The 60,948-nt window shown below is 60.0% G+C and overlaps 4 protein-coding genes across 7 annotated transcripts in view; 1 reads left to right on the top strand and 3 right to left on the bottom strand.

The window, feature by feature from the left end:
* The first annotated feature begins 7,628 nt into the window (after positions 1-7,628).
* AIP (AHR interacting HSP90 co-chaperone) lies at positions 7,629-13,748 on the top strand. Of its 2 annotated transcripts, none has more exons than XM_073346671.1 (6): positions 7,629-8,004; positions 9,317-9,496; positions 10,390-10,578; positions 12,036-12,212; positions 12,999-13,132; positions 13,338-13,748. In XM_073346671.1, exons 1-6 carry the CDS (start codon positions 7,906-7,908, stop codon positions 13,504-13,506), a joined length of 948 nt encoding a protein of 315 aa, XP_073202772.1. In that variant the 5' UTR covers positions 7,629-7,905; the 3' UTR covers positions 13,507-13,748. The 2 variants fall into 2 exon arrangements, with proteins under 2 accessions (XP_073202772.1, XP_073202771.1); XM_073346670.1 differs by having other exon boundaries at positions 7,641-8,004; positions 12,999-13,140.
* A 4,031-nt stretch (positions 13,749-17,779) lies between these two features.
* PITPNM1 (phosphatidylinositol transfer protein membrane associated 1) lies at positions 17,780-45,931 on the bottom strand. Of its 3 annotated transcripts, XM_073346667.1 has the most exons (24): positions 45,345-45,717; positions 43,162-43,254; positions 42,760-42,974; positions 42,147-42,268; positions 41,355-41,579; positions 40,428-40,739; positions 39,450-39,545; positions 39,019-39,126; positions 38,163-38,224; positions 37,450-37,694; positions 35,280-35,469; positions 34,850-34,957; positions 33,835-33,995; positions 33,238-33,425; positions 26,012-26,182; positions 25,400-25,549; positions 24,240-24,388; positions 23,954-24,064; positions 23,380-23,496; positions 20,597-20,745; positions 20,149-20,298; positions 19,792-19,975; positions 19,324-19,452; positions 17,780-19,022 (listed from the first exon to the last, which is right to left on the bottom strand). In XM_073346667.1, exons 2-24 carry the CDS (start codon positions 43,237-43,239, stop codon positions 18,768-18,770), a joined length of 3,675 nt encoding a protein of 1,224 aa, XP_073202768.1. In that variant the 5' UTR covers positions 43,240-43,254; positions 45,345-45,717; the 3' UTR covers positions 17,780-18,767. The 3 variants fall into 3 exon arrangements, with proteins under 3 accessions (XP_073202768.1, XP_073202770.1, XP_073202769.1); XM_073346669.1 differs by lacking the exon at positions 45,345-45,717 and having other exon boundaries at positions 42,760-42,988; positions 43,162-43,243; XM_073346668.1 differs by lacking the exons at positions 17,780-19,022; positions 19,324-19,452 and having other exon boundaries at positions 19,841-20,033; positions 45,345-45,931.
* Positions 45,932-48,805: 2,874 nt separating this feature from the next.
* On the bottom strand, positions 48,806-55,546 carry CDK2AP2 (cyclin dependent kinase 2 associated protein 2). Its single transcript, XM_073346666.1, is given in 5 exon segments — positions 48,806-49,187; positions 50,162-50,294; positions 50,380-50,433; positions 50,435-50,481; positions 55,365-55,546. Coding segments are annotated over 5 exon segments (396 nt in total). The 5' UTR covers positions 55,459-55,546; the 3' UTR covers positions 48,806-49,119.
* A 3,770-nt stretch (positions 55,547-59,316) lies between these two features.
* Positions 59,317-60,948, bottom strand: part of CABP2 (calcium binding protein 2) — a 5,491-nt gene continuing 3,859 nt past the window's right edge. The window contains 4 exon segments of the mRNA XM_073350578.1: positions 59,317-59,342; positions 59,526-59,651; positions 59,654-59,672; positions 60,289-60,398. Coding sequence (XP_073206679.1) covers positions 59,317-59,342; positions 59,526-59,651; positions 59,654-59,672; positions 60,289-60,398 — 281 coding nt within the window.

Raw genomic sequence — 60,948 nt, 5'->3', positions numbered from 1 at the left:
TTTGCGCTCCCAATCTCCATTTTGAACTCCGGTTCGTGCCAGCAATTTGCCATTACTGGCTACACGCGGCTGCCTGCGGCTTACAATACATTCTGCTTTGGGTAATAAATTGGAAATCCCTCTCATTCCTAGATTAATAACAGACATGCAGCCAGAAACTGACTAGGCTCAGGGGCTACCTCTGCCTCTTGTGTTTCTGATGCTGGTTCCGTGGCGGGCAGCCCCTCTCGGGGGGCATCAGAAAGCCCCTCCAAGTAGGGACCCAGGATGTATTGCAGCTGCTCTGGCAGCAAAGCTGCCTTGGAGACCACAGTGAGCCCGAGAATCCCTTTGGCCACCTCATCCAGTGCTTGCTGGCTCCCCGCTGGCCCCGTGCTGGGTTCAGGGGTGAGAAGGTCGCTATCCAGGCTGGTGTGGCTGTTGTGAAGCGCTGGGGGTGCAGTGTAGCACCCAGCACCTGGTCAAACTCCTCGTAAAAAGGGGCAAGTTCCCAGAGGGGCAGTTCCGATCCCTGGCTTTCTGGTATCTGCTCTCTGCGCTGATCACCGGTCCAGTGAATCCCCAGCACTGCCAGCTGCTTTGCTATCAGCGGGTATGTGTGAGCATTCCTGGAACTCTGGCTGACCTCGAAGTGTTTGCTCACCTGGCCCTGGAGATTAACCAGACTCTGTGTGTGCTCTCGTGACCAGCTCACGGCATGCTTGGCAAAGAACGCCTCCATCTCAATTAATTTGATTAAAATACGATCATTGTTGCAACCACTGTTATATATTTGCAACAAAACTTGTACAAAATGTGTCATGTAAGATGTCTATGAAAAGGTTATGATTTGCTGAATTGAATTATGCTATCTGTATGCACGTATCATTTTTGTATTTGAAGTTATGAATATTGGCTCTATACCTGGATTTCAACTGTTTGCTCCTGGGGTAACGCCCACAAGGTATTTAGCCTGCACATCTTGGAGGGACTATTCAAATTAAGTCGTTCATCAAAAAACACTTAACTGACAATGGACCATGGGAGACCATCTACACTGAATGGACTGTCCTGCAAACACATTGTCTGGGATAAGTAATGATTTCCTGCTGTGACTAAGCACAATTATGCACGGACATGTGACTTTCCCATGTGATTCCAAACCCCATCTTTTACCTGTAATTTTCTACTAGCTGTGCTGGGGGCTTTGTTTGAAACAATGGGTTTCCCTCCACATGGCAGAAGCTAGAAAAGGCCCCGGAAACACCTCCATTTTGCCTCTTTCCAGCTCAGACCTCTGGATTATGGATTTATACTAATGGGAGCATTCTAACTGAGGGCCTTCCAATGATTTGGAAGCAACCAGAGATGTATCAAGCCAGCAGTTTATTCCATCACTGCTACAAGCCTGAAACAAGAACTTTGCAGTTATTGTATGTATTTGATTCCTTTAACCAATTTTAACTTCTTTCTTTCTATGAATAAACATTTAGCTTTTTAGATACTAAAGGATTGGCAACAGCGTGATTATTTGGGTAAGATCTGAGTTATATATTGACCTGGGCATGTGGCTGGTCCTTTGGATCAGAAGAACCTGTTATTTGATTAAATTGGTTTTAAAGAACCACTCATCTATAAGTCTCTAGTGTTTTTGGTGACGATACAAGGACTGGAATGCTTAAGGAAAATGCTGTTCTGACTTCTTGTCAGTCAGTGTGGTGAAACAGAAATTTACTTTTGTCGCTGGTTTGCTATATCTCATGAGAGAATAGCCACCAGCTTTGGGGCGTATCTGCCCTATTTCTCAGCAGTTAGTCCAGAGTTTGGTATTCTCAGTTGTGTGCCATGAAGGCAGGGTTACAATGTTCTTAAGGCATATTTCAAATCTGGGGAAGCAGCTCAAACCAGTTCCTCAGAGAAAACAGGTAAACTGACATGTCAGTCAGGTGTCAACAAAATCAGCTGGACTATCACTTAGTTAAGTGGCCATTCTTTGACCGGAAGAAGGATGTGAGCAAGAAATTTACATCTTGGCAAACAGACTCATTGTTGCGTGAACCCCAGCTGGAGGTGGTTCTCAAAGAGGAGCTAAAGGTATAAAAATGAGGAACAGAGGCCCCAAATCACCTCTCTCTCTCCTCATCTCTACTCACGGCATCAACAACATTCAAAAGACAAAGGAAGCATCACTGAACTGGGGGAATGGTCCTGGCTGAAAGAATCCAGCTAGACAGTTGTGAATACACGGTGAGAGAAATCCATTTGCTTTAAGTTCACTTAGCTTGTAAAGTTAAGTATTAGTTTGCATTTTACCTTTTATTTCTTTGTAACCGATTCTGACTTTTATGCCTCATTACTTGTAATCACTTAAAATCTCTCTCTCTCTCTCTCTCTCTCTCTGTATTTAATAAACTTGTTTTGTTGTTTTATCTAAGCCAGTGTGTTTGGATTGAAGTATTTGGGACCCTCCACTTGAGATAACAAGATTTGTGCATATCATTTTCTATTAATGAAATGATGGATTTCTATGAGCTTGTATTATCCAGAAGGAGAGAGCTGGGCAGTACAAGATGCATATTTCTGGAGACAAGTCTAGACTGGGAGTTTGCTAGTGTCACTCTGCAACATAATTCAGGAGTGGCTGGTTCGAAGCCCTCATGTATCAGCTGGGAGTGATTTTGCATGCTAGAGGTCACATGTGAACAGACCAGGAGTGGTTGTTCTCAGAGTAAAGTAGTGTAAAAGGCTCTCTAGATTGGAGAGCTGAGGAGACACAGCTGTCCATCGGTCCAGATTGTACCCTGAGGAATGTCACGATCACTCACGACTCCATCAGTGTAATAGTGAGAAAATGGTTGTTGGACATGTAACATACCTGTCTGGGTGTGTTTGGGCACATCTGTGTCTCGTTGCCCCCTGACATTGATGCCCTAGGCCTAGCCACTGGCTATGCCGAACGCATCTGCTCTGGGCCCTCTTGTCTGGATAGCGTGTCTGCCCCCATGACATGCTGAGTCTCCATCTCATGCCCTTGGAGGGCAATACTCCAGTGTACCAACCAAGAGTTGGTGCCTTTGGTTCTGTGTAGCCATGCTAAAGGGGGGCAGGCAGTCAGTACCCAGCACCTCCGGTTGAACAGGTACATCCTACAGTTGCTGAGTATTCATGTTCTATAACGGCATCATGGAGTCCGTTTTCTGCTCAGAAAGGCAATGGGATGCTGCTCGGTACCCTCCCCTGCTTGCATCAGCAGTGCTCCCAAGCCTGTGTTGGATGCGTCAGTGCACAATTCAAACATCTGGCCAGAGTCCGCCTTCACCTTTCCTGACAAAATTTGTTTTACATCTTCAATGCCCCATCTTGCACTTTGACACCTTTACACTTAGACCTGCACCTTTGAGTCTCTTCAGCACCATTCCCATGCGATCCTTATGCTCTGGCAAGGAATTGCTGAAGATTGCAATATCCTCGATGTAGGCATGAGCAAAGTCCTGTCACCCAGCCACTTGATTCGCAAGCCTTTGAAAGGTGGCTCCTGCATTCATTAACCCAAATGGTAACAATTTAAGCTCAGAAAGTCCCAAATTGGTTAGGTAGATACTTTTTTTTTTCTGCGTATCACTGTTCTAAGGCAATGTGCCAGTATCTCTTTGCTAAATCCAGGATGCTCGGGTCTCTGTCAGAACCCACCTCCTCCTGCACTATGATTCAGGGTCTCTGGCAAGGGTACTCCTTGTCACGGACCTACAGGGTCTGGTCTATGCTCCAGCCTGTAACCAGTCATAGAATATCAGGGTTGGAAGGGACCCCAGAAGGTCATCTAGTCCAACCCCCATCTAGTCCAGTCTTCTGGGAGCAACCCCTTTAGTGTGTGTGCTGAGCCTCAGGGACACACACAGTTCCACAGGGGCAGGTCTGTGGCCTCCACAACTCTGAAAGTGGGCCTTCGGCACTAGCGATCCCTGTCTCCCTGCAGCAAATTCAGCCACAGCCAGACTCCTGCAGGAGACTTGTACTGGGCACCTTCAGGACGTGATGCTCCCAGTGAGGATTTGCGGGGACAGCAGGCAGCCTGTGCAAAACGAGAATGAGTCACCTGATGGCAGGAAGTGAGCGTCCTTAGGTCAGTGCAGAGATACAGGAGCTCAGCCAGCATTCAGTCCACTCAGTGTGAGGGGTCTACCCAGCCAAGCTGTTGTCTCCGTCTGTCAGTCCCAGGGCAGAGCTTCTGCGTCTCTGTGAGCCAAGGTTTTATCACCCCTCCTGTCTCCTCTCGGTCCGTTGTCCTCCCCAAGCAAAGCACGCTGGGTTCACACGGTCAGCCAGCTGGTGCTTCCACTATGCCTTAATTGGTCAGTCCTGGGGCTTCCCATTGTCCTCTCGGCTCCTCCATTGACGTGGGTTGGTTTCTGCCAGTCCAGTAACGCCCACGCACACTACTGGAGACAGGTCCGTGACACACACAGCTCATGTCTCCTGCTCTGCCCCAGGAGCAGCATTTGAACCCTTCTGCACCCACTGGGGAGGGATACCAAACTGGTACGTACTGAGTCATACTGAGTTCATTACACTATTTATTACAGTTTCCACTTGTCAGCCCCTCGATACATGACCATGGAGTGGGGGACCCGGGTCCATGGGTTCTGCAGCATTTGGCTGCTCAGGGAACTGGGATGTGGGTTTGCTTAGTAGGGGCTGGGCTTGTACCACCCCTCCCAACCTTGGGCCATAGAGGAGCTGTCACCAGGCAGGGATGGGCATCATGCAGGAGATGTCACCAGGCAGGAGGCAAGATTCTGCTGCCTCTCTGAATTGTACAAACAAGGTCAGATCTGCTTGGAGGGCACGTCAGAGTAGAGGGGGTGGGTTTGACTCATGGGACCCCTGGGTGGTTCATGAGTGTCAGCAGCTCTTGTCAGACCTGACATACTGACTGCACCTAAAAGGTGTCACATGAGAGACTGTTGGAAAGCAAATACCGCACTGACCATTAGCATCCTTGTGTGAGGTATGTACAAGGAGTGTACCAAGTTATGTGCTAGAATTATGTTCTTCAAATGTGTTTGGTAAGCAATGATTAAGCCCGCTATACCCTAGACAAAGGAGCGTATTTGTTTGTCTCACCAGCCTGCTCGTCATGCAGAGACAATGAAGGTACAGTTCCACAAAAGTGAAACAAACCCATCAAACTGCAGGCGGGGGAGAGGGGGGAGATGGCCTTTCGCAGGGGGCTGAGCTTCAAGAGATAGGCAATTTACTCAAGGGCTTGTCTACAATATTAGTGTATTAGAAAAGCAGAAAGAGTGAGGCCTTTCATGAAAGCCTGGGACACACTGGTGATGAGTGTCATTGTGAAATGTCTGTAGTCACATGACTCGGAGTGGTCACCCCACTAGAACAGACTAAGGCTGGCTGAGATGGGGCCGGGGGCTGCTGTGTGGTAGGCAGGCTGCTGGGGTCAGAGAGCTGACCTAGGGCTGCACAGCAGACAGACAGACATTCAGGGGACTGTGTGATTGTCTGCTGGCCGTTGGTGTCCAGGCCCGGAGGCACAGCAGCAGAGCATCCAAGGCACCCCGGTCTGGATTGCACCCTAAATTGTGACAATGGTCTGAGGGGCAAACTGGAGCATATTTGAGCAGGGCGTGTCAGAGCCTGGGATGTGGGCAGTTAGTTGTGCCAGGTGGTCAGAGCAGGAGTTGGTTGCCAGGAATTGATGCTCAGGGGCAGAGCCAGAGTCAGGGCTGGGTTACCTGGAGTGGGGGGGGGGGGGACGACAAGGAGGGGGGCAGTGCACTGCTGGGAACAAGCAGGTGCAGGAGTTACCACAGCCAGACTGCAGGGGCTGCTGGGGTTAAGGGACGGTCAGCTGACTCTTCCCACCAACGAGGCGTGGAGCCACTCGGGCAGCCTGCTCCCGGCCAGCTGTGCTTGTTGGGGTGCCCAGAACCCGGCTCTGCTCCTGAGATGCAGCCCCTGCCCCTCACACAACTGCTTATTAAGATTTCAAAAGCCCTCTGACACAGGGCCATAGCAGGCTCAATGACCCAGATTCAACCTTTAGAGACATATTAGTAGATAACGATTTGTGGTTTTTGTGTGTTTACATATATATTGTTAGAGGTTGACAATGTAACCAAATGGTTCCTATCACTGTATTCTTTAATTCAGAGATCAAAAGGAGATGTTAACATTTAGATCACTGCCTTCATTTCTCTTTGAAGTATGTAGTAAGCTACCTGTAAATAGTGGGAGAGGGACAGTTGCATCCTATGAAGTGAGCTCACAAAAGCTTATGCTCAAATAAGTTTGTTAGTCTCTAAGGTGCCACAAGTCCTCCTTTTCTTTTTGCGAATACAGACTAACACGGCTGCTACTCTGAAAGTTGCCTTATACTAATCCATGTAGCTAATTATTGGCGGTACTAGGAAATAGGTTAGTTCAAAGACACTATTCTTCACCCAAGGACTGCACGCTGTCAGGAGGCTGCCAGGCAACTATAAAAAGAACACCTAGGGCCCTGATCCTGTTATCTCAGATCTGCTTAAGTTTCATCAGTGGAATTTGGAGTCACAAGACTGAGGTCTCCAGTCCTACCTGGTATTAGGATATAGATATTCAGGCCTGTCTGCAAAGGCCTGTACTTTAAGAATTTAGGTGTATTCTTATCACTTGGCTAGTTAGAGGTATAAAAGAAAGAATCAAAATCACTGTCTGCCAGTGTAAGGGCCTTCTCTTACTGTGACAGTCTGAGGCCCTGTTCTTAGGCTAAGGCCTTTGGCTAAGCAACAGAGGCAGCCATAAGCTGGGAAGCAACCGGTCATATCCTCCCATTCCAAACTAGTCACATTGAAAGAAGGTGCTATTGGGCTGTTAGGAATACAATCCTGTCCTGATAATGCCTATCACCTCCAGAGAAAGGGAAGTGCCTAGAAGACGTAAAAGGAAACTTAGTTTGGTAGCATCCTGTCTGGCAAGAACTCACTTATCGATAGCTGGGATGTGAAATCCTCATTTCTGTGTTTGTTCTATCACTGTAGTCCCCATTTTCCTATTGTTTGTCTGTATAATCTCTGTCTGGTTCTGTGATTGTTTCTGTCTGCTGTATAATTAATTTTGCTGGGTGTAAACTAATTAAGGTGGTGGGATATAATTCGTTACATAATCATGTTACAATATGTTAGGATTGGTTAGTTAAATTTCAGGAAAATGATTGGTTAAGGTATAGCTAAGCAGAACTCAAGTTTGACTGCAGACTATATAGTAAATCAGGAACTGGGTGAGTGGGTGTGGGGGAAATGGGAACAGGGAATGGGGGTGGGGAAATTGGAATCATGTTTGGCTAAGGGCAGGAATGGGAACAGGGACACAGGTGTAAGGCTCTGTGGTGTCAGAGCTGGGAAAGGGGACACTAAGGAAGGAAACTGGAATCATGCTTGCTGGAAGTTCACCCCAATAAACATCGAATTGTTTGCTCCCTGTGCAGGGCTCTATCCCATGGCCTCGCTCCCAAACTACCAGCTCCTCTAGCTGGGAGCACGAGGAGCAAGCTCCTATCTTGCAGAATGCCCCAGGTGGGACTCCTAACCCCACAGACCCAGGGTGGGGTGGAGGCAAGACTCAGTAGGGTGAGCTGGGTGGGGAGGGCTGGCAGAGATCGGGGGCACTAGACAGAGTCCCCCCGTCAGTAGGATTCAGAGTGAACAACGCTAAGCGCTTCCAGCCCGTTCTTCCATACGCTGTAGCGCGGACCTCCCACTGCCACGCGCCCGGAGAGCCATTCCGGAAATAGCCGAGCGCCCGCCGGCTGTAGCCGAGCGGGTCCGGAAACGGCCGATCAGTTCCGGAAGTACCCGAGCCCTTCCGGAAAGCCCCGGAGCGGTCCGAGTCGGCGGCGTAGGCAGAAGCCGCTGTGCAGGAGCCATCATGGCGGACCAGGTCGCGCAGCTGCGGGCCGACGGGATCGCGAAGCGGCTGGTGCAGGAGGGCCGGGGCCCGATGCCCGACTACCGCGACGGCACCAAGGTAACCAGCCGCCCCACCCCTCGGGACAGAGCGGGGCCGGGTTCTGGCGCGCATGCGCGGCAGGGACGGACCGTTAGAAGGGGCCTAGCGGCGCCTGCCTGCCGGAGTCCGTCGGCGCTGACAGGGGCGGGGGTGATGACTGCGCCTGCGGCAGCGAGCCGGTACTATGGTGACTTGCCCCGCTTTCCAGCGCCGTGTTTCTATTGGCGCTGTGTTCAGCGACGTACAACCGCTCCTGCTTGCTGATTGGCCAGCCACGCTAATGGAGGCGGGGCACGCAGAACGTGTTGGGGCTGGGACGCTCTGTCCCAGGGAGGGGGCGTGGCCCGAGCTGCCCGCAGTGACAGGCCCCGCCTTCTGTGGTTGGGGGTGGGGCAGGGACGCGAGGGGCCCGGGAGGGGGCTGGGATATTTTGGTAGGGTCGCTCCGTCTTGGCAGTCTCCCGAGCCTGGCAGTGGGAGGGTGGAGGGTAGCTGGAGCCCTGGGGGCAGCATGGGCCTGGCTGGGCTGGCACGGTGCCCAGGGCCCCTGGAGACACAGTAGCCCAGGGAAGGGGAGCCCCTTAGGGCTGGCAGAGCTCAGGCCGACGCCCCCGTGTCCTGCCCGACGCCCCCGTGTCCTGCTAGTCCAGGAGGCCAGGGCTGCGCAGTGCGCCCCAGTCCAGTGGGTGGGCTGGGCATAGGCGCCGACTTCCCCTCTTTCCCCTGGGTGCTCAAGCCCCCCTCTGCCCCACCCCCACTCCACCCCTTCCATGAGGCCCTGCCCCTATTCCAACCCCTTCCCCAAAGGCCCCGCCCCGGCCCCGCCTCCTCCCCTGAGCACACCAGGTTCCCGCCTGGCCGCCCCTGGTGCACTGGGAGGTAGGTGGAGGAGCAGGGATGTGGCGCACTCAGGAGAGGAGGAGGTGGGGCCGGGGCTGGGGGGGGTGGAGCACCCACTAATTTTTCCCCATGGGTGTTCCAGCCCCGGAGTACCCACAGAGTCAGCGCTTATGAGGGTGGGCATGGTATGTAGCAGGGGCCTGCCAGGAGCACACATCCCCAAGCTGGGCACGCAGGGGTGCTCTGGGTGACCCTGTCCCTGCTAGGGCCCATTTCCTATCTAATGGGCTAGTAGGGGCATGGCTCTGTCACTGGGGCTTGTCAGCAAGAGCTGAGAATCCCAGTACTAGTGCCCACACCTTCCAATGCAAGCCTCCCTGCCCTGTCACGGCCACTGGGTCCTGGCGAGCAGTCACTGGCCCGTGGAGCCCCGTTGTGCTGGGTGGGGTGGGGTGTGGAACAGCCTCAGCCGTGTTTGATCTCCTACCCAGGCCACTTTCCACTACCGCACCATGCTGTCCGACGGGGAGCACCATGTGCTGGATGACAGCCGTGCCCGCGGGAAGCCCATGGAGCTCATTATTGGCAAGAAATTCAAGCTGCCGGTGTGGGAGACCATCCTGAGCACCATGCGGGACGGGGAGCAGGCTGAGTTCCTGTGTGACACCAAGGTATCCTCCCACCCCTGCCGGCCCCACAGCTCCCTGCATCCCCCCTCCAAGCCCTGTCCCTGGGGGGTGGGATGCAGGCAAAGTTCCTGTGTGACACCAGGACCCCAACATCAGGTATTTCTGTGCTGTAACCTGAGCCTTGAGACAGTCTCTCTGGGGAGCAGGCTTTGGTTTCACCAGGCTCTGGGCAGAGCCATCCACAAGGGCAGGCCATACGGCCACAATGGTTCTGAGCCTTCAGACTCACCAGGAGCTAGTCCAGCTGAGATCTGCTGGAGGCTTTGAGCCCTGTGGGGAGCCAAGCACGCAGCGATTCTAGCTGGACCGGCCAGGGCTCTGTACTGTACTGTGTAGAGCACAGGTCTAGCAGTGTCGGCAGAGTCGCTGCTCCAGATGAAAGGCAGCAGGAGAAGATCTGCCACCACAGTGACCTTCCCAGACACCACATGCTCTGCTGACAGCGGCCGCGTCGGCGCCGGGGGTTCTGCCAGCGCAGCTCTGCTGGTTGGGGGGCTGATGTTCTCGCTCTCAGAGTGGGCAGAGCCTTGCAACGCAGACTAGGCCTGCCTCCCCGCAGCCCCCACTCCTCCCGTCTGTGCCCAGCCCTAGCCAGACGCCTTCCTGGGCTGGCGGTTAGGAGTTACAGCGCTCCCAGGTCTCTGCCGGGTCTTCTCCATTTGTGGGTGTTGATTCCAGCCCATCCTTACGAAGGGGTCTGGTTCCAACCCAGCTGGCGCAGTGATCCCTCCCTCCCCCCCACGCCCCAGGAGGCCAGGCAGAGTGGGCAGGTGCCCAGGGTCAGTACCACCAATTCCTGCATTCAGCCTGCGCCCCGGGATCCTGCGTGACACCCCTTTCCCCCGCTGCCCGGTGCTGACACCCTGTCCCCCCAGCACGTGGTGCTGTACCCGCTGGTGGCGAAGAGCCTGCGGAACATTGCCGCGGGGAAGGACCCCCTGGAGGGCCAGAGGCACTGCTGCGGCATCGCCCAGATGCATGAGCACCACTCTCTCGGCTACCCTGACCTGGATGACCTGCAGCAGAACCCCCAGCCCCTGATCTTCGCCATCGACATGCTGAAGGTGACGAGGACCTGGGGATGGGGGGGCTCTGAGGGGTGGGGGACCCCGGCTGGAAAGGGGGTCCCCGAGGGGTGGGGAAGCTGTGGAGACGGGGTAGTGGGACTGGGGAGTGGTGCCAGGGGCTGGACTGGGCTGGGGCTCTCCCCTTGCCAGCTGTGGTGCCTGGGGATGGGTCCACGGGATGGAGGGGGGGTGATGGATAAGGTGCCCGGGCCCTCTCAGGATGGGCGTGGTACCCCAGGGCTGGGGCGGGGTTGGGTTCTCTCTGGATGGGCGTGGTACCCTGTGTCTGGGGCGGGGCGGGGCTCTCTCTGGTTGGGCGTGGTACCCCGTGGCTGGGGCGGGGCTGGGCTCTCTCTGGATGGGCGTGGTACCCCGTGGCTGGGGCGAGGCTGGGCTCTCTCTGGATGGGCGTGGTACCCCGTGGCTGGGGCGAGGCTGGGCTCTCTCTGGATGGGTGTGGTACCCCGTGGCTGGGGCGGGGCGGGGCTCTCTCCGGATGGGCGTGGTACCCCGTGGCTGAGGCGGGGCGGGGCTCTCTCCGGATGGGCGTGGTACCCCGTGGCTGGGGCAGGGCGGGGCTCTCTCGGGATGGGCGTGGTACCCCATGGCTGGGGCGGGGCTGGGCTCTCTCCGGATGGGCGTGGTACCCCGTGGCTGGGGCGGGGCGGGGCTCCCTCCGGATGGGCGTGGTACCCCGTGGCTGGGGCGGGGCTCCCTCCGGATGGGCGTGGTACCCCGTGGCTGGGGCGGGGCGGGGCTCTCTCTGGATGGGTGTGGTACCCCGTGGCTGGGGCGGGGCTCTCTCCGGATGGGCGTGGTACCCCGTGGCTGGGGCGGGGCGGGGCTCTCTCGGGATGGCCGTGGTACCCCGTGGCTGGGGCGGGGCGGGGCTCTCTCGGGTTGGGCGTGGTACCCCGTGGCTGGGACGGGGCTCTCTCTGGATGGGCGTGGTACCCCGTGGCTGGGGCGGGGCGGGGCGGGCTCTCTCCGGATGGGCGTGGTACCCCGTGGCTGGGGCGGGGCTCTCTCGGGATGGGCGTGGTACCCCGTGGCGTGGGCGGGGCGGGGCTCTCTCGGGATGGGCGTGGTACCCCGTGGCGTGGGCGGGGCGGGGCTCTCTCGGGATGGGCGTGGTACCCCGTGGCTGGGGCGGGGCGGGGCTCTCTCCGGATGGGCGTGGTACCCCGTGGCTGGGGCGGGGCGGGGCTCTCTCCGGATGGGCGTGGTACCCCGTGGCTGGGGCGGGGCGGGGCTCTCTCCGGATGGGCGTGGTACCCCGTGGCTGGGGTGGGGCGGGGCTCTCTTGGGATGGGCGCGGTACCCCGTGGGTGGGGCGGGGCGGGGCTCTCTCTGGATGGGCGTGGTACCCCGTGGCTGGGGCGGGGCGGGGCTCTCTTGGGATGGACGGGGGTGGGGTGCGGTCCGGGCTCTCCCGCACTGACACAGTATTGCAGGTGGAGGCGCCCGGCTCGTATCGGCAGGACCCGTGGGCCATGACGGACGAGGAGAAGATGCAGGCTGTTCCGCTGATCCATGAGGAGGGCAACGAGCTCTATCACCAGGGCAAGGTGACTGAGGCGGCCGCCAAGTACTACGATGCCATCGCCTGCCTGAAGAACCTGCAGATGAAGGTGAGCGGTGCCCCACCTGGGCACTACGTCCCTAGACACTGACCCTGACCACAGGGTGGGGCAGGGAGCTGGCTCGGTGGCTGTTCCAGGCCACTCCCACCCACCTGCTGTCCCCGAGGGGCCTGGCGTGCCTCCGTCCACACATTCTCCTGGGAGAGCCCCCATTAGCCCTGAACCCTCCGCAGCTCAGGGATGGGGCTTTCGGCTCCAGCTTCCCATTTCCCCGTGAGCTCCGACAGCGAGTCCTGCTGAAATCAGCCTGCTCTGCCTCCAGGGAGCGACGCCCCAGGGCGCACCTGCAGCCAGGGCCCCCCGGTCAGAACACGGCAGCATCCACGTGGGGACGGCTCGGGGCAGCCAGGCCTATGTCACATCCAGATGGGCAGAAACTGCTGCCCCTCTGTCAAGGGCCTGCCTGGTGTCCATCGGGTGCTCTCTGCCCTGGTTCCTAGCCCAGCCTCCTGCTGGGTCTGTCCCCTCTGAGCTGGCCCTCGGCTCTGCAGTTGGTAACGCAGGGGCTCTGGCTGAGGCCTGCCGCTGGCCACGTGACTCCCAGCCATCCTTGTCCCAATGGAGGAATTAACCCCTTCACCCCCATTGCGGAGTGGGTGGGGAAACTGAGTCATGCACATGGTTCATGACAATATTTCCACAATCCCCAACCGCGGGCGCCTCTGCCTCAGTGCCAGCACCAAGCCCACTGTCTTGCCAGGATCCAGCCCCAGGTTTCCCCTTCCTTCCCCCCTCCCCCCAGTGCCTACGCCTCATTCCCCTCCCCCCTCGCAGGAGCAGCCGGGCTCCCCAGACTGGATGCAGCTGGACCTGAAGATCACCCCCTTGCTGCTGAACTACTGCCAGTGCAAGCTGCTGTGCCATGAGTACTACGAGGTGCTGGACCACTGCTCCTCCATCCTCAATAAGTATGAAGGTGAGGAGCTGTGTGGGGGACAGCAGGGACTGAGGGGCACTGGCAGAGCTGTGGGGGAGCCCAGGGGCGGGCTACAGGGGGTTGTGAGTCGGGTCTGAGGGCACTGGCAGGACTGTGGGGCGGGGGAGCCCAGGGCTGGGCTAGCAGGGGTTGTGAGTCAGATCTGAGGGGCACTGCCCCGTGCTCTCTCCCCGCAGACAACATCAAGGCCTATTTCAAGCGGGGGAAGGCGCATGCCGCCGTCTGGAATACGGCCGAGGCCCAGGCCGACTTCGCCAAGGTTCTGGCGCTGGACCCGTCGCTGGCCCCCGTGGTGGCCAAGGAGCTGCGCAGCATGGAGACACGCCTGCGCCAGAAGGACAATGAGGACAAGATCCGCTTCAAGGGCATCTTCTCCCAGTAGCGGCTGTGCCAGCCCTTCGTCCCGGGGAGCAGCAGGGCGCTGCCAGAGGGGGCTGTGCAGGGTGAGGGGCTGTGCCGGCCCCACAAGGCCCCGGCTGGCGTGAGCTGGCAGCTCCCGTCTGTCTATCTGTCTGTGCTTGGCCCCCCTGTGCTCCTAGTCCTCGCTCCCCATGCTCTGAAGCCAATAAACTGATATTTATCCATGGGCTCTGCCCTCCCCGCCTGAGCCAGGCCAAGGAGCCCAGAACCACTGCCATGGCCCCCTCCACCGCTTCCACCTCTGCCCCAGGCACCCTACAGCCCCTGTTACATGGGTTTGTGAGCTGGGTTTGGTGCCTTGTAGGTGGTTTATCCGCAACTCACTGCTGATCTACCCCAGGGTTACCCCCACTCTCCTAATGCCCAGCAAGCAGTTCTCAGCCTGGCACTGCCCCCGGACCATGGCTGCCCGGGGGGGCAAGGGGCGAGATTGGTGCCTGGGCTCAGGGCCCATGGTGGCTGCAGCGTTGTCACCTGCCTGGGCACTTGGTGCCGAGTTGAGCCCTTCACAGCACAAGAAAGGGGCCCTGGGCCCCACACCCTCTAATTGTGCTGACTTAAGGGGAAGGGGCTGGCCCTAAGCTCTGGCCCCAGGCTGCCCTGGCTGGGGGCAAGTGACCAATGAAGTCTCCTGCTACCTGTGTGAGGTGGGGGAAGCTCCCAAGGCAGGGCCTGGGGGTGGGGGCAGCTCCCCCCGGGTGGGCTGCAGAGAGGGTGGGGGGAGCAGGGCTGCCTTTTACCAGCCGATGTGTCCCAAGTCTCTAAAGTCCCCTGCAACCTGTGAGCGTCTGGAATTGCTGTGTCGGCGGGGGTGGTGGGGACCGATGGGTGCTGCAGGCTCACGCCCTGGCACTGTTCCACCAGGCTGACCTCCCCCAAGGTGCCAGCCTGAGCTGGTGGCTGGCGTCTGCTGCCCTGGGGGGGAGTCGTGCCCTCACTCTCAGCAGGGCTGCTTCACTCTGCTTGGGAGCGCTGGTGCTGGGGGGGGCCCAGTCTGGCCACGAGGGGGCTGGGGGAGCAGGCAAGAGGCCCTGAAGTTGACTGCCAAGGGCTGTGCATTCAAGGCCTGAGCGGGGTTAGTCAGGCCCGGTGTGCCCAGGGCCAGGGAGCTCAGCAAGAGCCGTGGCTCCCCCAGTGACGGCTCAGTGGGCCTTTCTGCTTAAGGGCTGATTCTCCAAGTGCCATCAAACCCCTGTGTGCAGTGAGCTGGGCTGTCAAAGTGCTGCCCCCCAGCAGGGACCAGGCAGGTGCAGGGGTGTGAATCCAGCCCTCCCCACTGAGCGGCTTGTATCCTGGCCAGATGCCTCCTAGACTTTAAGGCCAGAAGGGACCACTGAGACGATCTAGTCTGACCTGCACATTGCAGGCCACAGAACCTCCCCCACCTGCTCCTGCAATAGACCCAGGGCCTCTGGCTGAGTTACCAAAGTACTCCAGTCAAGAGAATCCACCACTGACTCTGTCTGGTTCAAACCAGCAAATGCCCCATGCCCTGATGTGGCAGAGAAAGACAAAAAACCCCAGGGCCTCTGCCAATCTGACCAGGGGGAGAATTCCTTCCTGACCCCAAACATGCCCTACCAGCCAGGCACTTAGTTCTGGCCCCACCCTGGAGCCTGCACCCCCAGCCGGAGCCTTCTCCCACTCCTGCACCCCAGCCCCCTGGGTCAGCCTGGTGAAAATGAGCAAGTGAGTGAGGTTGGGGAGAGCAAGCGGAGGGGGGGGGTGAAGTGAGCAGGGGATGGGGCTTTGGAGAAGAGGTGGGGCATCAGAGGAGGGGAGGGGCAAGGGTGTTTGATTTTGTGCGCATAGAAAGTTGGCAACCGTAGCAGTGGAGCGGGGCAGGCTCGGAGCAGGGCGCAGGTGCACAGCGGTGGGATGGCAGGGGCAGGCAGGCAGGTTCAGTGCATTGCCAACTTCCTAATCGTACAAAACCGAACCCCCCAGCCCTGCCCCTGCCACACCCTTTCTCTGAGGCCACTCACTCCATCCCCCCTCCCTCTCGCTTGCTCTCTCCCACCCTCACTCTGGGCTCACTGGGATGGGGCCAGAAATGAGGGGTTCAGGGTGTGGAAGCGGTGTCCGAGCTGGGGCAGGGTGTGTGTGTGTGTGAGGGTGCTGGGGTGGGGCTCGGGATGAGGGGTTTGGGATGTAGGAAGGGTCTTTGGGCTGGGGCCAAGGGGTTTGGAGTGCAGGAATAGGCTCAGGACTGGGAAGTGGAAGGGGTGCAGGCTCCTGGAGGGGAGCAGGGCTGGGGCAGGGGTGCAGGATGCAGGCTCTAGGAGGGTGTTTGGGTGCGGGAGGGGGTTCGGGAGTGTGGGCTCCAGCCAGGCAGCACTTACCTCGGGCGGCTCCTGGTCGGCGATGCAGGGGGGCTGAGGCAGGTTCCCTGTCTGCCCTGGGTCTGTGTGGCTCCCTGAAGTGGCCAGCGTGTCCCGGCAGCCCCGGGGTGCAGGTACGATCAGGGAGGCTCTGCGTGCTGCCCCCACCCTGAGTGCCAGATCCACAGCTCCCATTCCCAGGAACAGCTGGGATGGGCGGGCGTGGGGGAGGCTCAGGGCAGGGCCCAGGCACACAGCGCTGGGATTGGGGTGTGGGGCTCAGTGCATGGCCCAATGGAGGGACAGGCATGGTTGAATGGTGACCCCCCCCATCCCGTCTGGGGCATCCTGAGCCGCTGTGGGTCTGAGTTTCAGAGTAACAGCCGTGTTAGTCTGTATTCGCAAAAAGAAACTTCTGCAGTTTCCACGGTATGCATCCAATGAAGTGAGCTGTAGCTCACGAAAGCTCGTGCTCAAATAAATTGGTTAGTCTCTAAGGTGCCACAAGGACTCCTTTTCTTTTTGTGGGTCTGAGGTGTCCCGAAGGGTACAGCCTGGCTGGAGTTGTGCTGTACTCACGCCTGAACTGCAGCCCACCCTGGGAGCAGCCCAACAGCCTTGCACAGCATGAGCCAGGACCCGGCGCAGCCCCTGGGGCTGGCTGCAAGGCGGGTTCAGTTCCCGCCTCGCGCCCTGCAGATGCGTCAGCGGGGCTGACCAGAACAGGGCAGTTATCAAGCGAGCCAGCCCATGTCAGCCAGTCCCAACTTCCGCAGCCAGAGGCTTAGGGACACCCAGAGCGCAGGGCTGGGTCCCTGACAAGTAGCTTCAGTGGCCCTAGCCTCAAGGTTAGGTGGTGACTTGATTACATTCTCTGCATGGGACCAGAGCTGTACCAATGGGCTTGTCAGTCTAGTGGAGAAAGAGCTAATACGAGCCCATGGGTGGAAGTTGCAGACAGCTAAAGGCCAACAGGAAATAAGATGTACATTTTAAAAGTGAGAGTAATTAACCATTGGACCAATTTACTGAGAACCATGGCCAACGGGAGCTGCGGGGGTGGAGCCTGTGGGCACGGGCAGGACGCAGAGCCCTCTGCCTGTGCCTCCACCTAGGGGCTGCAGGGACATGCTGCTGCTTCTGGGAGCCGCCGGAGGGAAGCACTGCCCGGAGCCTGCACCCCGCATCCCCTCCTGCACCCCAACCTCTGGCCCTGAGCCCCCTCCCACACCCTAACTCCCTCTCAGAGCTTGCACCTCAACCCCCTGCCTCAACCCTGAGCCCCATCCCACCTCCAAAGCCCTCGGCCCCAAGCCCTAGCCCTCCCACACTCCAAACCCCTCATTCTCAGTGCTACCCCAGAGCCCGGACCCCCCAGCTGGAGTCCTCACCCCCTACCCCTGCCCGGTAAAAATGAACAAGTGAGCGGCGGTGGGGGGAGAGTGAGTGACAGAGGGACTGGGGCTGGAGTGAGCAGGGGCAGGGCCTCAGAGAAGGGGGGGGCCTAGGGGGCAGGGCCGGGATGTTCAGTTTTCTGCAATCAGAAAGTTGGCAACCCTACCCCCAGCACATGGCATTCAAACTGAAGTCCCCCCCCCCCCCCCCGATCACAGCTCCCCGCCCCCCCACGCACACAGTAGACAAGTGCGTAAGGAGCAGCCATCCCATTCGCTAGTGTGGTTTGGTGGCTGCAGCAGACACCCGCCAATACCCCTCTTTGCTCCACCGGGTAGGGCACTGGGCCATGAGCAGTTGAGATCATTTTCTTCCAAGTGATAATCCCGTCTTGGACAAGGCCTCGCTCCCTGCTGAATAGGTTATAACTCATGATTTTAATACTCCAGTCACATAAAGCTCCCCCCTGCTGCCCTGTATTCCTCTTCCTCGCCCCCAGGAACCAGCCCTTCTTCTTTGTACCATTCTCTGTTTATTTATTTTTACATTTTTATTCCACATTTACACATTTTTTTAAAAAAAACAAAGAACCATGAATCCTTCTGCCCCTCCCCCCCCAGGCCCCGCCTCCTCTGGGCCTGGCCTCTCCCTCGCTAACTCCGACACCAACAAAAATAAATAATGAACCCCCCTGTCCCTGGGTGGGGGTGTACCGTGCCCAGCTGGGGCGCATGGCCTAAACTCACGCCCAGGCCGTCTGGCCCTGCTTCTGGGATCCAGCATCACACAGGACACAGCCGGGGCTGGGTGTATGGGTGGGGTCTCTGTGCAGGGAGGCTGGGTCATGCAGGCTGTGGGGTACAGGAGCTGCCCAGAGACAGGGGCAGCTGCCCCTCCTCCCAGTCGCTGTGATGGGGACACCAGGGGCAAATGTGCCAGATCTAGGCCTTGCATGGGGGGCAGGGTGGAGAGGCCCAACCCCCTAATTCCCAGCAGCGACTCACCCTTCCCCTGGGAAACCCCGCCACACGGCAGCCACTTGCTCCCAGAGAGCAGCATGGGCAAAAAGGGGGTCTCAGGGATGGGCTGGCAGAGGTCTGTGGGTCAGGATTGAGGGGCACCAACAGAGCTGCGGTGGAGGAGGGGGGGTTGGGCCCAGGGCTGGGGGAGCAGGGGAGGCTGTGGGTGGGGGAGGGGACCCCAGGGCTGGGAGAGCAGGGGGTTGTGGGTGGCAGGCAGGCCATGCCCAAGAGAGCAGTGGGCTGTGGGTGGGGGAGGGGAGCCCAGGGAGATGTGGGGCAGGCCATGCCCAGTGCTGGGGGGCTCCTCTGGCCCCCACGCACAGTTCTTGCCCCGCACCGGCGCTGCGGTGCGGCACGTGGTCCCGTGGGAACGCCCGCTCTGTGCCGGACGCCCTCGTCGCCTCCTGCGGGCGCGGCACTTGCTCCAGGCTGGGAAGCCGCGGGGGGCTCACTCCTCGCTCTCCAGCTTGAGGCTGATGCTGCGGGCCTTGGCGCGGGGCGGAGCCGGGGCGCCCCCCTCGCGCTCCGCCTGGCTCTGCCCCCGCGAGCGCAGCAGCTGGCTCTGCTTCCGCAGGAAGTCGACAGGGGCGGGGCAGCCGTAGGTGCCTTTGCCCAGCGTGGGCCGCGGTGCCCCCTTGGGCGAATGTGCCACCGACGCAGTCTCCAGCTGGGCCAGGTGCGCCACGTAGCCCTCGGACAGGAACTGCGGACAGACACAACAGACCGAGCATGGGGGCAGCTGGACGGGAGAGCACTGGGGCCCAGCCCCCACTGTCTCCATGCCATGGGCACCACTGCCTCCCACCCTTCAGCCCAGGCGCTCTGTGCCCTCTGGAAGGGACTCCCATGTCCCATTCCCCAGCCCCCTGAGCCAGCCAGTCTCCTGCCCTGGGGCCAGACCAGAGCCAGCGCCCCCTAGAAGGGAAAGGCCCCATGTCCCAGTCCCTGAGCCAGCTAGTCCGCTGCCCGGAGACTGCGACTTGTACCCCCTGGTGTCCGCGTACCTGGCACTGGTTCTGGAACTTCTTGACGGTGCGCCCGACGATGTAGATCTGGGTGGGCGAGAGCCCCAGGGAGCTGTAGACCGAGATGTCCTTCGTGGAGCCATAGCCAGCCACAATGGTGACCTCTGCCTGCAACACATGGGTACTCAGCCTGGCACCCCGCCTCCTCGTGCCACCTGACCCATGCCCCCTTGTGCCACTAGAGCCCCACCCCCCTAGCACCACCTGAGTCCCACCCCCATACCCCAAGCTCCACCTCTTCATGCTGTCCCAAGTCCCACCTCCTCACACCACCTAAGCCCCACCCCTCATGCTGCACGAGCCCCGCCCCCTCGTGATCCCCAAGCCCCACCCAAACCCTGCCCTCTTGTGCCACCCCCTGGCACTGACTGAGCCCCGGCCTGGCCTGCCCCCCACCACTCCCAAGCCCTGTCTCCTGTCCCCCGCAGCGCTGGGCGCAGGCCCCACCTCGGTGCGCAGGCTCTGCAGGAAGGCAGCTTTCTGGCGCAGGGGGTCGTGGGTGAGGCCATCGCAGAAGGAGACGACACCGTGCGGGAAGTTGTGTTGTGACAGCCAGGCCACCACGCGGTGCTTCTGCATGTCAGGCCGCCCTGTCACGTAGATGATCATGTACCCCGAGTCCTGCCAATGCCTGGGGCAACACAACATGAGCATCACGGGGGGCCGTGGGGAGCTGGGGGGGGCAGGAGCTGAGAGGAAAGCAGCGGGAAGGTGGTTAGCAGGTGGTAGGGGGTTGCTGGGCGTAGGGACAGGAGTGGAAGGGTTACCCGGGGGGAGGGGGCGGGTGTCACTGGGGGCACCTACCGCACAACGTCGACGGCGCCTGCCCGCACCTTGGGGTCGCTGCCCATGATGGAGACACTGGCTGTGAAGGAGCCGTCGATGCTGAACACAACCGCCTCAGTGCTGCGTGCCACCACCGTCAGGAAGGCCTCGGCGTAGCTGTGATCCCCTCTGCACAGGAGCGGGGGCACGTCAGGGACCAAGCGGGACATGGGAGCCCACAGGACCCCCCCCCGCCCCTGCACATAGATCTCCCCCTCCTCCGCACACACACTGCCGGGGGCGGGGGCTCCCACAAGCCTTACGCAGAGGTGTCCCTGGGCTCCAACAGCTTCCCCTCACCCCTTCCCAACACTGCTTTCCCCGGCCCTTCCCCTGAGGGCTCTCCCTGCCAGGCTGCTGGTACAGCCCCACTCCCAGTGCGTGCCTCCCCAGGATCACATGCACACAGAGAGGGCGGGGGTCTCACCTCACCACCATGCGCACAGGGTACATGCCAATGCCCAGTGCCTTCTCGGGCGGGATGAGGAAGGCCAGGCGCCCACTGCTGCTTGTCACCTCGGTGCCATAGTGCAGCCACTTCCCCGACAGCGGCTGCGTCATGATGTAGATGTCCACCTGCCAGAAGCCGCGCAGGCGTTAACGTTGGCTCTTAACAGCCACTGCTTTCACGGCTCCTCGGCCTGCCCGGGATCCGAGATCACCCTGTGCAGCACCCAAAAGTCCAGCTTCCCCTTGGAGCGGCTGAGACCTCTTGTCTGGAGACCCCGGCTACCTCTCTTGAGTCTAGAATTAGGCTAAAGCTAAATGACACCGTTCTCAGGAACGTCGAGTGATACCTGCGAGGGATCTCCCAGCTGCTGTCAGACACTCTCCCCAAAGACTGCCCTAGTTCACTCACGGATGAGACGTCCAATTCGCTTAGTCTAGCTAAGAGCCCCTGCCAGGTGACAGAGAGGAGCAGTTGCTCCCAGACATGAGCCAAGGGAGAATAGATAAGTTTAAGGAGCTGGGAACAGCTTGCAGGGTGACCCAAAAATGTTCCTGAGAGTCCAAGAAGTCTCAACCAGCTAGCCCTCGCTGACGCCAGTGTGCAGCGGCCTGCCTTGGGAGACAAAGCCACTCCTCTCCTCGCCAACCCTCCGGCTTGTTCCTCCCTGGGATGTCTGAGACCCTGGGACAAGCCTGAAGGGTGTGGCAGCAAAGGTCTCAGAGATCATCCGGGGCTGGGGCATTGGGCCCACCAGACTGCAGGGATCTGTCAGGGGGTGGTGTGCGTGCTTTGGAGGTGACCGGGGCTCTCTAGGAGTGACAGGAATTGCACAGCTCCTCACCAGAACCAGACTCTGGAACACTAAGAGAAATTGCTTGCGAGGGGGCACTGGGCTCATTATGAATCAGGCCTGGCCATGAACCAAAGCAACACCCCTCGCTCTCTGCAATGTGTCACACACCAGCGCCATCTCCTGGACAGCAGAGGAACTCAGAGCTGGAAAGCGGCATATAAAACTGAAAAGGAGTACTTGTGGCACCTTAGAGACTAACCAATTTATTTGAGCATTGGTTAGTCTCTAAGGTGCCACAAGTACTCCTTTTCTTTTTGCGAATACAGACTAACACGGCTGTTCCTCTGAAACATATAAAACTGAGGTCACCCTGGGGGACCCCAGAGCTAGCTGCACCCTCTGCAGGCAGCCTCTTCTCTTGGCCACGGTCACAGCACCAAGAGATGAACGACTCGCCCCCAGCCCAGGGTTCGCAGGAGAAGAAGAAGGGATGAGATTTCATTTCCCCCCTGTTCTTTAACAGAAATATCTGCAGGTTGGCTTGTTGAGTGTACATGCCCTAGCAACACCTCGGGCAGCCACGTGTTGGATTTAACCACCGCGCTTTGCGCGCTCTTCTTTGTAGGCCTGAGCATTGAACCAACAAAAATGATTAGGGGTCTGGAACACATGAGTTATGAGGAGAGGCTGAGGGAACTGGGATTGTTTAGTCTGCAGAAGAGAAGAATGAGGGGGGATTTGATAGCTGCTTTCAACTACCTGAGAGGTGGTTCCAGAGAGGATGGTTCTAGACTATTCTCAGTGGTGGAAGAGGACAGGACAAGGAGTAATGGTCTCAAGTTACAGTGGGGGAGGTTTAGGTTGGATATTAGGAAAAACTTTTTCACTAGGAGGGTGGTGAAACACTGGAATGCATTGCCTAGGGAGGTGGTGGAATCTCCTTCCTTAGAAGTTTTTAAGGTCAGGCTTGACAAAGCCCTGGCTGGGATGATTTAATTGGGGATGGGTCCTGCTTTTGAGCAGGGGGTTGGACTAGATGACCTCCTGAGGTCCCTTCCAACCCTGATATTCTATGATTCAATCCACTCTGGAACCAATCCACACCCATAGCAGTGTGAGGGGCTCGAAAGACAAGCGGTTCCTTTCTCCCCGGTGAAATACTGGGCAGGAGTGTCTGTATGTTCGGGGCGGAAGAATTGCTGAGTGATGATTATAAAGAAACCCGGCTGCTCTGCATTGCTCCTTGATCTAACCGCTCGTCCTCAAACCCACGGTACCACTTGCAAGGCTGTGCAGGACAGAGCTGAAACGGTGGTTGTATCTACGCTCGAGTGGTGCACTGCTGCTGGTATGCTAAGGTGGCTCTGGCCAATTAATAAACAGGTTGGTTGGGAATAACCGAGTGTCCAGTTATGAGAAATGCCCTCCAAGGTGAGCGCTGACCTGAGAACAGCCCAGTGTTAATTAGTAGCTAAGGCTCCTTGGGCTCAGTAAAAGGGTTCTCTTCTTAGCTTCCACTGGAATATTGGCTACGAAGTGAGAGTTTTCTAAGATTTTTATGAGGCCGATGTGTGCCTCAGTTTCCCCCTGTACTTTGCATTGCTGGCCAGTGGGTGCAGAAGGGTGAAATCTGCTCTTGAGGCGAGCAGGAGGCTTGAGGTGTTTGTGTCACATGACTGCCAGTGTGGTGGGGAGGAATGGGTCATTGGAGGCCTGGGCGAAACCGACCCAGACCAACGGAGGGTGCAAATAGAGAACCCCAATCGGCACCGAGCAGCCGGGAAGGCCAGCAGCAGGACACCCATGCGGACTCAGCTGGAGAGACCCAGGGCTCTGGCCTTGGACTGACAGAGGGAAGGAGCCAGGAACGGAGTCCACAGCTGCATGGCACCCCAGGGCACTAGTGCCAGGGTTCACGCTCCCAGCCCCCACGTGGGACCCTGCCTCTCCCTCACGGTGCTGGTACCTTCTCCCCAGTCAGTGTCACCACGTCCAGGGGGCCGTACATGAAACGCCCACTCAGCACCTGGGGCCGCCCCTCGCACACGATGATGTCGCTGGCTCGGTGGTTGGACGTCACGTTCTGCGGGGCAGAGCAGGGGGGTCAGTGGCGGCTGCTCCCCACCCCCACCCTACGCCCACAAGGGCTGTTGTGTTCTCTGCCCCCCACCCCAGGGGGCCTGCCTGAGCTCAGGCAGCACAGCTGGGGCTGAGTCCAGCGTCCCGTCCAGAGCCCTGTGCCCTAGGAGCCCAGCCCAGCCCAGCTGTGGGGGCCAATGGAGTACTGCTGACTCGGCATCACCCCGCTGACGTAACCCCCGTCAGCAAAACCCAATGACTCAAACCCCACCTCTCCGCTCGCGCCCCCCGGGCCCCTGCCCCACTCCACTCTGCCTGGGCCCCCACTGCCCTCACCCAACTATCCTCAGCCCACCCACCCCAGCAGCACCATCTCCTGCCCCGACCCCGGTCCCCCCATGCAGCCCCCTGCTCGGGCACAGGCCAGCTGCCCCAGCCTCAGGCCGGTGGAGGCCGCGTACCCGGATCTTCACTTGTGTCCGCTTACGCTGCCACTTCTCGCGGGGGATGGCGGGGCTGTAGACGGAGCTCTCCTCGCACTCCGCCAGCTGGGGGCGCTCCTTCTCGATCACCTGCAATAGCAGCGCAGCCTCAGCGCCCCCCGCCAGACGGCGACTGCCCGCGCCCCGCCCCGGCGACAGGGCCCCGGCCACTGCATGCTCCCCACCCTGCTCCCGACACCCTCTGTGCCACCGACCCTGCCCCCAGGCCCGCTGGCCCCTCCCCTCCCGGACCCCTCCGGCGCACCTGGCGCAGGATGAAGGCTACCACGTCGGAGGACTCCCAGTAGCTGGCGTGGAAGAGGTGCGGCAGGGTGATGGTGGGGAAGGCGGTCAGCGCGTCAGGGCAGTACAGGGAGTAATCAATGCGCTTTGGGCCCCACCACCGCTCCAGGACTGCGGGGAGAGCAGTGTCAGGAGAACTTGTACCCCGGCCTGGTCCTTCTGCCCGGTACCCACACTCCAGACTGGACTGGTATCCCCTCCCGAGACTGGACCGGTACCCCGCTTCCTCTGCTCGGTACCCCCTCCCCAAAACAACCTGTAACCCGCTTCCTCCGCTCGGTACCTCCCACCCCAGACTGGCCTGTACCCCGCTTCCTCCGCTCAGTACCTCCCACCCCAGACTGGCCTGTACCCCGCTTCCTCCACCCGGTACCTCCCACCCCAGACTGGTCCAGTACCCACTCCCCAGACCGGCCCTGTACCCTGCTTCCTCTGCCAGGTACCCTCTTCCAAGACTGGCCTGTACCCCACTCCTTCTCCCGGGCACCCCCTCCCCAGGCTGGCCTGTACCCCGCTCCTTTCACCTGGTACCCCCTCCCCAGATCAGCCCTGTATCCCACTCCCTCCACTCAGTACCTCCACCCCAGAGCAGCCCTGTACTCCGCTTCCTCTGCCCAGTACCCCCTCCCCAGACAAGCCATGTACCCTGCTCCTTCCACCTGGTACCCCACCCCAGGCCTGTTCCCTACCCCCTCACCTTCTGCACTGCTCCCCCGTACCCAAGACCTGCCCCATACTCTGCCCCTTCCACCTTGTGCCCCTCATCTCAGACCTGCCCCTACCCCTCATCCCCTGGCCTACACCATCCACCCTTGAGATGCCCCCTACCCCTCACCCCAGACCTGCCCTGTACTCTGTCCCTTCCACCTTGCACCCCCTACCCCAGACCTGCCCCTATCCCCCACTTCCTGCCTACACCCCCTACCCCAGACCTGCAGCCTACCCCTCATACCCTGCCCTGCAGTCCAGCACCCCAGACCTACCCCATACCCCACAGCCTCCTGTCTTGTACCCCCCTCAATGCTCCATCCCCCCGACTCCCTCATGTCACTCTTGCTGGTGCTGGAGGGGTCGGGGGGGTTAGGCAACGAGCTAGGTGGGCGGGGGAGGGGTTGCACTCACTCTTGACGACCTCGCTGGTGCTGGAGGGGGCGGGAGGCTCTCCTGTCTCGCTGCCTTTCCAGAAGCCTCCAAAACAGCTGGTAGGGGTGGTAGGAGCTGTCAGCTCCAAGTCGCCCAGGAAGAGGGTGGAATGAGTCTGCAGGGCCTCAGCTGAGCCAGGGAGAGAGAGAGAGAGAACAGGGTGAGCACAGCAACCCCAGGGACCCTGCCCACCACAGTCCCCTGGGAGACAACCCAGAGGGGACCCCCCAATCTTCACTGTCCCCCGAGAGACAACCCAGAGGGGACCCCGTATCCAACCACCACCCTGACAACCCAGAGGGGACCCCCAAACCCCACTGTCCCAGGCCCCCACTGTCCCTCAGGGGGGCAATAGGGAACATCCCAGAGGGGCCCCCTTAACCCTCACTGCCCCCCTGAAGGACCCCTAACTTCCATTGTCACATCCCCCACTTGCCCACCCCAAGGGGACATCCCAGAGGGAACCCCCAAACTCCACTGTCCCCCCCCTTTACCCCACAATATTACCTCCAGCCCTGGGGACCCCCATGCTCCCATTGAGACTGCCCCAAAGGGATCCTGTCGTCCCCGCCCCCCATTCCCAGCCCTTACCCAGCAGTGCCGAGGTGCCGTCGCCCAACGGGTATTTCTGGTAGCGAGGCACGCCCAGGGGGGGCACGGCATGGAAGGCCTTGGCCAGCAGGGGCTCCAGGCGTGAGGCGCAGGGGTCGGCTGCGTGGAACAGGTTGTAGATCTGCTCGCAGGCCGGGCGCATCTGGGCCACTGCAGGGACAGGGGGGTTAAATGCCTGCACCGGGGGGAAGGGGTTAGTGAGCTATGCAGGGGAGGGGTCAGCCCCTGCACCTTGGTTGTGGGGGAAGTGCGGGGTGAGCAAGCAATGCAGGAAGGGTCACCCACTGAGTGAACAATGCAGGGGAGGGGAGCAGTGATGCAGGGGGGCAAGTGATGGGGGGCAGTGGCCCCTGTGCCGAGTGGGGATGTGAGCAATCCAGGGGGAGTGAGCGCAACAGGGGAGAGAGGCTGCTGCACGTAGGGGGTGGGGGTGGAGGGGGGGCAAGGCAGCGGGAACAAATGTTTCAGGGGGTGGGATCGGCACCTAGGGGAATGAGGGGGCCCCCTCTCTGTTGGAGACCCATGGGGAGAAGCAGGGGTGCCAGATGCCCTGTCTTGGAGCAACAGAGCTGGCCCTAGCTCAATAAAGGGGACACCCCAGAGGTGTCTGTATAAAGGCTGGGGCAAAGCAGAGACCCTGGAAATCTGTGCCAGCTTGATGGCAGCGGTGGGTGTCATTTCCCACTTTCAGTGGCCCCGGCCACAGAAACAAGCTTAAAACAATTTGCCAAGGGCCGTGGTAGGTTCTCCAGTGTTTAAATCAAGATGGGATGTTTGTTCTAAAAGCTCTGCTCTAGGAATTATTTTGGGGCCGGTCTCTGGCCTGTACTAGACAGGAGGTCAGACTAGTTGATCACAATGGGCTTTTCTGGCCTGGGAATCTATGAGAAAAAGAAATGGCAGGAGAAATGACATCTAAACAACTCCCCATGAGGGAGATGGCAGAGCAGTGCAGACACCGGGAGGCCTGCTCCAGGACATCTGGCAAAGAACCCTGGTTCCAGCCCAGGCGAGGCTCTGAGCGGCCCAATCCACCAGCCGCAGGGAATGGAGACCCAGACGCCCCAGAGGAGAGGTGAGAAGCCAAGAGTGACAGCTGCAGTGGCCCCAGCCCAGGAACTAGAGCAGGCAAAAGCTGGAAGCAAAGGGCCGGCGTCTGGGGCTGCAGAAGCAGGAGCTGGCTGAGTAGGGCAAGCAGCCGAAGAGCAGCAGGGGAAGCAGGCCCTGGCAATGGAGGCCTGAGAAGCAAGAGGCTGTGTGGCAGAGAGCTCAGGGGGCCAACTCCACTGGGAGAGAGATGCTGGATTGGTGACCCTGTTCAAGGTGCATCCTTTCCCTCCGAGGCGGCCTGTGAACCGGATCCCCCTTCAGGCAGGCTGCATAGCCTCACTCCCTTCCTGGGCCACGCGGCCAACTGGGAGGGGCCGATGGGGGGGATTATGAACAGTCCCTAAAGGAATCTTTTCAGAAGGTGGCTGCCGGCATGGGGCCCACAGCACAGCCCCCCACTCCCTGCTCAGGGAAGAAAAACATTCTGGTGGTGGCGTTTGTCACCATTCACTACCCTGAGCAGTAGGCTTCCCCAGCAAGGCAGTTACCAGCCAGGGGGCTAATTTCGTGTCAACCTTTCTCTGGTGCTTGTGGGTCATAAGAACAACCACACTGGGTCAGACCAATGGTCCATCTAGCCCAGTATCCCATCTTCTGACAGTGACTGGTGTCAGAGGGAATGAACACAACTGGGCAATTATCATAGAATATCAGGGTTGGAAGGGACCTCAGAAGATCATCTAGTCCAACCTCCTGCTCAAAGCAGGATCAATCCCCAATTTTTGCCCCAGATCCCTAAATGGCCCCCTCAAGGATTGAACTCCCAACCCTGGGTTTAGCAGGCCAATGCTCAAACCACTGAGCTATCCCTCCCCCCTTGTGATCCATCCCCTGTCATCCAGTTCCAGATTCTGGTGGCCAGAAGTTTAGTTGCGTCTCTGACTCGCTTGGCTAATAGTCAGTGATGGACCTACCCTCCATGATCTTATCTCATTCTTTTTTGAGCCCACTTATGCTTTTGGCCTTCACAACATCCCCAGCAATGAGTTCTATGGGTTGACCGTGCATTGTGTGAAGTACTTCCTTGTGTTTGTTTCAAACCTGCTGCTTATTAATTTCATTGGATGACCCCTAGTTAACGTTATGTTATGTGAAGGGGTAAATAACACTTCCCTATTCACTTTCTCCACACTATTCATGATTTTATAGACCTCTATCACATCCTCCCCTTAGTCAAAACAGTCCCTATCTTTTTAATCTCTCCTTGTATGGAAGCTGTTCCATACCCCTAAGCATTTTTGTTGCCCTTCTCTGTACTTTTTCCAATTCTAATATATCTTTTTTGAGATGGGGCGACCAGAACTGTGCACAGTATTCAAGGTGCGTACTTACCATAGATTCATATACTGGCATCATATTTTGTGTCTATTCCTTTCCTAATGGTTCCTAACATTCACTTTGCTTTTTTGACTGTTGCTGCACATTGAATGGATGTTTTCAGAAAACTATCCACAGTGACTCCAAGATCTCTTTCTTGAGTGGCAACAGTTAATTTAGACTCTCATCATTTTGTATGCACAGTTGGGATTAATTAGCTGGTGGCAAGAGCTAATTTTTTTGTTTTCTTTCTCAGCTCTTCCCCAGAGGGGGGTGAAAGGGCTTGAGGGTACCCCACAGGGAGGAATTCCCAAGTGCTCCTTCCTGGGTTCAAAGGGTTTTTTTTTTTTTTTTTTTGCATTTGGGTGGTGAAGAAACAGATTAACAGAGCCAGAAGTGTACCCAGAAGTCACCTTCTACAGGACAGGCCCAACAAAGACAGTAACAGAACGCCACTAGCTGTCACCTACAGCCCCCAACTAAAACCTCTCCAACGCATCATCAAGGATCTACAATCTATCCTGAAGAACAATCCCTCACTCTCACAGATCTTGGGAGGAACATGTTGTGACAGAGTGGGCATTGTCTATACTATTTGTATGAATCTTGCCCATGCCTCAGTTTCCCTCATATTTTGCAAGGCTACCCAGTGGGAGGATGAAAGAACTATTTGCTCTCAGGCAGGTAAAGAGACATAGGTATGAATAGCGCCTAGCTGTCTGAGCCGGGATGGGTCACTAAAAAGGACTGGCTGAGGCTAACCCCGTATCAACAGAGAATCTATGAAGAAAATGGAAAGCCAACCACCAGGACTGTGACACCTAGCAACCCGAGGGACATGGATTTCCCCATCTCTCAGCAGAGAAGCTGAGCGACTTCCTCCAGCTGGAGAACAAAGGCCTGACAAGGTGGGAGGTGGGGATAAGAGTCAGCTGCTGGAAGGAGTCGGGGCTCTCGCCCGGGATGTGATTAACGAGGTCAGACTCAGAGACAGAGCTTGAACCATGGGGTTCACTAGAGCTTGGCTGGGCCCTGGGCTGACCAACCTGTGCTAACCTAAGGGCTTCCTATGCTGTGTTTCAGCTGACTAATAAACCCCACTGTTCTGACAACGCTGTGTGAGCGTCACTGCAAATGCTTGGTGAGGTGCATTAATCCCTGGTGACTGGGCAATGGGGGATAGTGGGGGTTTGAGGGGGCCCCCCTCCGAGATGTCCCTCGAGGTGGGCACACTGAAGGGGTTCCCCCAGAGACTCTTCCAAAGCTGGGGATGTAGCACCAAGCCCGTGGCTCCGTGACACATGGCCCAGGAGTGAAGGAGGCAGGAGCGACTGTTCAGGTGGACAAGTGTAAAGTGGGGCTCACAGAGATGTCGTGCCTGGGCCACAAGTGCCTGGGAGCAGCAGCACAAGGCCAGACCTGCCAAGGTGGAGGCGATTAGGGACTGAGCCGCTCCCCAAACCAAGAACAGGCCCAGGCCTTGATTGGGATGGCAGGGCACTACGGGAGGTTTGTGCTCCACCCTAGTGCCCTAGCAACTCCCATAACCAAACTGTACAAGCAGGGGGAGCTGGACAAGGTGGTCTGGCCGAGCAGTGCACTGAAGGAGGCTCTAAGCCCAGACTCAATACGGGTGAACTCAGACTTTGGAAACTAGGATGAGTTACCTCAGACACAGGGCTGGGTGTGGTGCTGATGCAGGCCAGTGCTAAGGGGGAGAGACACCCGATTGTACCCTTGAGCAAGAAACTACTACCCCAGGGGACAGAGCTATGTCACCCCGGAGAAAGGAGGTCTGGCCGGTGGGTGGGCCCTGAAGAAGCTGCAGCCGAAACTGTTTGGGCAGCAGCGTACTGTGTGTACTGACCATTCACGTCTCACCTGGCTACAGCAAATGAAAGGGTTGAACGCTGAGTTGTTAAGATGGAGTCTGACAATCTGGAAGAGAGTCACGTGAAGGGGGAATGTGAATGTTACTGCTGACACAAGGTCCAACTTCCCTTGGTCACTGGGGTGGGGTGGGGTCACCTGGAAAGAGGGTGCAACATGGAGAATGCAGGAACATCTATAATGTCTGCATGAATAATATACGTGACTCAGTTTCCCTGCTCACTCTCGATGGCCCCAAACACACTGGCTGTGAAGAGGTTGCCTTTCTCCTCTGGGGACCAGACCGGTGAAGGGGTGCTGCTGGAAGCACTATCCCCAACTATCCTCCAATAAGAGGAGGGAGGGTCCAGCGACTGGATGTGGTTCCATGAATGCCTGGCAGCCAACGCGAAGGGACGTGGAACCAGCGCAGCTGTGACCAGGGACAGAGACTCCCAGTGCATCACAAATTGAATATGAGCCCACACCAGGATGCAGCTGATGGCTAATGTCATTCTGGGGTGTGTATGTGTGACGGAGGGAGAATTTTCCGTAAATATTTTGTATGAATACTATGTGTGCCTCAGTTTCCCCCATATGCTGCATAGTCACCTGGGGTGTGGGGAGGATTGTTTACTGTCTGCAAGGCCGCGGGCTTCAAGATGCAGGTGTGACTGATGCCTACCTGTCTGGGGTCTGGCCCAGCTCAATGGAGAGTCTGTGAAGACAATGGCATATCCAGTCACCAGGATTTGGTACATTTGCTAAGTTGGTACTTAGCAACTCATGACAATGGATGGCCCACCCTCTGCAGGAAGCCAGCCCTGTTTCATCAGGTGGGGAACAAAGACGGAGGAGGAGCCAGCTGGGACTTGCCAGGAACTTGTACAGAGGACAGAGAGGGAGCCAAGGGGGACACACCACTTGGCTGGGCCTCCGGGTAACCACAATGCTGTAACTTTCTTTTCGCTATGCTGCGTTCCAGTTGACTCATAATCCCTGCTGTCTTTACAGTCACTGCAGATGCTTAAGGGGTGTGTGTGTGTGTACGAGTCTCTCTCAGGTGTCCATCCCAGCAGGACTCACTGAACAGAGCTCAGTCAGTTCTGGGCGCCGCACGCAAGACAGATGTGGACAAACTGGAGAGAGTCCAAAGGAGAGCAACGAAAACGGTCAAAGGTTCAGAAACGCTGGCCTGTGAGCGAAGGTTGAAGAAACTGGACATGCTCAGGCTTGAGAAATGAAGACTGAGGGGGGACCTGATAATGCTCCTCAACTCTGCTAAGGGCTGTTATAACCAGGACTGTTCTCCACACCCACTGAAGGTGGGCAAGGAGCAATGGGTTTAACCTGCAGCAAGGGAGATCGAGGCTAGGTATTAGACAGGCCTTTCAAACGCTAGGGCTAGAGAAGCTCTGGAGTAGGCTGATGTGCCGAAGTGGGAATTCTCTGCAGTATTTTGAGGAGTGATCTGCACAGCAGGGACTGATTTGTCATGGGGCCAGTACCCAATGGGGGCAACAGGGTTAAGCTGCTCCTGGGGCAGAGCAGGGGACCCGAGGTGTTGTGTCACGTACCTCCCTGGGGTGGTAAGAAGGGGGTGCTGTGGGGTAAAGGACTGTCTGATACTGACCCATTCCACAAGAGCCCCAAGGACCAAACAACTGACACCGATCCAGGGAAGCTGGCAGGCGGCACATGTGAGCTCAGGAGGACTCTGCAGGAGCCGGACAAGGGATTGAAAGTTGGCACGTGGCTGGGATAAGAGCTGGCTTTTGGGGAGACTCAGCAGCTCTCACCTGGGATGGACAAAGACTGGAGAGAGAGCCAGCAAAGAGCTCGTAGGGCAGCTCGGCTCGGGGGGCCATGGCCTGGCCAGCGGAACGGTATCTTAACCTTTCTATCTGTGGCCCTAAGGGCCTCCCTAGGGAGAGTCCCAGATGACTCATAACCTGACACTGTTCTGAAAAGGCTGCTAAGTGTCACTGCGAACACCGGCTGGGGGGGCACTGGGCCCCGAAGAATGGCCAGGTCTCTCCCGGGGGTGTGGCTCAGTGGGATGCGCCAGGCAGAGCTCACAGGGTGGAGCAGGAGGGCTGGAGCCCAGAGGCTCTGTCTCGGAGGTGGTGAGGCTGCGTGACTGGCCCTGGAGGAAGGGTGGGACCCCTGGGGGGCTGCTGCACTCAAGGGTTCCTCCGAGGGACAGTTTACAAGCTGGGGGGCAGCCCACATCCCTGCAGGTGGGACAAACCCCAGCTGTCAGGGATGGTCTAGATTTACCTGGCCCTGTCTCAGTGTGAGGGGACAGAGTTGACCTCTCGAGGCCCCTTCCAGCCCGACATTGCTATGATCAGAGCGTGGCCGTCCAGGGCACGGGCAGGGGCAGTGGACCCCAGAGGCTCTGGGCAAGGGCAGGGAATGGGACTGTGATGAAGTCTGGCTTCCTCACACGGCCCCAAGTGGCCTCCAGGGGCCTGCCAAATGCGGACTGTGGGAGAGGGCGTGCTCTCTCCCTGCAGATCCTTGTGGGGCCCATCGCTCTGCCAGGGGCCTGAGCTCACATGGACCCGCTGGGGAGAAGCAGGGCCCAGTCTCAGGGGCTGAAGCCACAGGCCTCGCCCTTGGAAAAGGCTGAGCCGAGGGCCTGGCGCACTAAGGGTACGCCGAGACAGGCACGGCCGTGGGTTGTGTGACCTTCACACTGGGTAGCAGCCAGGGCATCGAACCCCCTGGGAGCCTGTGCCGGGGGGAGCGCAAGTGTGCGTGTGTAGGGGGTAAGTGCCTGCACCAGAGAAGCGTGGGGGAGGTGGGGTGTCAGCGCTGGAGGAAGAGAGGAGGCCTGGTGTCGGCCCCGGGGGAGCCCTGTGGGGGTGCAGAGGCCGGGGCCGGCTGGCGCGAGGGACCCTCACCATCCAAGGCTGGCAGGACAGTCTTGCGCAGAGCTAGTACCAGCCCCAGCGGCGAGCCGAACAGGAAGAAGCCGGACACCTTGAAGTCGAGGCGGGCGGCCGTGCCCTCGCCCCCGTCCAGCGCTGAGCCCGAGGAGCAACTGCTGGGCCGCAGCTCCCCCTCCCCCTGGGGGACGCTGGCCTGCAGGCTGGAGAGGACAGGAGAGCAGGCTCCAGCAGGCACCGGGATGGACACGGGGCCTTTCCCCTCCAGGGGGCACTGGCTCTGATCCAGCCCCAGGGCAGGGGGACTGGCAGGCTCGGGGAGTGGGGACTGGGACACGGGGCCTTTTCCCTCCGGGGGCACCGGCTCCTGTCCAGCCCCAGGGCAGGGGTCTGGTTCTGTGCATGTCCACTTGGTGCTGCTCCCATGGGGTTAGGGTGCAGCTGTCCCACGCGGTCAATCTCCTGCCCCCCGACTGGGGTGAGCTGTGCCATGGGGCCCAGAGCCATTGCTCCAGTCCTGCCAGTGACCTCCTGTGGAGGGGTCACCCCTCCCCCTTCCCTTCCCCCAATACCCACCGAGGGCAGCCCCCTCCCCACCCCGGGTGCTCTCACCTGCACAGGAAGGTGTGCTGCTGGCGCACAGAGTCCACGTCGCTGTGCTCCGGGGGGGGCGGGAGCACCCCAGGCTCCGGGCTGGCCCGTCCCGTCCCCCCAGCCCCCTCGGCCAGCGGGTCCTTCCTGCTGCCCAGCTCCGGGGAGATCGGCTCCAAGTTCTGGGCAGTGGGTGAGCAGTGAGAGAGCAGCACCCGGCTGGGACAGTACCCATCGCGGGCACCCCACCCCCACGGGGCCAGGGCCACCCACCCCATCGTGGGCACTGTCCCCACCCCCACGGGGCCAGGGCCACCCCCCACCTATCGTGGGCACTGTCCCCACCTCCACGGGGCCAGGGCCACCCCCCACCTATCGTGGGCACTGTCCCCACCTCCACGGGGCCAGGGCCACCCCCCACCTATCGTGGGCACTGTCCCCACCTCCACGGGGCCAGGGCCACCCCCCACCTATCGTGGGCACTGTCCCCACCTCCACGGGGCCAGGGCCACCCCCCACCTATCGTGGGCACTGTCCCCACCTCCACGGGGCCAGGGCCACCCCCCACCTATCGTGGGCACTGTCCCCACCTCCACGGGGCCAGGGCCACCCCCCACCTATCGTGGGCACTGTCCCCACCTCCACGGGGCCAGGGCCACCCCCCACCTATCGTGGGCACTGTCCCCACCTCCACGGGGCCAGGGCCACCCCCCACCTATCGTGGGCACTGTCCCCACCTCCACGGGGCCAGGGCCACCCCCCACCTATCGTGGGCACTGTCCCCACCTCAGGAGGCCCTCGGTGCCCTGGACCCCATCACCTCTCAGAGGTTCGTCCCCATCCCAGACCAGGGCTTCCTGAGCTGCTGCTCCCTCCCCACCATGTAAAGGGTCGGGGCCACGGACAGCCCAGCAGGCTCCAGCGCTCAGGGGGGTGGGTATGGGGCAGTGTACAGTGATGTGAAAATGGAGGATCCCATAGAGGGGCTACCAGAGCCACCCCAGCTCCCTTGGCAAAGAGGGGCCCAGGCACTCACCAGGCTGCCCCGGCGGCTGCTGCTCCGGCTCCCCACCGTGCCCGCCCGGCTCTGGCACAGGGCATCGAAACCCAGGATGCCCCCAACACAGTCACCAATCAGCACCACCTGCTGGAGGAAGGGACCGTCCGATCCGGGAGGGACCCCATGCCCCATAGTCATAGCCCACTTGGCCCTGCCCACCCCCACAGCCGCTGCCCCCTTCACCCTTCCCCGTCCCACAGCGTCCCCCACAGCCACCAACCCCCACTTTTCACAGTGCCCCCCACTCCGCCCCCCACAGCCAGTGCTCCCTTCTCCAGCCCCACAGCCAGAGACCCCCATCCTCACAACTCCCCCATCCCACTCCCCACCCTGATCCCCACAGCTTCAGCCCCACCCTCCTCCCAACTGTGCCCCTCTTCACCTCCCCCCAGCGCTGCCCCCTGACCTGGCCACAGAAGCCGGAGCCCTCAGTGGAGTGCAGGAAGGTGCTGTGGGCCTGGTTGGCGCGGGCGATGGTGGTGGCCACGGCATGCTGGTAGCTCCCGGAGGATGTGGCCAGCAAGGGCAGGGCGGCCAATGGGATGTGGTCCTGGCTGCTGGACAAGCTGTCCCTATCATGGCTGTAGGGGCTGAGGCTGGGGGTGAGGGTTAGTGGTGAGAGAGGTGGCTGCTGCCTGGAGACCCCCATGCCATCGCCGGAAGGCAGCCCCTCCCATGCCAGCTGAGGGATGGCACAGGCAGCTGGGCAGGGCCCTGCGCCCATAGGACCACCACCCACTGTAGCCCATGGAGCCTGTGATTTAGCTCAGCAGGAACACAAGGAACCCACAGGCCTGTGTCCTGTAAGACACTGGCTTAAGCAAGTTAGCATGAGTAACACGGCTCTCAGTATAGAGAAAATGGCCTGACCGTTACCCGAGGTTTGGGGAGCTGGGAATAGCTTGCTCGAGAGAGAGTTGGATCATAACAGTACCAGGTGACTGCAGGAGCGCTGGGGTATTTTGGGACAGAATCGCTGGAAGATGTCGAACCACCCACTTGCCTGAACAATAGGTAAGGCTCTACCAAATTCACAACCATGAACCGTGAACTCTGGGTTTGTGTGTGCTTTACCCTGTACTATACAGATTTCACGAGGGAGACCAGCGTTTCTCAAGTTGGGGGTCCTGCCCCAAAAGGGAGTTGCAGGGGGTCACAAGGTTATTTTAGGGGGAGCCACGGTATTGCCACCCTTACTTCTGTGCTGCTGTCAGACCTGGGTGGGCAGAGAGCGGCGGCTGTTGGCCAGGTGCCCAGCTCCGAAAGCGGCGCCCCACTAGGAGTGGTGCAGAAGTAAAGGTGGCAATGCCATACCATGCCACCCTGACTTCTGCGCTGCTGGGTGGCCGGAGAGTGGGGGCTGCTGACTGAGGGCCCAGCTCTGCTGGCAGCAGCCCAGAAGTCAGGGTGGCAATACCAAACCAGGCCATCCTGACTTCTGGGCTGCTGCTGGCGGGGGCTCTGCCTTCAGAGCTGGGCTCCCGGCCTGCAGCTGCAGCTCTCCAGCCGCCCAGCTCTGAAGGCAGAGCCCCCGCCAGCAGCAGTGCAGAAGTAAGGGTAGCAGTACCACAACGCCCCCCCCCCACACACACACTAATCTTGTGACACCCCCCACAACTCCTTTTTGGGTCAGGACCCCTACAATTACAACACCCTGAAATTTCAGATTTTAAGAGCTGAAATCATGACATTTACGATTTTTAAAATCCTACAACCATGAAATTGATCAAAACAGACCGTGAATTTGGTCGGGCCCTAGCAATAGGTGACCTATATGACAATGAGCTAAAAGGCACTGATGTGTTAACCAACAGGATATGGTCACCCCGATATTACAAGGGTGAGGACGATAGATTGGACACCGAAGGCTGGGCATCAGAACGAACGTTCGTGATATTGCCCAGGCTCTAGAATAGGCCAAGCCACCACGCAGCGGGCGCTAGCTTTCCATAAGTGACCCTTCAGCTCTCCACGGCTATCTACCACCGACCTTTGGGCGACGGGGGTCTGGACCATCGGACTCCTTGGGCAGGCCAGGGACATGGCTGGTCCTTTCTCTCTCCCCACCAGGTCCCCAAGGAAGGGCGTGAGTAGATGAGCACACGCACGGAATGGCACCAAAGGGGCCCCTAGTACTGTGTCCTACTATGGGGTTTGGCGCTTTGCTGTCTATGGGATTGCATGACTAAAAATCGCCATGACTTTGCTTTGCCCGCAGCGGGAGAGTCTTTGCCATTCACCCGAGGTTCCCTACAAGATATTGAATTGTCAGTTTTAATTCTGCGGAGCCTGGTTCCGGGATGAGACCCCCAGTACCCCCAGCTCGTTACATTAGTATCAACTGGCAATCAATGCAATTATTATTCACCCATCCAAAGGATTGGGCAACACCCTACCCAGCAGCCACCTCATCTGCTGATACTCTAGTGCCATGCTAGAGCCAGCACTGGCTGAGGGAGAGTGCCCCCATGGAGTTCCCAACCTACTCCCCGCAGCACAGCACCCCTAGTGCCGCACTGGGGCACAGGGGCCAGCCCTGACTGCAGGCAGTGCCCCCTGCAGGGGGGAGGACATACTTGGAGACCAGGGCATAGGCGGTGGCGCAGATGGGTGGGCAGGGCACCAGGCGCAGCGCCACGTGGCCCAGCGCCTCGGGGAAGTGCACGCGGGTGACGGCATCGAAGGTGGAGGCCAGCGTCTGCACATCAGCCTGCTTGGAGCCTGGTTCGCCCGCACCCTGGTCCAGGATGTTCCCACTGTGCAGGATCAGGAACAGCGCGTGGATTCGGCAGGCCTGTGCCACGCTCTCCACAGAGCCACCCTGCGGAAACACATGCCGTCAGTGGGGCAGGCAGGGACGGGGAGGCATGGCCCTTGTGAGGGGGGAGGGGAGATAATGGTGCCCCTTGGTGCAGGGGGACGATGATGCCCACAGTGGGCACTTGGGAAGCACCTCCCTGAGGACCAGGTTAGCCAGCTTACGCAGCTCTGGACTGGGGTCAGAGAGCCCCCACTTGGCCCCACGCAGCTGCTCTAGGCACACTGGACTGTGAGCAGCCAGCTCTGCCCCCCCTGGGGTCGGGGGCGTCTGTGCCAGGGGAGGCCATGGCTGGTGATTCCTAGGGGAAAAGGCAAGTGGCATCTGGGTTGCAAGGAGAGGGCCAGACCAGATGGGTGGGGCAGGGGCTGGGGCAGGTGAGACAAGACAGGTAGCAGGGCTGGAGTCAGCACCAGGTGGGCCGTGGGTGGGGTGGGGGATAGGGCTGGGGCCAGGGCAGGGGGCACACACCTCGGCAAAGCTGGCCCCGGTCAGTCCATTGCCACTGGGCTTGGCCACGCCGGTTCCATCTCCTGCACAGACAAAGCCCGGGTGAGCCTGCTGGCGCGGGAGGTGCCCCACGGGCCAGGCCCAGCTGCTGGATCCTAACCCCGCTACCCTGGGGTGCTGGGTGGACCACGGGGGCCCTGGCATTCACCCTGCTGTACTCTGACCCACTCCCCCACCTCCCACCCTCTTGCCACCCTCCCCCCATGCCACCTGCCACCTTCACACCACCCTGTTCCTCTACACTATCCCAACACCCACCCTCCTGCCTCCCTCAACAGCCCTATCCTCCTACTGTCCTGCCCCACCCTCCTGCCATCCTGTCCCCCTACCCTATCCCCCACCCTCCCACTCTCCGGTCCTTTAGGAAGTGTATTTACTCCTTCTATTAACACAAGAACTAGCTAAGGGTCACCAAACGAAATTAATAGGCAGCAGGTTTAAAACAAATAAAAGGAAGTATTTCTTCACCCAACGCACAGTCAACCTTTGGAACTCCTTGCCAGGGGACGTTGTGAAGGCCAAGACTATATCAGGGTTCAACAGAGAACTAGATAAATTCATGGAGGATAGGTCCATCAATGGCTATTAGCCAGGATGGGCAGGAATGATGTCCCTAGCCTCTGTTTGCCAGAAGCTGGGAATAGGCGACAGGGGATGGATCACTTGATGATGACCTGTTCTGTTCATTCCCTCTGGGGCACCTGGCACTGGCCCCTGTCGGAGGACAGGATACTGGGCTAGATGGACCTTTGGTCTGACCCAGTAGGGCCATTCTCGTGTTTACCCTGCCCCGACTCTCCCCCTGCCCCATGCTCACCCAGACCCTCGTCCAGCTCTCCTGGCCGGTCCAGCGTGTCCAGCAAGTCGTTGGAGTTCCACTTGGTCATCTCCTTGGCAAAGACCTCGTCACTGTCAGACAGATCCTCTGTGGGGGAGGGTGGGTCATGAGACTGAGACACTCTCCAAAGAGACCCCCCCAAGAATGAGGGACCCTCGGGAGAGACACCTGTGGGAATCGGGGACTCTCTTTGCACCTTCCCCTGGGAATGGGGGACCCCCCCGGCATGTGCCCCTGGGAATGGGGGACCTCCCAGCAGAGAGACCCCCAGGAATGCAGGACTCCACTTGCACACCTGCCACTAGGAATAGGGGACTCCCCCAGCAGAGATACTTTCCGAGAAATGGGAGACTCCCCCCAGGCACACCAACCACCAGGAAAGGGGAACCACTCCCCTCCACTCTCTGTACCGTGTGCATCGAAGAATTCCTCCTCTGAGCTGTTCTCCGAGTCCCGTGCGATGTTCTGCATGCGCCACTCTGAGAGACTCTGGGGCGATACCCCCCCTAGAGGATGGGATGGGGGTCAGATACCAGAGACTGGGGAACCCGCCCCACAGCTCTCCCACCAGCAACCCACCCCAGCCCCCCTGCCAGCACCCCACCCCTCCCCCGAATGTCCCATCCCCCAGCGCCCTGCCAGCACCCCACCCCTTCCCCCCCGAGCACCCTGTCCCCCAGTGCCTCTGCCAGAACCCCACCCCCGTCTGAGCGCCTTTGTACCCCAGTGCTCCTGCTAGAACTTCCACCCATCCCCCCAAGTGCCACTGTCCCCTAGCGCCCCACCCCACCCTTCCCCAAGTACCTGTCCTCCCGCACCTCTGCCAGCACAACTGTCCCCCTGAGCACCCCAGCCCCCAGCACCTCTGCAGACCCCACCCCTCCCCCCGAGTGCCCCTACCCACTAGTGCCCCATCCCCCAGTGTCCCCACCCCCTGCGCCCCTGCCAGCAGCCCCACCCTTCCCCCTGAGTATCTCTCTGCCAGCACCATGCTGTCCCTGTGAGCACCCCAGCCCCCAGCACCTCTGCAGACCCCACTGCTCCCCAATGAGCATCCTGTCCCCTGGCCCTCCTGCCAGCACCCCACCCTTCCCCCCCCCCGAGTGCCGTGCCCTGCCCCCCAGCAGCCCTGCCCCACATCCTCATCACCCCCAGCTCTGCCCAACTGCCCACAGTGCCTTTGCCAGCAGCCCTGCCCTGTTCCTTGCAGCATCCCTTGCAACCCTCCAGCCAGTGCTCCCATCCCGCTCCATGCCAAGGCCTCCACCCCACTCCTCGCAGCACCCCCACCTCCTACCAGCCCGCCCATCCTGCTCGCCGTCACTCCTGCCCCTGCCAGCTCACTCCCCACACGCCCCCAGCATCCAACCCCGCCCTGGCCCCCTCACCTCCATGCTGGGAGGAGTAGGAGGAGCGGGAGGATGTTGACCACTGCTTGGCAAAGGTGTCGTCGGGGGAGGCATCGGGCAGCCCCTGCCCCTCAGCTCGGTCCTGCCCATCAACACTGCCCAGCTCGGCCCGGTCCTCGGCACTGGGGGCAGCCGCCGCCTCCTCGGCCTCGGTGCACTTGGCCATCTTCTGGGCCAGCATGCGGGCCGTCTCTTCCTCCAGCTGCCGGATGTCCTCCATGGTCAGCTCCGTCCACTCGTCCTGCCAGCACCAGGCCTGGCGGTGTGCCCGCAGCATCACCTTGCGCAGCCCTGGGAGGGGTGGGGGGGACGGGCAGGGGAGTGCGGCGCAGCCAGAGCACCCCTCCCCCGCCGCTCCCCCCCGCCAGAGCACCCCTCCACCACCGGGCCTCCCAGCTCTCCCCCTGCCTGAGCCAGAGTGGCCCAATGTGCAGCTCCAATGGGGGGATTCCATGGCGGGGATCAAGGAATTGGGATCCCCTTAAAAGGGCTCTGCTACATCAGTGTGACCCAGCAGGCTGTGTGAGCAGCTCCCCCTCCCCTGGTTGGGTCCCCCAGCCTTATAACAGGAGGCTGGCGAGTCACAGGGAGCAGCATCAGGGGGTCTTCCCGGGTAGGGCTGGGTGGCAAAGCCAGGGGGTCAGGAGTAGGAGGGCCAATGCTAGGAGGGTGGGGGGGCCACAACGCTAAGGGGCAGTGCTGGGTATGGGAGGCAGTGACACTGGCCTGGAGGTTAAGGCGGGTGGGGACTGCACCAGGGGGCAGCACCAGGGCAGCGCTAAGGGGCAATGCAGCGGGGCCAGCAGTGCTATGGGGCAGCACCGGGGCACAGCGAAGGGAGAGCACCGGTGGAGGGGGGGCATCGCTAAGGAGCAGGGAAGCCAGGGGACTGGGGCCAGCGCTCACCTACGTCGTGGATGAACTGCTCGATCTTGGACTGCATGCCCCAGTAGCGGAACTCCACCTTGCACAGCTTGTAGGCGCACATGAGGGGCCCGGCAGCCACGGCCCCCTCCAGCCAGTCGTCACCCAGCGGCCCCCGGCCTGTCTTTGCTGAGCGATACAGCTTGGGGTCCTCCTCCACCTTGTACTCGTTGGGCGAGATGGGGTCCCGCACAATGTCAATGGTGTCTGGGGGTAGCAGGGAGTCAGGACCCACACACGGCACCTGCCTGCCCCAGTGCCAGGGGTCTCACCCGCTGCAGCCCCCCATGGACAGGGAAAATACCGGGCCCATTCCCCAACGTTTTTGTTGCAGAGCAATGGAACGGGGGGTTGGAGCAGTGTGGGGGGGGCACAGAAGGGAGGGAGATTAGTGGGTGAAGGAGTAGGGAGAACGCCTGCCCTCCCAGCCCCACAGAACTCTGGGGTAGAGCACACTCGGGCGGCAGGGCTCAAGACGACACCTTCTCCCCACTCCAGCAAACCCCAGACTCAGAAGTAGGGAGTGGGAGCTCTCCAGGCTCCAGCCCCACCCACCGGACTTGCCCCAGCACTGAGCTCCCGTACAACTAAGGCACTTGTGAGGCAGGTCTGTGCCCTGTTCACGGGCTTCCTCCCCTGGGGGCTGGCTCTGTTGCTCACCGTCTTGGTAGAGCAGCACCGGTGCCAGGTGCCCTGAGCGTGAAGGCACAGATTGGCCCACCCAGTATGGGGCTGGAGGGCCCCGTGGGAGCTGTTCTCCCGAGCAGTGCTTACCCAGAATCCGCTGCCTCTTCTCGGCTGCCGTGAGGTTGAAGACATTGGTCTGTTTGCCAGAGTCGGGCCGGTAATAGGTCTCAATCTCGATGGAGAACTTCTCCACGAAGGGGCAGGTGTATCTGGGGGACGGGAGAGATGGGGGTACAGGGGGGTGAAAATGGGCAGCTTCTGCCCTGCCCCAGCTCTGACCAGCCCCACCCCCACCCTGCTCCAGCCCTTGCCCCAACCCCACCCACCTCCCTCTCTGCCTCACTCTCCCCACACCCCACCCCCTGGGGCCTGCACCAGCCCCACCCCCAGCTTCTCCCCTGGTCTTGCCCACCCCACATCCTACCCCCTGGGGCCATCAGTGCAGCATGAGGTGGGGCCCCACAGCGCTGCAGGCTGTCCCCTACTCTGTGCCGGTCCCCTGGCCCTGCAAGGGACTTTGGGGTGGCTCCAAGACGAGTGCTCCCAACCAACCACACAGCGGGGCAAGGGGACAGGGCAAGGAGGCAGCCCCCTGAACACTGCTACCAATGTTCCTCAGCTGCCTGCCCTCCACCCTGCATGCCACTCAGCTGGCCTCACACACCCTGTTGTTGTTCCCCCACCCCGCGCCATGCTGCACCTGGTGCGTGTGTAGGGATAGGCATTCCATGACTCCTCCTCCACCTGCAGGGCAGCCTTGGGCAGCAGGGCACGGAACCAGCTGGGGATGTGGGAGCCCACGTGGTAGATCTTGTGGGTGTACTGGCCGCTGCCTCCTGGGCCGTCACTGTAGGGCTGGTTGGCCAGGATCTCGACCCCGCTGCCCTCCCCGCTGGATTCCTCCCGGCTCTTCTTCTGGAGGGGAGACACTGACCCATTGGCTCCAACCTGGGCCCTGGAACCAGTCCCACCCCAACTGCCCCCCGGTGCCAACCCTCCCAGACAGACAGATCCAGTCCCTGCTGTCCACCCGGAGTCCACCCTGCACCCAGACAGACAGGCAGACCTCGCCCCGCACCCGCACACAGACCCCTCCCCTCACCTGGATCATATAGAGCTGGGCCACCTGGTACTCCTCGAGGCTCATGGGCAGCAGGATGTGATACTCCTTGATGAGCATGGTGACTGGCAGGGCCTGTGGACAGGGGCAAGGAGTTAGATCCCCACTGCCCCCCCTCACAGACCTCCGCCCCAGAGGGCCATCCCTGCCCCAACCCTCCTCCCTCCCTTCTGGCTGCTTGGCCCATAGGATGGGGGATGGGGACCAAGAAGCAAATCCCCATGTGACCTGCTTAAAAATCCATCCTGCCTGATGCGTTTCCATAGCGATGCGCAGGGAGGGGGGGGGCAACAGGCTGGGGGGCCATCTCCCCTCCACCCCCCTCTTCCCCACACACGCTGTCAGGTCCTCTTGTATCCACCCTGCCCAGCTCTGCACCATCAAGGAACAGGTCTGGACTCCTGGGTCCCAACCCAGGCAAGGTTGGGCCCCTGCCCAGTTCCAACCCCCAAACTAGCTGGATGCTACTGGCAGCCCAGGGCTGGTGGGGGGGCTGCTCCCGGAGCCAAGGGAACACAGCAGTGTGGGCACCGCAGCCCCATGGCCTTGGCCACCAAACCTCCCCACCCAGCCCCTGCCTGGGCCCAGTGCACCAACCCCCCTAAAAAAACCCTGCCTGGGGCACCAAACCTCCCCCCACCACACAACCCTTGCCTGGGTCCGGGGCCCCAAATCTTCCCCCCCACAGCTCCTGCCTGGGCCTAGGGCACCAAACTTCCCTCTGCACATTCCCCCCACCTGGAGCCGGGATACAAAACCTCCCCGCACAGCCCCTGCCTGGGCCCAGGACACCAAACCCCTCCCCCAGCCCCTGCCTGGGGAACCACCCCCACCCCCTCAAAAATCCCTGCCTGGGGCACCAAACCTCACACACACACCTCGTCTGGGTCCCCAAACCTTCCCCGCCCCCCTCAAACTCCTGCCTGGGGCACCAACCTCCCCACAACCCTCACCTGGGCCTGGGTCCCCAAACCTTCCCCCACAGCCCCTGCTTGAGGCACCAGACCTCCCTGCCCCAACTCCCACCTGGGCCTGGGGCACCAAACCTCACCCCTCCCCACAACTCCCACCTGGGCCCAGGACAGAAAACCTTCCCTCCCATGCGAACTCTTGCCTGGGCCATTAAATCTCCCCTCCCATAACCCTTGCCCCGGGCACCAATCTTCCCCCGCCCCCACAGCCCCTGCCTGGGCCTGGGCCACCAAATCTCCCCCACTCAGCCCCTTCATGACCCCGGGGCACCAAACCTCCTCCCCACACAGCCCACCTCTGCCTGGGCCGATAGCACCAAGCCTCCCACCCGGGCCACCAAACCTCCCCCCCCCACTCACTCCCCCTCCACCTGGGGCATTAAACCTCCCGCCCCACATTCCCCCTACCTGGGCTTGGGCACAAAACCTCCCCTCCATTCCACCCAGGCCACCAATCCTTCTCCCCCCAACAGCAAACATGTGGGTCTGGGATACCAACACCCTCCACCCAGCCTGAACCCCCCTTCCCAGTTTCACCACAGGCAGCTACTGACTAGAGCCCAGCAATGGGACACCCAGACTTTTCTTGGGGGACAATGCCCAGCCAGCTCCCCTAGAGGGGAAAGGCCCGGTGTCCCATTTGCTACCCCCTGAGCCAGCCAGGCCCTTGCCCTGGGGCTGGATCAGAGCCAGCAGCGCCTAGAGGGGAAAGGTCCCTGCCCCATCCCTCCACCCCCACCAGGTCAGGTCCCAGCCGGTGCCCCCTAGAGGGGAAAGGTCCCTGCCCCATCCCTCCACCCCCACCAGGTCAGGTCCCAGCCGGTGCCCCCTAGAGGGGAAAGGTCCCTGCCCCATCCCCCCGCCCCCAGATCAGGTTGCAGCCAGTGCACCCTAGAGGGGAAAGGTCCCTGCCCCACCCCACCCCCAGTCAAGTTGCAGCTGGCGCCCCCTAGAGGGGAAAGGTCCCTGCCCCATTCCCTGGGGTGAAGTCACAGCCAGCACCCCCTAGAGGGGAAAGGTCCCTGCCCCATCCCTGCCTCTGGTCAGGTTGCAGGCGCTGCCCCCTAGAGGGGAAAGGTCCCTGCCCCATGCCTCCCCCTTCCGATCATGTCGCAGTCGGCGCCCCCTGGAGGCCAAGGCACCGCGCTCCGCTCCCGCCCGGGTCGCAGCCGCCCCCTGGCGGTCCAGTCCCACCTGCTGGCGGCGCGGGCTGCTCTCACTGCACCCGCCGGGCCCTCGCCGTCCCGCGGCTGCTGCAGCGCGGCCCCCTCCGCGCCGCGCAGTGGAGCATCTCGCGGGGCTCGGCGGCTGCAGCCCGGCCGCTGCGCTCGGCTCGGCTCGGCTCGCTGCCTGCCCGCGTCACCGCCGGCCCCCACCTCCCTCCGGCGGCCGGCTCCGTGCGGGGGGAGCGAGGGGCGGGAGGAGCGGAGCGAGCGCGAGGGAGGGATCGAGGGGAGGGAGCCGTGCGGGGCGGGGACCGAGGGGAGGGCTGGGGGCGGAAGGAGGAAACCGTAGGGGCACGGGAGGGCAAGGCAGGGCGGGAACTGAGGGGCGGAAGGAAGGGGAGGGGAACGGGGGGAAGCGGAGGGCCAGGCTGGAGCGGGGCCGAGGAGGGAGCCGGGGGGGGCAGGGGGGGCTGTTCCAGGCTAAGTTGCTGGTGATGGAGCTGTCGCTGCTTCCCTGGCTGCCGGCTGGGCTGGATTCTGATTCTCCCTGTGAGGGGGAGGCTCGCTCAGCACCCAGGGGCCCAGAACAAGGGGGCAGGGGGACTCCCCCTCCCCACATTCCAAGCAGCCGACACGTGGGGCTCTTTAAGAAATCAACACGCTAGCCTCTCTGCCTGTGACATCACAGCTAGTTGCCATGGAAACAGCTGTGACATCAGAGGCCAATGACATCAAGCCCCAAAAGGGAATAAACTGCGGCGGGGAGAGAGCGGGAGTCGAGTGTGACTCACTTAAAGGGTCAGCTGTCATCCTTCACTCCGCAGCCAGGGACTGGCCCCACACTCTCAGCTCTGCCCGTACCCCTCAGTCCCGACCCACAGCCCCTGCGATCCTAACCCTTGGCTCCCCTACCATAGCTCTGCTATTGCCCCTCAAGCCTGACTCCCACCACTCGCTGCTGTTAGGCGTGTTGTGGCACACAGCCCCGCCCATTTCCTGCCTCAGTGCCACATGCCAGCTGCTTGCGGGGAAGGCTCAGGAGCAGTGATTGGGTAATTAGGCACCCTTGTGCCAGGGGTCAGTCCCAGCTGCAGAAGCAAAGCCCGCTCCCTGCGCCCAGGAATCTGGTGGCTCTAGCCCTCTGCAGCACCCAGACCCACCTGGGGTCTGGCTCAGTGGGACATGCTGGGTAGAGCTCTCAGGGTGAAGCAGGAGGCGATGAGGCTGCATGGCCAGCCCTGCAGGAGGAATGGGAACCCTTGTGGGCCTGGCACATTGAAGGTTTTCTCCACAGGACAGTTTAAAAGCTAGCATCTACCACAGACCCTCTGGATCTATGACACCAGGCATCAAGCCTGCCCACCCCCAGCTTCCTCCTGCCCAGCTCCAGCTCCGTGTGCCCATCACCAGTGCCCGGCTCAGACTCAGCCCAACATGTCTAGCACTGTTCAGCAGGAGCCCAGCAGAAACTGATTGGTGCTGGCTGCAACTCTTGCACTGGTATCACGGGTGCCATTCTCCATGCATCAGCCAGGACCCCCAACCCATCCCAGCCCCACCAGGTGTCACAGGCCTGGCAGATGGGTAGGTGGTAGGGGCCAGAACTTCTCAAAAAGCACACTCCCACCCCAAGAGCCTGGCTGTGGCCCAGACACTGGGCACAAAGGCTGGGAGTGTCCTATCATGCCCAGCATCCAGGAGAGGGCTGCAATGCACAGGCCATGGGCTGCTGGTACAGCACTTGATCCATTAACCAGAGCGGGAGCACACGTCTCACACACAGCTGCTGAGGAGCAATCGCTGGCAGAGATGCCAACCATCCACAAGCAAATCGACCCAAGCTCGTGTAGCTCAGCAGTTTCTGAGCTGGCCCTTGGTGCCACTGAATAGCTGAGCTCACAGCAGGCTGTCCCATACCTGGCACCAAATAAAAGGTATCTGGAAATGACAAAATTAGCTATTTGGGGGAGGGTTGGCAGGACCCCTTGACCGAAGGACCTCAGATTTTCCTCACAAAATCTACTCCAGTCCCTGCTGTGTTGCAGCAGTTTTCAAGACAATCTCCCTCTGTATAGGAATTTTAAGCGCTTTGATTATTAAAGTCAGCTCTTTATTGGGGTATGGAGTAAATAAAGTAATATTATTTACTCCTCATAACACAAGAATGAGGGGTCACCAAATGATAGGGAGCAGGTTTAAAAACAAAACAAAAGGAAGCATTTTTTCACACAATGCACAGTCAACCTGTGGAACTCTTTGCCAGAGGATGTTGTGAAGGCCAAGACTATAACAGGGTTCAAAAACTAACCAGATAAGTTCATGGAGGATAGGTCCATCAATGACTATTAGCCAGGATGGGCAGGGATGGTGTCACTAGCCTGTTAGCCAGAAGCTGGAAATAGTGACAGGGGATGTCACACTCTGGGGCACCTGGTATTGGAAGCCAGGACACTGGGCTAGATGGACCTTTGGTCTGACCCAGTATGGTCATTCTTACGAGGGGAGGCAATAGCTGAGAAACCCCTTTGAGCAGATGATGGTGGCTGGCACTTCAAACTACTGTTGGCCTGAACATGGAAGCATACACTTTGTACAAAGCATTTCATTTTTCCATCAAAATGAGTCCCACCTTTGGAGGCCCTTGCCAGAGTCCTAGAGGAAGGAACCACCAGGCAGATATGGTCTAACCTGAATATCACAGGCCACCAGCATCGCCCAGCCTTGCTCAAACAACCCCAAATTTGGACCAATACCCTACCCCAGGCTTCCACAGGCACAGCAAGATTCAAACCAATCCAGGTACGAACATGGATTCTAGAGCTCTTATAAGTATCGGCTGTTATCCTGTGTGTGAGCCTAACTCTTCGCTGTAGTGGCCCTGCCACCCCACCCCAACCCCCTCCAGTAACAGCGGTGTGTCCCCCCTCCACTCCACTGGAACATGCCCTTGATCCAGGATTCTAACCCTGCAGGGCTCCAAGGGTGAGGCCAGGCTGAGTGCTGGACCCAGTCATACTGCCAGCTGACTGGTCATGCTGAGTCAGTAGGATGCTTGGCTAAGACAGTGGGGAGGCAGTGCCAGGCCACTGCACAGGCAGAACACACTTGGAAGGCAGGGGGTTGAGCAGGGCAGGTGTGACTAGAGTAGGGCCAGCACAGCCCAGCCCAGGTGCAATCCCAGCACCACCATGCTGCTTTCCCATCAGCCACGGTGACTAAGCCATATGCCCCAGGCACACTCCCAACCACCAGCTGGGGAGTGTAGCAGGTGGCATGGCGCCGCATGATGCAGTTCCAGGCTCCAGGTGCTGAGGGCTCTCTCCAGCTAGCCCAGGGAATACAGCATCCTGCCCCTGGTGCAAGGCTGCCTCCCTCCTGTGAGCTGCTGCTGCTTCTAAGGCCCTGGGAGGCCCCAGGAACCTGCTGTGGGAGGGACCCACTCCTTCCTCGTCACTGGGGGCAGCACAAACCACAAGGGCCAGAGGCAGGTCAGAATCCCAATGCTTTCTTTTATTGAGTTATAAAAACAAACATGTTATAAAGATGCGAGAAAAGCCGCTGGCTCCTCTCCCTGGAGATCTCTGCAGCATGGTCCAAGCGCCAGCTTCCCCAGCGCTGACTGCCGGCAACAGCTGCACTCCAGCAGGACCCGCTCCAGATCCTCGGCTGATGAATGCTGAAAGGTCCGTGTGGGGTATGGCAGAGCCGGGTCTCAGGTGGGAAGGTCCGTGGGAGGGCAGATCTCCAGGTTCTCAGATCCTCATTGGTGGGAAGGTCCATGGGGTGGGGCAGGGCAGCAGCTGTTACGTACGGGCATTGCGCTCTGTCTCTGCCAGACACTCTCTCACCAGCGCCCGGGCGTGGATAATGCCTGGAAGGGGAAAACCCAAGGGAGCCTCAGACCTGCCGAATGGCCTCCGAACCCAGCCCAGCAGGGCACAGTGCCAGGGCCACACCTAGGCCACTGCAGGGATCCAAGCACTTTTGGAGCTCTAGGAGGTCTGGCACCAGCTCATAGCCAGGAGCAGAATGCCCACAAGCAGAGCTGAAAGGGTAGCATCAGCCTTGTGGGAGAGGCACCAGCCAGCCCTCTGACCCCCCTGTCCAGGAAAGAGAGTGGATCCTGACTCCTCAGGCTCCACTCACATGGCACTGAGCCATCGGCACTGCAGGCACTGGCAGGGAGCTGTAGCTTTAAGTGGCTGCATGGGGGCACTCTCAGCTTTAGCCTGTGAGGGATGTTTCTCCTCTTTGCCTCCCTGTTGGGCAGGGATAGAGGGGACCTTACACTGGGCAGAGGGGTGAACTCCTCCTTCCCATCCGGGAACTAGCTGCCCCACAGCCCCTCACCCCAGTATCTGCCATTGCACCCGACAGCAATGCCACTGCCAGGAAACAACGCGAACAGAGCAATTGTCTTCATGGGGTTCGGCAAGAACTGCCACTGAGACGCCTGGGGCAGCCCCTGCCCCCTCCCAGGGACTGGTTCAGGCTCACTGCAGTTTCAGGCAGCGTCGGTCACACCCAGGGCAGCTCCCGACCCCCAGCACCAGCAACGGGCTCAGACTCAGGCAGCGTTGCTGTGTCAGTCATGCCCAGGGCAGCTTCCTCGCTCCGCACGACCCACCAATGGGCCCAGGCTCTCTGCAGCCTCAGTCAGCCTCACTGCACTGATCACATCTGGGGCAGCTCCTCCTCTCTCCCCCAGCAATTGGCTTAGGCTCTCTGAAGACTCAGGCTGCAACAGTCACACCCGAAGTAACTCAGGCTCTCAGCAGATGGCTCAGACTCTGTGCACAGTCACTGAGTCAGTCACACCCAGACTGACCCCCCAGGGCCTCGTACCTCGTTTCAGCCGCTCCATGGCACTCTTGCTACCTGCATAGGTGGGTCGAATCTCTTTGCCCATCTCCTCAATGACTGAGAGTAGGTCAGTGTACGTGCTCTGGGAGCCCTGGGAACCTGGTGGCTTCATGGCCTGCAAGGGGCAGAGAGAGCATGAGAGAGCCAGCCCTCCCCAGGCCATGCTGGAGCAGGCAGCAGAGGTGGGGGCAGCAGCTCACCTGCACGTAGCCCATGGACGGGGGGCCAAAGTCGTTGAAGAGGGGCCGGAAGGGGGGCAGAGGCTCCAGGGACAGATCCAGATGGCGATGGGACACTCGTGGCTGAAAGAGATGAGAAAGGAGAGGGGAGGTCACCTAGGTAATAGCAGCCCTGTTCCTGCCCCAGTGCCCTGTGGCCAGCACCATCCAGCACACAGGCCCCTCCCAACCCTGCTGTGGGCTGCAGTGACGCTAGAGGCTATCCCGCTCACAGCACATGGTGTTCCTTCCCCCTGCTGTGCGGAGTGGGTGAGGGAGTGGATTGGATCTGCTGGGCTTCGGTTGGGGCAGGGCTCTAGCCCTGGTGCTGTTCAGTGATCTCTGGCCTGTGCCATTCGCTGTCACCACAAACCGGAGGGAAGAATCTGCTGCTTCCTCCCTTTGCTTCAATGTCCCCTGTAGTTCCCCCCGATCTATCGCCACCTGCCTATATAATAACACCCAGGCTGTGCCTCACTGCTAGAGCTACAGGACACGCCCCACCAACCCCTACAAGCTTGTCTAGCTGGGCTCCTACACTGGCACCGTCAGCATGGTAACCAGGGCTTCTGCAGGGACTGCCTTGCCTCTGACAACAATCAGGGACTAGTACAGGCCCATGGCCTGAGAAGCACCACCACCACGCAGCCCATCCCCCTTCCTTTGGGCTCAATGCAGCCTGTGACACTATGGCTCTTCCCTGTGGTGCTCCCGCCCCATGGAGGGCTCAGTTCCACTCTCAGCCCTCGCCACCTTCCTGGGGCCGAGAGGCTGGGCACAGGGCTGGGAGGAGACCAGGGCTCTCGCCCGCTCGTTGTGCAATCCTACTTGCCCGCTGTGCCATGGGCAGAGTGCCACTGACTGAGCTCTGCCAGGTGCTGGGAGCATTAACCCTAGCTCACAGCAGCACCACAGGCTTCTCTCCCCACACCCTCCGCTGGCCTTGGCCACAGGAGCTGACAGGTTTAGCTCAGCTTCCTGCAACCAAGTGTTGCAAAGGAACAAAAGCCTATCTTGAGCAAGAGCTGCCTCCGCCCCACAACCCCATCTCCACACTGCCCCTCCTACTCCCAGCCTGCACTTGCTCCACTGTCCATAACCTGGGCATCGTCCGTGACGCTTAATTCTCTCCTTCCCCAGCCTTGGGTCTGTAGCTCAGCCCACCACCCCAGTGCTGCCTCCCCAAGTCCCTGCTCTAGCATGCTGCAGCTGCCTTCCTCTGGGCACAAAGCAGCATGGGTATCTCCATGCATGCAGCTCACTTGCCTTCCCTCCAGATCCCAACAAGTCACCCTGCTCTCCAGAGGCTTCTCAACACCACTCCAGCCTCCCTCACTGGCCTGCTGTCTCACTCAGACCTTCCACGTCTAGCCTCCTGCATAGCACAGGCCAGGGAACCCACCCAGCCCAGCTATCTCCTGCCTTCCCTGCTTCCTCCACTTGGCTGGCATCAGCTCCTCACAAAAGAATCAATGTCAGAGCTTCCCGCACGTCCTCCCTCATCTGCTTCACCAACTTCTCTCTCACTTCAAGTCTCAGCTACAAGCATCTCTCCATTTGCCTCAAGTCACCTGCAGTATCAATCCTGGCTTAGAGAACTCCTTGTTGGACCAGAGAAGTGGGAGACTCCTGGGTCCCTCATGCAATGGTTTGGCATAAAATATCTTTGTCTCATGTCAATGTCTGTCATACAGCTGGGAGAAAAGTCCAGATGTTTAAACCTGCTGACTAAGGTCTTGTTTACACAGGGTGGTATTGCAGAATAGCTGTTCCATGTGTGGATGCTCTTACTCCAAATCAGTTTAATCCACTTCCCATGTGGTTTAAACTAACTCAAAACAAGGCACTCTTGTTCTGGAATAAAAGCATTCACACATGCAGTTAATCAGGAAGAGTTAATCCACTTTTGATTCATATGCCAGCTTCTTCCAGGTTGACTCTCTCGTGTAGACACGGTCTAAGCTTCCCTTCCAAGCTCCACAAATGAGGATTCACTTTTTTGGTGAGGTTACAAGCCTATGGACTGTCCCAGGGGTCAGAGAGTCTTACAGGAGAAAAATGGAAGACAAGATCTGAATATCTAACATGAGTCACACAAGCAGATCAAACCACTACCACAGTACAGCTTTCTTTACACATCACACACATTGGCAGAAAAAGCCAATACCCCTCCTCCCCCCAGCTGTGACATTTCCTGATTTTTGCATGCTTAAAATATGAAGCATCTACTTCAAAGGAAGGTGCAAGATACTCTGCAGCAGCAGTTATGGGAGAGCCTGCCCCATGGCAGAGAGAATATTAAATAATAAGAACTGGTTCTGGCTGGATGAAAGGAATCCCCTGTTAGATATCTGATCCTTTTCTGTATCCAGCTAAGGTCTTGGCCTCGGTGATATCCTAGGGCAGTGAGTTCAACAAGCTAATTGTGTAAAAAAGTATTTCCCTTTACCATAGATTCCTGGAGTTAAAAGCAGTGAGCCTGATGTGCCACATTCCAATGGCATCGAATGCCCTTGTTCCTTGCATTACGACAAGGAAAATACACAGTTCTGCTCTACAGTCTCTAGGAGTCCATTCAGTGTTTTGTATCCTTTTGTCAAATCCCCTCTCTGCCAAGCTGAGCTATCCCAACCTCCTTCCAGGGCTGAGAGTTTCTTGTCACTCATCTCTGAAGCCCCTCCAATTCTGAAGTGACCAGTATTGCACATCATCTCCAAGGGAGGATGCCCCGCTGATTTACAGAAGGGCATGCCGAGGATTTCAGTAGTATTCCCCAGCCCATTCCTCAGGCAAACACAGCGCTGCATTTGCCTTTCTCACAGTTGTTGCACAGCAAGCAGAGGAATCACAGAGTGGTACACAGCAGTGCTGTGAGTGGTGATGGTTAATTTACAGCCCAGTAAAGTGGACGGTGAGTTCAGATTAGTCCCTTCAATGTGCATTACTAAGCATCTGTCCCTCTGGAATCCCACCTACCATGGTGCTGCTTTCTTCTCATACCGTGATTAGGTCCCTCAGAAGTGCCCTATCAGCATGAGTTTCCCACTCCAGGAACAGAATTGACACTTCTAATGGAGTTTATCACCAGCTACAAATGCAGCTTTTCTGCATTTAGCCTCCTAATTCCTTAGGAGGGAGTGTACAAGATTGCAGAGTTAACTGATCTGAAGTCAGGAACGCCCAAGTCCCAGCTGCATGCACTACCCTGTCACCCGTAGGCAGCATTATGATAACAAGTCAGACTTCACAATCCGAGGTTATTTCTCAAACAACAAGGTGCTCTTCCAGCTCAGAGGCTACAAAGCAGCATCTGCTACAGACAAGCAGGCTCTCCAAGTCACTGAATGGAAGAAGACACAGCAATCAGCTGAATGACCCACACAGCCAAGAAGAGCAGTGGGGACAGGCCAGCTCACTTCACTGCCAAGGGATGGCCCCTTCCTCTGAGCTGCACTCCAGGAAGGCCATCTTGTGGTTTGAAAAGCAAATGCCTGGCCTGGTGCACAGCTCTCATGGCAGGCTGGTCCAGGGGAAAAAGCACTGAAGTGGGTGTCAGGTTTGAGTTCCACTCCTTGCTATGCCATAGACTCTGGAGAAGCAAACTCCCCCCACCTCCCAGTCCCCCATTTGTAAGATAGGGGCACCTGTACTTTACTTTCTTAATAATGTGCTCTGAGGCCTCAGATTGAGAAGTGTTACCTAGGAGCTGAGCTGACAGATCACGGTGAGAGAAGAATACACAGTGTCAAAGCTCAAAGGCAGCAGAGACAAACCTGCCAGTGACCACATTAGCTTCTCTGATGCACAGTGCCCACGCATCTACCCAAGGGGAAGTGGAAAAAGTTCAGTGTAATACTGAAGAAACAGTGTGAGCCACAAGCAGCCTGTGCCAATGGCGCAGGGCAGGGGAAGGCCTGCGGGTGACAGAGCCATGGTACTGTCTGGCAGGGGGGGAAAAATCAGGATGTTGATGTGGACCAAAGTTACTGTGAAGGGGCTCTGGCCAGGGGGGCCCCCAGCAGGTGGTGCCTCGGCCTTGGAGATTTGGTTCAGGGGCTGGGAAGCCAGGTAGGGCTGTCGAGGGCGGGGATAGTCCTGTGCATGGGTCTGTCAATGGCAAGTGGGGGGGGGGGGGGTCAGTTGGGGAGCTGGGTTCCTGGGGGAAGGAGGAAGATCTACAATAAAGTTACTCGTGGGGGGGGGTAAGGCTGGGAGGGGGCTGGTCCCCAGGGGGTTCCTTGGCAAGGGGAGGGCTGTTCTCTGCAGGGGTTAGTCTCTCAACTGGTGAAGGGAACAAGGTCAGACATAAGGGGAGCAGACTTCCAGGTTGGGGGGGGGGTTGGTTTTTCACTGGTGCGTGGTGGAAATCACTGGCTCCCCATGGGGGAGGGAAAAAGGTCCCTGCTCCCAGGAGAGGGGCTGTTCTGGGGGGAAGTAACTTGTGGGGGGGGGGTCGCTCCCAGGGGAAGGGCTGTTCTGTGGAAGAGTCATGAGGGGGAGAGAAGGGGTGCTCCGGGGGAGGGACTCAGGGGGTGGGGTCGCTTCCAGGGCCAGAGGCTGTTCCGGGGGGGGGGAGTCACTCGGGGAGGGGGGATCACTACTCTGAGATAGCGGGGCAGGGGTGTTTCTCGGGGAGGGTGGGGGTCGTTCCCGGGATCCAGGCTGCTCTGGGGGGTGGTCACTTCCAGGGTAGGGGCTGTTCTGCGGGGGGTGGGGGTCGCTCCCAGGGGAGAGGCTGTTCCAGGGTGAGTCACTCGGGGAGCGGGGTCACTCCTGGGGGGTCCCTCTCTCCCTCACCGGCGGGCGGGGCACTGGGGGCGGGTGCCGGGGGCAGTCGCTCGCGGGGGAGGGGCTGTTCGGGGGGGGGGGGGGGAGTCGCTCGGCAGGGGGGTCGCTCGGGCAGGGGGGGGTCGCTCCCGGGGGAGGCGCTGTTCCGGGGAGGTGGGGGGGGTCCCTCTCTTGCTCACCGGCGGGCGGGGCCCCGGGGGCGGGGCTGGCGCTGCTGCTGGTGCCGGCTGCTCCGGAGCTGGCGGGGGCGGGCGCGATGGGCTTGTAGGACATCCCCGAGTCCCCTCCCTGACGCGGCGCGCGACTCCTGGGCGCTGATTGGCTGCGGCTCCGGCGCGGGGCGCCTCGGTTCCCGGGCTAGCGGGAGGATCCCGCACGCTGCCGCTGATTGGCCGGCTGGCGAGGCTCCTCGCGCCGATTGGCCGGCCCTGCTCACCCCTCGCGGTTGATTGGCCGCAGCCTCACCGTCCCGCTGGGTCCCGACGCCGCTCTCGGCTCTGTCCTCACGCTGAGTGGGTGGGCGCGCGGCCCCTTCCCGGCCCCTCGAGCGCGCGCGCTCTGGCGCTCACCCGTCCTGCTCGCGGCCCGTCCCCACAGGCCTGGGCCCGCCAGGCCCGGCGCGCGCCGCTGCCGCCTGGCTCGCTCCGCTCGGTCCCCTCAGCGCCCGCTCGCGATGACGCCTTTCCCCCCCGCGCCTGCGTCTTCCGCCCCCTCTGTGACGTACGCCTCATACGTAATGGCGCCCGCGCGCTCTCTCCCGTCTCCATGGAGAGCAGTGGGACGCCTGGCTGCGGCCTAGGCGCCCTCGGCCAGCCGGTCCCTGGAGGGTCGGCCCCGGTCCCGGTCCCGGTCCCGGACCCGCGGCAGCAGCGCGGCCCGCCAGGCCTGGTCCGGGTCCGGGTGCCCCCGCCCGCAGCTGCCCCCGGCCCGGCTCTCGGCCCTCCGGCGCCTGCTGCCGGGCCGCCGCGCCACGAGGCTGGGGCGGTTCCAGCCTCGGCCCCTGGCAGGACGGGCTCTGAGTCGGCGCTACCGGCAGCGGGCCGCTCGGCTGGAGCCGAACCCGTGCTGTGGCCTGGGGTCCCCCCGCTCCGCTGTGCGGCGGGGTCCCTCCGATCAGACCGCCGGGCCCCTCGGAGGTGGCTCTACAGCCCGTTTGCCCGGGGCTGGACCAGCCTGGCCCCGGGGGCGTGGATGGGGGCGCCCGCCGCCAGGAGGAGGGCGCCATCGCCTGGCTCCTCGCCGCCCATCGGCCGCAGCTGGGGAGCAGGGAGGGCAGCTTTGGCTGGCTGCATGGGGGCACTCGGGGCCTAGGGCGGGGGGCATCTCCTCTTTGCCTCCCTGTTGGGCTGGGGTGGCACTTTCACTGAGTGCCGGGATGGATTCCCCCCCCCCCCCCGGAGCTAGCTGCCCCACAGCCCCTGACCCCAGGAACGGACTCTGCAGCGGATGCACGCTCCCAGGATGGCACTGCCGCCGCCACTGGCAGGAAACAACGCTGACCGCGCAATTGTCCTCATGGGGGTCGGCAGGAGCAGCGGCTGTGATGCCTGAGGCAGGTCCCCCCCCCCCCCCGTGCACAGCAATGGGCTCAGGCTCTCTGCAGACTCAGGCAGCATCACTGGGTTGGGCATGCCTGGGGCAGCTCCCCCTACCCCAGCGATGGGTCAGGCTCTTTGGAGACAGGCAGCGTTACTGCATGAGTCGCATCCAGGGTACATGAGAACAACTAGAAGGTGAATGTTACGAAGCCAAGGGCACCATCGTGCAGCAACTGCTGTCTGAGTGCAGCCCCCAGAGGGCCCTCCAAGCACCAGCTTGGCTTTGAAATCTGATGTCCCAGTGATCCCAGTGTCAAACATTAGCACAGACTATCCATGGCTGCGACACAGCCAAACCCAGTGGTTGCTGGGAACTCACCAGAGCAAGCCCAAAAAGGAGGCAGCTGGGCTGTACAGCTCTCCCCCAGCACCCTGCAGGAATGGCTGCAGCCTATAGGGGGCACCAGTACTTCCAACCAGAACCCAGAACCCTGTCCTCTGACAAAGTGGGAATATTTTGTAATAGTTTTATGACCCCTGTGTGTGCCTCGTTTCCCCTATATGTTGCATAGCTATCCAGTGTGGGGGGAAGGATTTAGTTTACTCTCAGGGCAGACTCGGAGACAGAGGGGTGGGTGACACCCTCCCTGTGTCGGGTGGAACAAAGAGTCATTAACGTACTGACTGAAACTGACCCAGACCGTCAAGGGGGCCAGAGAGAAAACACAAGCTCCACTCAACAACAGGATGCTCCAGCTAGGGGGGCTATGGCCTCAGCGTGGCCCTGCCTGGAGAACAAAGGACAGATGGGTCCAGCAGGGAACACATACGAGCTCTGGAAGAAGCTGGGGACTCTCACCTGGGAACTGCTGATGGAAGGAAATCAGAGAGATCCAGAGCCTGAACATGGAGTTTGGGCTACGTTCTTTGGGGAGGTGGGGGATAGCTTTATGGGCAGGGGCAGGCTTGGCTGGTAAATTGTGGCTCAACCAGAATGGTTGATTTTTTAACCCTCAGTTCTCTTTGCTGACCTAAGGCCTCCCTGGGCTGTGTAAAAGGCGACTAATAAACCCAACTGTTTTGAAAACGCTGGCAGGAGTCTAACTCAGTGGGACGTGCCGGGCAGAGCTCTCAGGATGAAGCAGAAGGCCTGGAGCTGAGAGGCTCTGTCTTGGAGGCAGTGAGGCTGCAAGGCCAGCCCTGGAGGAAGAGTCGGACCTTTGGGGGGCTGGCACACTGAAGGACTCCTCCAACGGCCTGTTTAAAAGCAGGGGCCTAGCACTGATCCTGACCCCCCACCCCAATCTCTGACCCTCACAAAATCTAGATCCCAACCCCATCTCTGACCCTAACTGCCCCCCCCCCCCACACACACACGTAGCCCAGACCCCACTCGCACCAGAGTTGGCAGCAGCACCTAGGGGGGTGGTGATGAGAGCTTGAGAAGGGCTGCCCTCCCCCGGTGCCACCTCCTCCCCACTCAGGTGTGAAGAAGAACAACACTTTATTAAATCATTAGTTGGGCTCACAAGCAGAACAGCTGGGGGGACAAGCAAGGGGCACAGGCTGGGTGGGGCTCAGGGGGACACACACTCTAAACCTACTGGGAACGTGTCTGGAGAACTGGACAGGGTTGGGGAGTGGGGCCAGGGTGTGGAAGGCAGCATTGGGGTGGAGTGCAAGGGTCAGCATTGGAGGCACGGTCAGCATGCAGGGGTCCACATTATGGGTCAGGGTCAAGGTGCAAGAGGCTGAATCGGGGTGTGCAGCGGTCAGCATGAGGGGCGGGGCAAGGTCAGGATGCAGAGGGCAGCGTTAGGATTGGGGTGCGGGGATCTGTGCTGGGGTGCCAGGGCAAGGTTGGAGTGTGGGGGGTCAGCATTAGGGGCAGTTTATAGGGCAAGGTCAGGGGACAGCATTGGGGTGAAGGCAGATTGCCAGGGTGGCATGCCGGGGACAGCCCTAGGTCAGGGGCAGGTTCAGGATGTTGGGGACAGTGTTAGAAGCTGGGGTGGGGGGCAGGGTTGGGTTGCAGTGTTTAGGGGGAGGGCTTGGGGTGGGAGGAGCAGGGGCAAGGTGAGGGGCAGCATCAGGTGCAAGGTCAGGATCAGGGGGGCAGCGTAAAGAGTGGGATCAGGAGCAGGGTGGAGGTGAGAGGGGCAGCCCTGGGGGACCAGCACTTTGCTATAGGGTATGTGCAGGCTGAGTCCATGTTTCGGGGCGCTGGCCTGCTCCGGGGGTTGGAGGTGCAGGCCAAGCTCAGCAGCAAGGGACGGCATGGTCTGAGGAGGTGCCATCCGGGGGTGTGGGTGGAGCAGGCTGGGGGTGCAGACAGAGTGGACCAGGAGCCAGTGTGGGGTCAGAGTGTGGGTGGAGCAGGCTGAGCTCAGCAGCGGGGCCGGGGTGGGGGGTCGGGGTGCACTGTGGCAGGGCTGGCAGTGGAGAGGTGAGGTCCTAGCTCAGTGCTTGCACGTTGCGCTGCTCTGGTGTCCAGACTCTCCAAGCTGCCGCCGGAGCCAGCTCTCTGCAGCCCCTTCCTCTCCGTAAGGCACAGCAGGGCTCTTGTCCTGCACCCTGCACGGCACTTGTTGCCTCAGCGTGACATCATTCGCACAAACTCTGCCAGAGCAACCCAGGGACACTGTTAGGGCAGTGAAGGCAAACAACCCAGGAGTCCTGGTACCTCCCCCAACCCATTAGGCCCCCTTCCCTTCCCAGAGCTGGGGGATGGAACCCAGGAGTCCTGGTTCCCAGCCCCCCCAGCTCTAACCATAAGACCTCACTGCCTTGCCCACACAGTACCTTCGAAATCCACCAGGCCATCCCCATTGAGATCCACATCCTTGAGGATTTCGTCCACCTCGTGGTAGTTGAGTTGCTGGCCCAACAGCTTGCGCATGGCCTCGCGCAGCTCAGTTGTGCTGATCCGCCGTCCCCATTGGTGTCGAACTGCGGGGAGAGCGCTAGGCAGATGGCTGGGCTGGGCGCAGACCCCTCTTGTCCCTGAACTGCCCCAGGGCATCTCTGCTCACACCTGGACCTGGCCCCCACCAAACCCCCAGGCCCTACCCACCCTGCTACACCCTCAGGACTGCCCTGCCCGCATCTGGCCCTACCTGTCCCTGGGACTGCCCTGCCCTGTCTGTCCCTGGCACTGCTCTGCCCCCCCCCCCATACCCCTCGATCCAAAGGGGTCCTGCCCACTCACACAAGCCATCCCCCACACCGGCCTCCTGGGCCCACTGCCCCCCTACTCCCTGTCACACCCCCAGACCTGCCCCCTGCTGGACCCCTGGGCTGCCTGCCCTGCCCCAACTGCCTAACCCCGTTCCCTCAGGCACCCACCCCTTGCCCTGGCTCCCCTCCTCATGCCCGGCCCGACTGTCCAACTCCCTCTGTTTGCCAGGAGCCAGTTCAGCTGCCTTGTGTCTGCCCCCTGCTCTGCCCTGTGGGCTATGGCATCAATGGGGCAGTGCCATTGGGGTACAAAACTGGGCACCACCAGAAGCTCATGGCTGGGCCACACAGAGTGTATAGGGCGCATGAGGCCAGGCCGGGCTCTCACCTCGCGGAAGGCGTCCCGTAGCTCCTTCATCCCAATCATATCGGCAGTCTCTGCCAGCATCTTGGGGCCCATCAGCTCCACGAAGTCATCGAAATCCACCTTCCCCCCAGCTGTGAGACATGGACGCTGTTATGCGGGATGGGTGGGGACGGGGAACTGCGCCTAGTGTGGGGTCCTGGTGGGGGACTTTGCCCCACGGGAGGCGGGGGGTGACGAGGGGACCACGTCCTGGAGGAGAGGTGCCTGACGGAGTCTGTACCCCATGGGAGGCGAAGCCTGTGGGGTCTGTGACCCATGGGAGAGAGGTCTGATGCGGTCTCTGTCCTGGGGCAGCTGATGGGGTGTGTGTGAGGGGGCAACCTCACGAGGTTTGGGACCCGCAGGAAGGGGGCCTGATTGGATCTGTGACCCAGGGGGTGGGGGGGCTGATGGAGTCTTTGACCCAGGGGCTACAGGGGGCCTGATGGGGTCTGTGAACTGGGGCGACAGGGCACCCGAAGGAAGCAGGGCAGTGGACGTGTGGGAGGTGGGAGCGGGGTGGTGGGCGGGTGCAGGTGGAAGGGGGTCTGTGACCTACAGGAAGGGGGGCCTGATGGGGGGTTGTGCCAAGGGCGAGGGGTCTGCAGCCCTGCAGGGCCTGAGCCATGCCAGCAGGGAGCT

The sequence above is a fragment of the Lepidochelys kempii genome, chromosome 6 (assembly GCF_965140265.1).
Source record: "Lepidochelys kempii isolate rLepKem1 chromosome 6, rLepKem1.hap2, whole genome shotgun sequence".
Lineage (NCBI taxonomy): Eukaryota > Metazoa > Chordata > Testudines > Cheloniidae > Lepidochelys > Lepidochelys kempii.
This window is presented reverse-complemented; position numbering and strand designations above follow the sequence as displayed.

Excerpts from the sequence above, each read along its gene's own strand:
- PITPNM1 (XM_073346667.1), bottom strand. The coding sequence starts at position 43,239 with ATGCTCATCAAGGAGTATCACATCCTGCTGCCCATGAGCCTCGAGGAG. Across the intron at positions 35,470-37,449 it reads GCCTATGCCCTGGTCTCCAA|CCTCAGCCCCTACAGCCATG; the intron begins GTATGTCCTCCC and ends CCTCACCCCCAG. Across the intron at positions 34,958-35,279 it reads GCTCCGGCTTCTGTGGCCAG|GTGGTGCTGATTGGTGACTG; the intron begins GTCAGGGGGCAG and ends TTCCTCCAGCAG.
- AIP (XM_073346670.1), top strand. The coding sequence starts at position 7,906 with ATGGCGGACCAGGTCGCGCAGCTGCGGGCCGACGGGATCGCGAAGCGG. Across the intron at positions 9,497-10,389 it reads AGTTCCTGTGTGACACCAAG|CACGTGGTGCTGTACCCGCT; the intron begins GTATCCTCCCAC and ends CTGTCCCCCCAG. Across the intron at positions 13,141-13,337 it reads CATCCTCAATAAGTATGAAG|ACAACATCAAGGCCTATTTC; the intron begins GTGAGGAGCTGT and ends CTCTCCCCGCAG.